The sequence below is a fragment of the Oryctolagus cuniculus genome, chromosome 7, assembly GCF_964237555.1.
Source record: "Oryctolagus cuniculus chromosome 7, mOryCun1.1, whole genome shotgun sequence".
Classification (NCBI taxonomy): domain Eukaryota; kingdom Metazoa; phylum Chordata; class Mammalia; order Lagomorpha; family Leporidae; genus Oryctolagus; species Oryctolagus cuniculus.
In genome coordinates this window covers 39,042,297-39,110,344 of record NC_091438.1, presented here as the reverse complement: position 1 = coordinate 39,110,344, position 68,048 = coordinate 39,042,297, and the positions used below count along the sequence as shown (strand labels likewise).

Sequence of the window (68,048 nt, the reverse complement as noted above, 5' to 3'; positions counted from 1 at the left end):
CACTGCTCTCCTATCACTTCCCCCCAGTCTACCTGAACAGGGCACATGGTCACTCCACCTGGAAGCCTGTGCTGCCCTCACCTGCCACCCGGAGCTAGACCTCATGCCTGGTCACTGAATCATGCCAAAACCTAGCCTCGGTCCCTAAAAATAATGGGGAAAAGAAAGCCCAGCATCCAACAATGAGCCATAGTGGTTCTGTGGGAGAAAACACACACCACACCTCACCTTCATGCCCTTCATCCTCAAGGCTCCACCTCAGATCAGAGCAGCTCTGGGTGGGGTGGGGCCCACAGTTCTCTTTTCACAGGGTGACTCTTAGCAACCTCCTTTAGACGGTGGTTTTGTAGTGAGATACACCAGTCCCTCTTTGAACAGGTCCATGGTGTTCAAATAAACTAATGCTCCCATCCCAAATGACTCACTTGTCAACTAGGAGACTAATTAACCAGACAGGATCCACTGAAAAGCGCAAGACAGCTTTGTGAGATTAGTTCTTCGGCTAATAAGCATTAGATAGATGCTTTGAAAAGCATGCCAGAGCAAATATGAACTGAAGACGCAGCATGAGCTGTGTACACTTTGAGGAACTGGGAATTCACTTTGAACAAAGCACACCCTTGCCTTCATGGAGTTTATGTTCTAGATCATGGAGATCGACCCGTGTACATTGGATGTTGACAGGTTCCATCAAGAAAGAGAACTGTGTGTTGTGAGAAGGCAGTTGGAGAATGCTTTCTGATGACAGAGGCCCAGGGAAGTGAAAGGTGAGCCACACAGTGCCGAACAGTGTTCCAGACAGAAGGCCCAGAAGAATGCAAAAGCCCAGAAGTGAGAGTCTGGTTGGAATTCACAAAGCATAGCATGGAGGCCAGAGTGGCTGGATCCAAACAGGGGAGGGAGAACGGGGAAGCGTCAAGAAAGATGGCCAAGGTCCACAATCATGTGGGATCTCATGGTCTTTAGAAGACCCTTTCCTTGGTGTTAGGGTAGCAGGGAAAGCTGCTCATCAGTCCAGGGGTCAGATTCCTCCCAGAACAACCATTACGTCATTGGGCACAGTAGCTTTGTGGCCAAGCCAGAACCTTCTCCAAATCTACTGTCACTTTTCCTTGTTTTCAGTTTATTTTCCTTGATCAACAGTCTTTGGAACTGTCCTGCTACACAAAGGATAAATATAAGAGCTACTAGGGTAAAGGAGGCATGTAACATGATGTCTGGGACAGGGGGCATAGCAAAAGAGAAAGGTAGACAGGATTTTCTTTCATCAATGGCTATATGAACACCTAATGCCTTGTTAAAAGGAACAACAAGGGGTAGTTAAGCTACCACATGGGATGCCTGCATCCCATATCAGAGCACCTGGGATCCAATGCATTCCAGCTGCCTGCTAATGTACACCCTGGGAGGCAGGAGGTGATGTCTCAAGGACTTAGCCCCCTGCCACCCACATGGGAGATCTGGATGTAGTTCCTAACTCCTGGACCAGCTTTGGCTTCCGTAGGCATTTGGGATGTAAACAAGTGAATGGGAGATATTCTCTCCCTCTCTCTCTCTCTTTCTCTCTCTCTCTCTTCTCCCCCCACCCTGCCCTATCCTTATCTTTCAAAAATATTAGAAAAGAAAACTGCTCCAAACATTAATGACATCTCAGGCAAATCTTCCTTCCATATTTAGTAAGAAGTAGCACCTATTGGCTGCTCCTGGTGACTTTCCGATCTTTGGAGGAAGCACTGTCCCCTTCCAGATTGTACTCCATGTCTCCCTGCATCCATTCTGCACAGAGCCTGAAGGAAGAGCCGGTAAAACTGCAAAACACAACTATCCCAAGACCCAGACAAGTGGTAGTGACTGCCTCCCCTCAGCTGAGTTTCATGCCAATGGGACAGGCAAAGCACACAGTGGGGATACTCTCACTGCCTAGCTAGCCTGGGTCCAGTTCTTGGATCAATACTTCCAGAAAATTGGGAGGGATTCAAAAGAAGCTGACCAGAATGGTGAAATGTACAGAAACTCTATCCTATGAGAAACTATTAAAGAAATTGGTCATGTTTAGCCTGGAACAAAAACTCAGAGGGGCACACGTTCTCAAATACTTGCAAGGCTATTACATGAGGCCAGACTGTGTGACCAGGGCCACCGGAGCAACTCACAAAGAGACAGAAGTTGACTCATAAGAATAATAGGATCTTAAAGCTGGAAGGAAACTTTGCGGTTACTCAGTTCAGGTTTTTCATTTCTCAGGTGGAAAACCAAGGCCCAAAGAAGTTGTTGCTCCCCTAGGTTTATATAATTAGTCAGTGGCAGAGTCATAATTAGCTTCAGGTTATCTAAATCGGTCCAGCCCCTGACCCTACAGCATACAACCAGGGAACAGACAACTTTCTAAAAACTTGAGACACCCAAATACGAAGTGAGCTGTTTCAGGGCATGTGCTTAAGCAGCAGCCATCTCAGAGCAATACTATAAGCAAGAGGTGCTGGCGCCGGGGTGTAGGCAGGTAAAGCCGCCGTCTGCAGGGCCAACATCCCATATGGGCACCAGTTTGTATCATGGCTGCTCCTCTTCTGATCCAGCTCTCTGCTTGGCCTGGGGAAACAGTAGAAGATGACCCAAGTCCTTAGGCCCCTGCACCCGCATGGGAGACCTAGAAGAAGCTCCAGGCTCCTGGCTTCAGATAGAACTCAGCTCCAGCCGTTGTGACCTTTTGGGGAGTGAACCAGAGGATAGAAGACCTCTCCTCTCTCTCTCTCTCTCTCTGCCTCTGCTTCTCTGTAACTCTGCCTCTCAAATAAATAAATAAAATCTTAAAATAAAAAAAGAATGAATTGTAAAGAAAGAATGAATATATAAACAGTGAACAAAAATGGCCAGTGAAAGGATTCTGTTAGTGTATCACGCAGAAGTTGTGCTTTCTCTAAAGACTTCTAGCTTCCTTTTTTCTGACATTTTTCTCAGTATGTTGTTTGGGGAAAATATCAGAACTAAAAGAAGGAGAAACTGTTGGGAAGTCGTAACACCATTACCAGGAAACATGCATAAAAACCAAGCAAATCAGTCAAACAAGTGAATGCAACATATCATTGCTTTAAAAATCATGATTGATGGAAAACATTTGTATTAGTCAAGGTTCTCTGGATGAGAGTAACGGGAACCAACCCTTGTCTTAACTGAAGTGCAAGAAGGAACTAGAAAGTTGTGGGTAACTCACAGCAGCAAACGTTGACAGCCAGGCCTCAGCAGGACACAGCCACGTGGCCTTGGGGCTGCAGGTCATGGATCGTTCTGTTCAGCATCCTGTTCCCCAGATGCTCCCTGAAGACTCAATTCCCAACCAACAGCTGGATTGGCCCCGCTGGGGTCAAGCACCCTCCTTTCTTGGGGAAGGGAGGAGCTGTTAGACATCTTGTCAGAAGGAGTAGCTGGGCCGGCGCCGCGGCTCACTAGGCTAATCCTCCGCCTTGCAGGGCCGGCACACCGGGGTCTAGTCCCGGTCGGGACGCCGGATTCTGTCCTGGTTGCCCCTCTTCCAGGCCAGCCCTCTGCTGTGGCCAGGGAGTGCAGTGGAGGATGGCCCAGGTGCTTGGGCCCTGCACCCCATGGGAGACCAGGAGAAGCACCTGGCTCCTGCCATCGGATCAGCGCAGTGCGCCAGCCGCAGCGGCCATTGGAGGGTGAACCAACGGCAAAGGAAGACCTTTCTCTCTGTCTCTCTCACTGTCCACTCTGCCTGTCAAAAAAAAAAAAAAAAAAAAAAAAAAAGAAGAAGAAGAAGGAGTAGTTGCTTCAACAGAATAAAGTCCTAAAAAAAGTTCAAGAAGGAATCTCTTGAACAGGAAATGCATCCCTCTCTTCATTCAGGAGGCATTCATTGAGCATCCACTGTGTTTCAGTACCACTGGGTTCAGAGATTACTACATATGAGCACCTGCTGTGTTTCAGTATCACCGGGGTTCAGAGATTACTAAAAAGTAGAGGCACGAGCCCTGCCCTCAAAGATCTCATGGTCTAGCAGGGAGGCAATGTGCTAACAAGCAATTCTAATGGGTACACGGAGATACAACCCCAGTCTGAGCTCAAAGCCTTGTGAGACCCCTGTTCCCAACAAGAGCCAATCACATGCCCAAGGGAAATGGCTAGAGAGACAGAGGCTCTGACTGGGAGCAAAGCTGCAGCTGACAGGTATTGGCTACATTATGCCATGTGGCTTCCTGGGCAGGTCTTCCCAGAGCTGCCCCAGGGTTCCGTCTGACTGCGTTCCTAGAACATGAAGACATGGCAGGTTGATATCTTGTCCTCTGCTTCCTCCCTAGGTGGTGCAGAACAGGGACAGCAATCAGCCTACAAGTGCTTGGGCTGGTGCCGCCCTCCTAGGTCGAGGGGTCCTGGCTGGGATGCCCAGCCTGAGACACTGACATGCTTAGCCCTACCTCTAGCCCACCCTATGGGCCTTCAGTCCTGTACCCCCTATCTGAGGCTGTACAGAAATCTTCCCAAGTCATGGAAAAGCACTCAGGCTGAGTGTACTAGAGGGAAAACAAAGAGGTCTGAGTTCTGCCCACAGTTCCCTGCCTGTCTGCTGGCTGACTCACTGGCCATACACCCACCTTCAGTCATTAACTGCAGGAGCTCAGGGCTGTGGTATACTCTTTGGAGTGACGCTCACCAGGCCCCAATATTCCCCTTCCCCACAGAGCAACAAAATCCACTAGTAATCTAGCCCACTCTCTTCCCCTCCTGCCCCTCACTGATAACAGCAACCTAACAATCTAGGATTCTCAGGAAATCCCTAACAATCCCCACACAAGCCCTGGGTCTTGGACTCCTTCTGAGCACTGAGCACGGATCGCCACGCACAGAGATGCCTCAGCACAAAAACGTGAAAGCCAAAGACATTGGAAGGACTGACCACAGGCCTGGTCATTCCAGGAAGGAGGAGAAGTGCCAGGCAGGCCTGGGCTCCCAGGTTACCTGGTGTCCTGAGGCCTGACAGCCCAGAGAAGGCAGAGCTGACATCCACGTTCTCAACTGAGAGTGGATTCTACACCTAAGGCCAGAGGAGCCTCATCCAAATGCAGGCAGCTGTTAATGGAGGGCTGACTTGCTGCAGATTACGTCCGGAAGGCACAAGCACGCAGCTTGTGTGTTGTTCCATTCCCTGCCCAGTCACCCCCAGGAGGCTGTGAACACAGTCAGCCTTCCACCAAGGCATCAAAGCAGCCGCCCCCATCCCGTGCTGCAGAAGGCCTGTCTGGCTCTCCTCCTCCTCACTGGGCAAGGAGCCTAGGGGACATCCACCTGCAGCTCACTCTCCCCCTTCCAGACCACACTCTAAAAGTCCAGGATCTGGAATTTGCTGCCCCATTGCGAATTCCAGGGCTTCTTTGCAAAAGGTGGACCTAATCACCTACAAGTGTACCCTTAGATCTGAGGGTAACTAGAGGGCAGATTAAGAAGGGGGGCTAGACGAGACCTGGGATGTTCACACGTGTGAGCACAAGATCCTTCCCAGTGTAGGACAGGCTACGAGTAAGAAGAGACAGGGTCCAGCCTTGGGCCTGGGGCAGGGAGCCAGTCCTTCCCACACAACAGTTCTTTGTGAAACCCCAAGCGCCCAAAGTTTCTGCACCCAAATCTGGCCTTGTGAGTCCTCTTGAAGGTCGTTTGACAAGACAGGAGGTAGCACATATTTCGCATAACAATTGGTGAGCTTGTTGGGGCTCCCTCCCCTGGACTTTTATCTGTCATAATTCCCATGCGCTTCTGAGCCCAAGACCTCTCCCCATGACTCGGAGTGAACCCTCGGCTCTCAGTCAGCTCAGAAATAGCACAACACAGGGAGGGGCTCTGGAAGCAAACCTGGGCAACACACTCTGACTTCCTAGGAGTCTGTGCTGTCTGCATCCAACATTCGTTCTCTCAGCACATCTTTTTTTTTTTTTTTTTTTTTTTTTTCATTTTTACTTTTCATTTTATTTGAAAGACAGAGAGACAGAGAGATTTCAACTGTTGGTTCACTCTCCCAAATGCTCACAACAGCCATGGCTGGGCCAGGCAGAAGGCAGGAGCTCAAAATTCAATCCAGCTCACCCACCTGTATGGCAAAGTACTTGAGCCATCCCTATTGCCTCCCAGGGTGCACATTAGCAGGAAGCTGGAATCAGAAGAGGAGCCAGGACTGGAACCCAGGCACTCAGCTCTGGACGGGTCTTAGCCACTGTGCCAAGTGCCTGCCCTTCCCACGTCTTTAACAAGCACCGACTGCATGCCACAGGCACTGGGAATGCAGCTGCGAGCCGTGCCGACAGTGCTCTGTGCTCAGGAAGCTCGCAGTCTCAGAGGGAGAAAACAGACACAGAACAAATAGACTCAAATGTTTGATTAAAATTGTGCTAAGCTCCGTAGGAGAAAATAACTGAAAACCATGAGGCAGAATCACGCAGCAGCTAAATTTAACTGGTGGGACAGCAGCAGAAGAACCTCTCTGAGGAAGCCACAGAGGGGAGACAGAGCCAGGAGGGCGGACTCCCGGGGTCCTGCCACAGCGAGGAAGAAAGCCCCTATGGCGTGAACCTGCTGTGTGTGAGCATCTGAGGGATGGTCCTCACGCCAGAGAATCGTGGACAAGAGGGACCCTGCGAGGAGAAGACAGCAAAGCAGGGGTCATGTGGGGCTGGTAGGACATGGTTCAATGGGTTAAGCCGCCAAGGGTTCAAGTCCCGACTGCTCCACTTCCAATCCCGCTCTCTGCTAATGCTCTTGGGAAAGCAGCAGCAGATGTCCCAAATCCTTGGGTCCCTGCAGTCACGTGGGAGACCCAGAAGAAGCTCCTGGCTCCTGGCTCCTGGCTCCTGGCTCCTGGCTCCTGGCTCCTGGCTTTGGATTGACCCAGACCCAGCTGTTGCAACCATTTGGGGAGTGGCAGATTCTCTCTCTCTCTCTCTCTCTCTCTCTCTCTCTCTCTCTCTTCAGTTTCTGTGTGACTTTACCTTTCAAATAAAGAAGTCATTATTTTAAAAATTTAATTGTAAATGTGAAAGGCCACCGAAGAGCTTTCAGAAGGGCAATGACGTGATGCGGCTTGCATTTTGAAAAGACCGCTCTGACAGGGGTGCAGAGAAGGGGCACAAGGGCTACAGAGGGAAAGCAGGGAGAGGAAGCCACCAAAGTAATCCTAGCAGGAAATGGTGGAACCTTGGAAGGAAGGTGGAGACAGAGGAGGAAGACGTAGGTGGATTCAGCAAATATGTAGGAGCTGGAAGAGAGGTCTGGGTTCCCTTGGTCAAGAGAAGAGCAAAGGCTGACACTGGGGTGTCTGACATAAGTCAGCAGGAACTAGATGGGGTGCCACTTACCAAAACTGGAAATAACAGAAATAGGAGCATGTTTTAGGGTGAAATCAAGAGTAAATGCTCAACTTAATTATCGGGGACCAGGAGCTTGAAAAGAAACAAACATTTGCAGGCTGAACAATATATTGGGCTGCATTATGAGAATAGCCATTTTTAAAGTTAAAAAATGGTCAGATGCAGATGATTTATTGTGATTCAGATCAACAATTTATTTTTTAATATTTATTTACTTGAAAGGCAGAATTACAGAGAGGCAAAGGCAGAGAGAGAGAGAGAGAGAGAGAGAGAGATCGATCTTCCATCCATTGGTTCTCTCTCCAGATGGCTGCAACAGCTGAAGTTGAACTGACTGAAGCCAGGAGCCAGGAGCTTCTTCCAGGTCTCCCAGGAGAGTGTAGGGACTCAAGCACTTGGACCATCTTCTACTGCTTTCCCAGGCCACAGCAGAGAGCTGGATCAGAAGTGGAGCTGCCAGGACTCTAACCAGCACCCATACGGGATGCCAGCACTGCAGGCGGTGGCTTTACCGGCTATGTCACAGTGCTGGCCCCTCAACCTAACAATTTAAATATAAATTGACTTGAGGTAGAAACTCCAGTCCCACCCAGAACAACTGGAACACATCTGTAACCAGCTAGGTTTTTACATTCCTGATCTGGTGGGGTCTGTTCAACATGAACCTGGGAGTGGAGGGGCTGCAAGACGTCTTTCAGCCCAGGGCGTCCTGGCCGGCTTCTCTGCCACCTGGATCATGCCCACCCATGAAACACCCGAGGCCCAAGTTCACAACAGTAGTGAGAGCTGGAGTTGCCTCCACAGCCGCAGAGGACTGGCCCTGAATGTAGCCCAGCCCCTGTACACTGCTGCAGCAGGGTCCCACGTGGTGCATCCTGCCTTGCTCCCGAGGGGGGCCTATCTCAGCATCAGGGACAAGGACAGGGTCAGGAGGGACAGACCCCAAGCCTTCCCACCCACCCAGGTTCAGAGACACAGAAACAGCCTGTTACCAAGCTGTCTCTTTGCCTCCGGGGACCAGCACAGGCTCGATGCTGCGTCAGAGCAGGGTTCATTCCTGAAGCAGTGAGTCTGTCAGGTCCCTTGCTCCCTTTCCAGGCTGGGGAGGTCTGCGGAAGAGGGAGAGGAGGCCTCATCAGAGGGCTAACAGCAGAAAGGATAAGAGCTTCAGCCTAGAGCATGGAGCTGGGCAGCCCCACTTCACCAGCGATGGGGCATGCGCGCTCTCCCTGCCCCAGCACTGGGAGATCTTAGCACAGAGATGACAGCCATCAGCAGCCCCCGACTCACACCCTCCATCCCAGACACGCACGGCTCTGTCCCCAGAACCTGACTTGCTTGAGCACTCTGGCCTTTTATCCCAGCTCTTCCCCTGCTTCCCAGCCTGGAGAACATTCCTTTCTCCACTGTGCTCACTCCTCCTCCCGGAAGCCTGCCCTCAAGTGCTCCCAAAGCATCGACTCTCCCGGCTGTGCAGGAAGCTGAGTCAACACGCGGTTGCATCATTCTCCAGTTTCTCCAAGTGAGTTCAGTGGAGTCCGTCGGGAGGCTGCTTGCTCCTAGAAGGATCACGCTTAATGGCCCAGTCCCACCACTCAAACACGAACCTGTCGCCAAAGCACACTTGCTAACTAGGTGGACACTGTGGGACATTCAGGGGGCCACTGTTCTTTAGATAGCCCCTCCACTGGGAAGCCTCAAGTCTCTGGCAGGGAGGTTGCATAGCTGGATCACCTCCTTCAGGAAACGTAATCAGCTGGTGGGATTCACACAGCCTTCCTACCCTCCAAGGAAATGCTCAGTAACTCCCCGAGACCAGGAGGAGATGGGCTGCCCCACACTAGCTTCTCACCCCTGGGAGCTCCCGCAGCAGCTGGAGCCCCCACCCCTTTCATTCTCTGAAGCCTTACTCATTGAGTGCTCTATACACCTGGTATTTTTTAGAAGCTGAAACCTATTAGTGAACAACACAAAGATCCTTCCTGTACGCCTCTTACTTGTGGAGCTTAGTGTGTGGGGGAAGAGGGGTTAGTCAAATCGCACTAACCACCATGAATTAATGACGTTGCATGTCAGAGGGGATGTGTGTTGTGGATGATGGGGTGGGGGTGAACAGGCAAACGATTCAACTGTCACTCTGACTTTGTTAAGAAGCTGTAGAATGCCAGGAAAGAAGGAGGGAGGCCAGTCAGGGCACTATCGCTGTAACCAAGCAAGCAACAGGGAGGTTGGGAGCTGGGAGGGGGCAGGATGGAAGGGCTACCGTCCCTATCCTCTCTGAAGGCAGAGGCAGCGGGACTGACCGATTCACTGGACAGGGTGGGGGCAGTGGTGAGAAGGAAGGGACAGAGTTGCTGTCAACTGCGGGCAGGGCAGATTTAGGGGCTCTTGGAGGTAGTGCCTGGGGCACCCTAAGTTTCAGACATCTACTAAGCATCTTGCAGACAGAGAGTGTGGGCCACAGGTGAGAGGCTGGCCTTGGTCCCTAAACTTGATGGTTACTGGTGCAGAGTTTAGGAGGACAGGGGACGGTGGGGGACACGGCTGGACGGCACCCTCACTTTCTCAGACTGGGTGCCGCGTACCTGGAAAGGCTGATGTCTGCCGGAAGGAAGCCATGAGATTTCCCCACCGGAGCAGCGTTGTTAGGCAGCTCAGGCTCCTGACCAAGGATCTGCTGCTCACTTGTTTAATAGCAGCAATCACAGACTCAGCATTTCCTTAAATCTTTAATAAACTATGAATGAGAAACCTGTGTGCTGTGCAAGGAAGAGCTTCCCATAGGGCATTCAGCCAAAGGCACAGGGGGCGCTGTGGCCTGTGCTGGTCCCGGGGTAGGGGTCGGGGGGAGCATGGCAAAATCATTCCCAGGTCAGTCAAAGGCAGTCTCCACGTGCACCTGGGAGAAGGACTGGGGGTGGTGGGTGCCATGGTGGCCTTCCCATCCCATCTCCCTGCAGGAACCTCAAGTATGGGCCATTATCACCATCCCACACCGGAGGAAACGCCGCTAATTCAGACTGTATCCATCACATGAATTTTAGGAAAGGCCAGCTCAAGAGAGCTAAATCTGAGCTCTCGGGGGAGTGGATGTTTAGGAAGGAGGAGATGAGGCAGGGAAGCCTAGTAGGATGGAGACAGGAGACAGGACAATCCCAAGATAATAAACAATAATTCCCCTTGTCTGGGAGCAGTGGAACAACACGGATAATAGGATAGAGTAAGGCCAGGGTTCCTTTCTGAATAACTGAGGCAGGCTGAGAAGAGGGCTCTGCAGGGCAGAGAGAGGCAGGGAGATTCACAAGCAAGCTAAACAGCCTCTCTGCAAAGGGGTCTGGGGCTGGGGCAGGGCATGGGAGGGTCACAGCCAGGAAGGGCCACAGGCTGCAGGTGGCATCCGGGCAGGAGGAGAGGCCAGGAGCCCACCAGGGAGTGAGTGGCTGAGGGGACTGCTGGGAGGACCCTCCCCCAGCAGGCTGCAGCCAGGCAGCAAGCGGGGCCTGGAGTGAGTTGAAGGAATCCGATGCCAACATTGAGCTGATTCTCACTGAGGAGTTAAAGAACATGCATCCCTGCCGGGCAGCCTGCCCCCCTGCTCTGGGAAAGCTGTGTGGAGACCCTTCAGGAGAGCGGTCCCCCTGGGCAGGGCTGTCACTGTTGGTGCACCACAGAGGTGCCGGGTCCAAAGGGCAGCCTGCAGGGTCTGCATGCCAGCAGCTGTGAGCAGGTGGACGGGAAGGGGCCCAGAAGGACTCGCTGGGGCCAGGAAGCGGGCTCTGAGGATTCTGGGAGGAGCCGGGCCGAGAACTGACGCTGGGACCCTGCTCGGCCTGGGACTCGGGTGCTTCCTGTGGTGTTTGGTGTTGCTGTTACCGAGAGGACTGTGTCGCTATTAACACCCGCACCTGCACTCAGGAGTCTCAGGCAAGTCCTGGTGCTGCTCCCACTTCCCTATTCGTGGCCTCCTGCCCTCCTTGCCTCTTCTGATGGTGAACCGCCTCCGAGTTCAGTCCCAAAGCCTCCCTTGGGTCATCATCCTCCTCCCTGAGGGCCTGCACGCCTCCTCTGGGCCTCCAGGTCTGCTCTCCCGCGGGAAAGGAAACTACATATATTTTTGTTAAGATTTACTTCTTATTTATTTGAAAGTCAGAGTTACACAGCTCCAACTGTCATGGTCATTTGGGGAGTGAACCAGAAGATGGAAAAAGATCTCCCTCCCTTCTCCTCCCACCCTCCTCCCCTCTCCTCACCCCTCCCCCTCTTGTCCCTTCCCCTCCCCTCCCCTCGCATCTCCCCTCCCCTCCTCTCCTCCCTCTCTTCTTCCCTCCCCCCCTTTGTATAACTCTTTCAAATAAACACAATAAATCTAAAAAGAAATGGAGAGAGAAGGAAGGGGTAATAAAGAAGGAAAGCAAGCAAACCAGCAAGCATTTGGGGCTTGGGAACTTTTTAAATAACTATGAAAATCCAGGTCTGTCTGACTCCAAAGCAGAGGCTCCTCTGCATGTGTCAACACATCCAGCTCACAAACGCTGAATAGAAGTTTTCTTCCTTTTTCTTCTTTTCTTTCTCCATCAGGAAACCCATATGGGAATCCCAGCTTCACCCCAAACCCCGCCCCCAGGAAAATGGGCTCAGCAGTTTTGCTCCATCCTCCTCTATTCAACATCCTGCCTTTGTCCAGGGCTTAGCATCCCCCCTGGTGCTCAGTGCCCCCATTCTGCCATCATCACAGAGGGGTGGCAGAAGGTCATCCTGTCCGCTCCCCAGCAGTCGGCACAGTCCACACCCAGGTCCTCCAGATTCCCTAAGCAGCCGCTGTCCCCACGGTGCCCACACGGTCACATGTGTCCCAGCACGTACTTCCAACCCTGAATGAGGAACTGCATGGAACCTGTTGTGTTTCCCAACACCAGGAGCAAGTGGAAGGCTCTCTGTGGAGCCTGTAAATTCCAGAGCAGGGCTTCCCAGCCCCACGGGGGCGCCCCAGGGAAGCTCCAAGGACAAAGATCTGATGGCAGACCCCAACCTAAACCCATAGGAGTGCAGCGTTCCCTGACGAACTCTGGGATGACCATAACCGGGTAATTCCCAAAGCTCCCTTCCTCCCAGTAGAAAACAAAACAAAAAGCAGTCCCTCCCCAGAGTCGCCACAGTCTGGCAGGGCCAAGTGGGACCGAGAGGTAGGCAGCAGGTGTGGCACTGGTTAGCCCAAGAGGACGGCTTGCAGCCCACTCACGGCCTTGAGCACCCAGGGTATCAGGAGAAGGTGGCTAGGAGATGACCTCCTAGAGTCCGGGGAAGACACAGAAAGAACCGGGTGGGGGGTGGGGGGTGGGGGGATGGCTCGGCCGACATCCTGGGGAAGCCAAGTTTGGTTTCTGACAGCTACCGAGAAAATGACCTGGAACCAGAGAGGTATGAATTATCTAAACAACTGTTGAGTGGCCACAGGAACTGCAATCCAGCTTCAGAGGAGAGAACAAGAGGGAGAACTGGGCAGGAGAAGGAAGACAACGGACTTTGTACTATGTCTCACTGGAAAGGCAGAAAACTCAGGCCTGTCCTTAGGAGTCCCACGCCTGAGGCTCCACTCGTGTGCCCACCTCTGCTTGCCTGGTGACATACGTGGTCTGCCTGAATTTTACAAACCAGTTGTTGAACGCAGACATTATTAACTTTTAATTCAATGAGTTATACTACTGCAAAGGGGTAAGCACTCCTAACGCATCGCTTCCTGATGACTTTACTACAGGTCTCTACTGTCTAAGCTCTTGAAAGTGTGTGGTTCTCCTAGCATATCTATAGCATGAAAATCCTACACAGGGATGTATACCAAACACTCCACCCAACTGCATTGAAGTCAGCGGACATGGGAGTATCTAAGTCACGGAAATTGGCAAATCTACCAATCAGGGCTTCCCTGCCCCCCACCACCACCACCAGTGTTAAACTTCTACCACCTCAAGCATTCTCCTCCTACACTGAGTAAGGTTTCATGCAGGAGAGAGGAAGGAAAAAAGACCAACGTGTCTCTTGCACAAAATCGCTGCAGCAGAAACTTCCTTGTCTCGTCTCCCCAGGGTGGTGAGTACAATGATGAATTCGAGCTCGGCATTGGATTTACGGACTTTCCCAGCTTCCCTGTTGACTCACTCTAACCAGAACTTGATTCCAGAGTCTCTCTGAAATCTCTCTTGCTGCTTTATAATGAGCTTTTCTTGCAATGAACCAGAGCCCAGCTGTTCTCATCCCTCAGATGGTTAAGTCTGAACATGGCTCCCTACTTCCTGGAAAAAAGGAGACAGCAGGTGTCACTGGACACAATCTGGCTGCCTCCATCCCTCACCATCTTGCAGGAGGATGAAACAGTAGGTTCCTCAGCCTGGGAGTGGCCCCCTCAGGTCACCCTCATCAGGGCAGATGTGTACCGGGCACAGTGCCCTGCTGAAGATCGAACTCTTTACCTATGAAGAAGTCATCTGACACGTGCCCTTACATATGGCCAAATAAAGGTTATAAATGTTTGTTCCCCTTCCTCCTTGTGCCTATCCCCAAGAACCTCACCCCCCTAAGTCAAGTGTCTCTGGCTCCCTTTGTCTCACCATTCTCTCTCTTTTCTTCTCCCAGGCTCTGTCAAGCCAGACCCAGCAATGTCATCATCCCCCTTTTGCAAATACCCAATCCATCATCTCACGTCATGGTTACATATAACCATGCAAGTTCCCGGGGCTTCCTAAACCCGTGTACTTTGAGATCCATGAACACCCCACACTTCATGCAGCCCTAGCGTAGCAGCAGGAAGAATTAGTAAAAGGACAAAGAGAGAAGAAAGAGTCTGTGCTCTCCACGGCAGGTGGCTTGGGCGACGCAGTAGAACGGAGAGAGCTTGGAACGCTGTGCTCAAGACCCCTACTCCTAGACGAGACACATGTCCAGTCCACGTCCAGTCATGTGCCTGCCACAGCCCCCTGAAGGAACACAACCCCATGGTCCTCCAGGATTAGATGACCTGCAAATGTGATGCTCTCAGCTTCCTAAGAGAACCTGACCCAGGGATGAAAGCTACATGGGACTCAAAACCCGGTTCAAGGAAAGAAATGTTCCCCTGAATGCTGACAGTGAGAGGCTGAATGAATGGGCTGCTTTGGGAGCTCATGAGCTGCCACAGGAGGCACTCAAGAAGAGGGTGGGAGAGTCTTTGTCAGGAATGCTGTGCGAGGAACCCACATGTCAGAGACACAGCCTGATGTCCTGGATTCAGGCATGCCTATGGCAAATCCTGAACTACTATCTTCTCTCCCTTGGTCGAGAGACCCAATTCCTCTGAACCTCACTTTCTTCATCTGTATTACGGGGATAATATGCAATCTCACAGGAATAAAATAAGGAATAAATAGCACAAAATATCAACAAGCACCTGGCCTTCAGTGGATGCTCAATTAAATGCTAATTCCCTTTCCACCGAAGGGAGGGCTGGGTTAGGAAGCCTTTAAGGTATAAGTCTGACTGCAAAACCCTTCCTTGCTGTTGAGGAGAGACAAAGCAGACAGGGTTGTGCAGATGAGGGGAGGAATGGAGGCTGCGGAGAACAGCCGGGAACGTTCAGAAGTCATCTTCTCTGACCTGGAATGAAAAATGGGATTCTGGATTTAAAGTCCGGCATGCAGGGTCTCAGCTTTTCCAACTGTGTGGTGAAGGAGTGGGATTAGAGAGCCCCCTACAGCTCTAGGGATCTACGAAGAGGAAGCAGACAGTACAGGAAGGCGGCCGGAGGTAGGGGGCAACAAGGGGCTACCTCCTCCATCCCCAGGTAGGCGCTCCGCCCCTGCCCAAGCCTCCGGGGGAATGCAGGGCCACCTCGGTCTCCAGTCTTAAAGCTTTTTTATTTGCTCACACGGTTGCCTCGGAACTCAGACCTCACATCTCGCACAGTCAACAATTCAATCCAGACCCCCAACCCACCTGGACCCCCGGAGCCCCCTGTCGCAGCTGGGGGCACTGGGCCTCCGGCCTCAGCCGCTCTCGGTCTTTGCCTCCTCTTCCTCCTCCCTCCCTCTCCCCAAGCGTCGGGCCCCGGGGTGCAAAGAGAGTGCCGGACAGCCTTCCTCCGCCCTCTCCCGGCTCCTCCCGCTTTGGGGGAGGAGACCCTGTCTTCCTAAGTCTTCAGCCCCGAGCCGCCGGGCGGCCTGGAACCAGCGAGGTGGGCGCCGGCCCGAGCGTGTCCCCAGCTGCGGGCAGGGAGCCCCGCACCCTCCTCCCGGCCGGGGCGCAGCCCGGAGCGGTGCGGCGCGCGCGCTCACACCACGAGACCGTCCTTGCAAGGCAGCGGCCCCTGGGCGCAGGCGTCCGGCTCGGCGCTCTTGACCTTGACGTAGATCGGGGAGGGGCCCGCTTCGCAGGCGGCGGCGGCGACGGTGCGGGGCGCCAGGGCCACGTCCTCGGGGCCGCCGCAGGGCGTAGGCGCGTACTTGCGGCGCAGGGAGCGGCTGACGTTCTGCGTCGGGTACCCCAGGAGGTGGGTGACGCTGCTGCCGCGCCCACTGACCTTGCACCCGGGCGCCAAGGCGTCCTCTCTGTGGAAAACAACAGGCGGGCGGGTGAGCGGGCTGCTCCGCGGCGCGGCGTGGGCACGGCCTGGGCGGAGCGCTCGTGGCAGCTTCTCGTCTCCCGCGCCTCCCTCCACCTGCCGCTCGCCTCTCTCCCTCGGCCTCGACCTGCTCTGCTCTCTGCCCCTCCCTGCGCTGACGACCCGGTCCTCCGGGTGGGGCGTGTCCACACGTGTCGGGACAGCCCACAGCAGGCGGCCCGCGGCAGGCGCACCGTCCGTCCCTTCCTGACTTCTCGTGGAAGCGCTGCAACGGCAGGGAGCGAGCCGCAGACGTGCAGAAAGAGCTGCTTCCTCCTTTCCTTCCTAACCAACCCTGACCTTGCGCAAGCTGGAGCGCGCTCACCTCCTCACCCCTGTCGCTCAGCCTTCTCCATCTTTCCTTCTATTCCCCAAGGCATTGCAATCGTTAGCACTGCTAGTCTTTTTCTATTTTTATTTCTAGTTTGCTTCTAATGTCAGTTTCTAGCACTAGTATTAACTTCTTAAATACTTATGTCAGAATTCTCACCGGCGCAATACAGGGGAGAGGTGGGGAAAAAAAAGTCCCTGCTCTCCCGGAGCTTACAGTCTAGACAAGACAGACACACAGGAGGGGAGTGGAGGGCGGTGGAGCAGAGAGGCAGATAAGGGCGGGTGTGGGGGTGGGACAGGAGAGAGAGAAAGCCATGCGGCGGGTGGCAGGTCGACATGCTGAGGTCCCAGCACTCCGTGGCGATGGCGTGGGATTGGGGTGAGGGTCCCAGCCGCCGGTGACAGGCAGGGGTGAGGAGGGCAGGGCGCCGGCTCCCTGCCGGCTCCGCAGCATGCAGCATGCATCAGGTGTTACCTGATCTCACTAGCCAAGTCGCCGCAGGCCCCTCCGCCGACCCCGACGCCGTTGCCGTAGCCGAAGGCACCGCGGGCGCCTCCAGCCCCGGAGCCCCCGCAGCAGCAGCAGATGAGCCCCCAGATGCCCACGGCCAGGCAGGCCAGCATGAGCAGAGAGCCCAGCACTGCGCCGATGATCATGCCGACGCGCTGGGAGTCTGTGGGAAGAAGGAGAGGCGATCAGGGTGATGGATCAGTGTCTGGGGAAAGAGGGAGCCCTGTGAGAAGATCTGGGGAGTAAGGAGGTAACCCTGTAGGTCTGCACCATTATCCTAGGGCTTGAAGCTGCTGCAGGCAGAGGCAGAGCTCACGCAGAGACTCTAAAACAGAGCCCAAGCACTTGCAGTCCCACCTCACAATCTCAGGTCCCCAGGGCAATGCACCTACCTGAGACCTTCACCTCCACCACACAGACACTGTAGCCCACATGGTTGGCCACTGTGCACTGATACAGCCCGTTGTCTTCTCTGGAGATGTCCTTCAACACCAGGTCCCCGTTGTTCAGGCCTGAAACTGAGGGTGCATCAGCAGGACATGGTGAGGTGCAGAGCCCCCCACCCCAGCCTCAGCCCCTGGTGGGGTTGGGGAGAATGGGACACCCATTCTGGAAAGAGAGGGGACATGCACAGGCCCACCCCTCTTTGCAGGTGAGTCACCTCTCTCCTGCTGAGACACAGAGGCAAGGAAGGGCCCCTCTCCCAACACCAGGGCAGTCACCAGTAGTCCCCTCCATGACCTTAAGGACAGGTGTCCCTTCTCTGAGCTGGGATCTCCTTTGCACCGTGGTGAGAACAGGTTTAGACCAGAGGAACCGCAAGGTCTCTGCCAGCTCTATTTTTCTCTGGGCGTGAATATTATTCGGCTTATACCCCCTTTCACTGAACCTGCACATACCCTAGAAATGTACATGTTAGTGTTCCCCAATCACATATCAAGAAATCAAGACACAGAGAGTGGGTAAGCCAGGAGCCTGAGACTTGCTGCCAGCCAGTGTCCCAGCCAGGGTTCAGACTCAGTTCTATCTCAGACCCTGCTCTTTCTAAATTAACTATCCTGTCTTTGACTAACTCTCCACGTTTGCCTTCTCTTCTTTCCTCCATAGCAGCTCCACCTGGGACGGGCCCAGAGGAGGAGTCTCCCATGGGGTTTCCAGGTTTGAGTGGTGCCAGTGAGAACCCAGAGAAGACCCAGGAGGCCCCAGAGTTGCTGTTATTCTGCTCAGTCCTGCCGTGTCCTCTCCAAGACCCCTCACCTTGATTAATGGAGCTGTGGAAGGATTCCTGGTAGGAGAGCTCGGAGTGGAAGCTGTGCTGGGAGTGGTAGGACCCAGCCCGGTAGGGGTGAGTGTGTCCGCTGATCTTGGCCCACTTGTAGGAGAGGGGCTGGGAGCCTCCATTGGCAAAGCACTTCAGAACCACATCGTTGCCTTTTGTCATGTGGCCCTCAGTCCAGCACATGGGCACTGCAGGACGTGCTACAATGAAACAGGCAGTGAAGAGCCAGGGCTCCGTCAAGAGGTAGAGCCGGGCTCAGAGTGGCCAAGCTGCCCTTGCCCTGGGGGCCTGGGGAAGTGGAGCCCAGGGGAGTCTGGCCATACCTTGGACAGTGACAATGACCTTCCGGGTCGCCATGGTGGTCTTCTTCACCCGGCACTCGTAGGTAGCCGTGTCGGATACCTGCAGGTTCATGAGGTTGATGGAGGCATCGTACTGGCTGGGGTCTGAGGCTGCAAAGCGGACCCTCTGCTGCAGGTGGGGCAGGTTTCCATGGTTGATCCTCTTGTCCTGGTAACTCAGGAACTGTGAAGAAGAGAGGGAAGTGCCAGGCAGAGCCAAGGAGGGCTGTGTGGATGGGCTGCTTTGGACAGTTCGCTGAGTTGTTCTTCTTTAGACTGTTTTCTCAACTGCAAAAGGAGAATGCTGGTGCTTGGTCCGCTCAGGCCTTGTAGCATGGTGAGACCAGGCTCTTTGGGAAGGATAAGGTCAAGCTGAGAACTTCTTGAGGGCAGGGACCTACCTCACCCTCCCTTTGGAAGGGGGTGGGAGGGGCTAGACTGGCTGGCTCCATTCATGACTACAGAGCTCTTCTCTCTGTTGCCACTTTCTCTGAGAGGCCTCAGGGAAGCTCCAGGTCTTGTTGTCCTTACTGTCTCTGCCTCTCCTGGAGGAGGTGGACACCCTGAAGTGTAGAGTAAGGAGAACCCTGCATGCAGCACTCACCACATTCTCCCGGTGTGAGGGGTCTGAGTTGACTTGCATCCATTCGATGTCCAGACCGTTGGGACCGTAGTCTTCAGGGTCCAAGATGTAGGGGCAGCCCAGCCTCACATTATCACCTTCTGCTAGGTACAGGACCTCCTGGCCATCCCCGTTGATCCGCACAGCGGACAGCAGTGCTAGGGGAAGGGTAGGGCAGGTGGGGAGAGGGGAGCAGGGCCAGGGCTGAGCCATCAGCTTCATCCTCTCCCTCCATCACTGTCTATCAGCTGCCATCCAGAGCTCAGTGCGGCTTCCACAGGGAGCATGGGCTGTGCTTAGTGTATATGTCTGGGTGTGTGCATGATGTCATAGAGACATGTCTTGCATCCTTGCGTCACATGTTTGATGCTATGGCAGTGTGTGTGTTCGCGTGTGGACACATGTATATATTCTAAGACTGTTTAGATTTGCATCTGAATGCTGTTTGTGTAGCTGTATTTATACTGCATGTAAATATGTGTTGGTGTATAGGCTTGTATGTATCCATGACTACATAATGTGTGGAATATGTACACGTGTGTACATTGTGCATGTATGTGTACTATAAGGAAATCATTCATCTTGACGAAGTTGGGTGCTGCTTATATATTTATATGATAATGTGAGTGTGCTATTGTACATGAATGAGTGTGTGTGTGTGTGTGTGTGGTCGTGTGACCGTGGCTGGTGTGCCCCAGGTGGTATGTGATGACATGTGACTGACTGCTCATGTATGATGGTGAGTGAGGTATATGGCACGTGTCTGTCTGTGTAGGACAGTGTGAACGTGCTGTGACGATGCATCTCTCCCCTTGTGTGATTGTGCAGCCCAGGTGTAGCCACTCCCACATGCGTGTTCCCACTGGGGCCCCTCCTGTCCTGAGTCAGAGGCAAGCAGCTGGGGTGAGGAGCCAGGATCCGGACGCTCAGGACTGAGCTCCTCTCCCTCCCTACCCTGAAGCCCCAGGCTGGTGCTGGCCCTAACCGGTTGGACCTAGAGAGGGATAAGAGAGAGGATGGACCCGGGGCCCCACCCTGGCACTCAGCTCTCTGCCTCCGAGCCTCCTGCAGCCCTCCCTCCTCAGACCCCTACCCAGCCTGCGCCCCCTCCACCTGCATTCTGTTCTGAGTCAACCACATCCTTCGGAGTCCCAGTTCCAGATCTCAGCCATCACTCTGCACAGTCCTTCTTGCTGGGGACCACCCCCTTACACACAATTACACTGTCCTAGGCAAACAGATCAACACCTGGACGCACTGTTACTACAGCAGGTACATACCCATGCAGTCCCCCCTTCCTACACACTCAGGCACACAATCGCACGCAAGCATTACCCACTAATCCAGGAGACACACCCCCCTGCATGCTCGTATGGTCTCGTGTGCATTCATTCAAGACCAGACATATCTACAGAAGCCCTGCCTGGCAAGCTTAACCTGGCTGTAGAGAGGCCAACAGAGGCACTGTCAGCTCTCCCAACACCCTCTCTAAATGCTGGCTGGGCCACGGGCCATGCCCTAACCCAGCTAGGCTCCAGGGTCACCCAGAGCAGGCAGGCTGGCTGCTGGGGCCCTAACGGGACCTGGTGATGCTGCCTCCTCCAGCCCCAGGCCTAGAGAACACCAGCTCATTCCTGAGATAAGGATCCTAGTGCCACCTGCCAGATCCTGGGGCGGCACAAAGCTGGTTAGAGATGTGCCAGAACCCAGCTGAGAGCAGAGGCTCCACCCTGGGGAAGAGCTGCCGGGTGCAACCCACGCGGAGGAGGTTTCTCTTTTCCCACAACATGTGGCCAGCTGGGCAGGAGGGTAAGTATTCGGGGAAAGGGGTTGGCAAGGAGGGACCGGCTGGAAGAAAAGCACCCCCACCCTGCTGTACCCAGCCTTGGAGCCTCACCCCAGCTTTTCAGTCTCTTTAGCTTTCTCAATCTCCTGCCAGCAGTTCCAGCCTTTCTGCATCCCCTCCCTCTCTCTGAGAAGTTGTTCCTGGTGTCTTGCTTTGATTCCTCTTGCTGTGGGACAGAGGGGGTCGACCCAGGAGACATGAGAGAAGAGAGAGACTGGAGAGTGGGAAAGAAGCCAGGGTGGAAGAGAGAGCTAGGTGGGGGACACAGGGACAGGAGGAGTCACAGTAGCCCCAGCAAGGAAGAGAACAATGGTGATTCATTGTCCCAGCACAGACACACCAGGGACTGGCCACTTTTACTGGTGTCACCTCAGTAGTCATGTCTACCCCAGCTTCCTTATTGCTGAATTTTCTGAATTTTCAGGTTGCTTCCACAACTCCTAACCCTCCCTCTGGACGTGTGGGAGGGTTCATGCCTAGACACACACCACATAGAGGTGTCTGGGTGCCCACAGCACAGCGGCAGCTTCCTGAGTGGGCTCAGCCCCAGAGGTGTTGCAGGAAATGCGATCGTTCACACACAGACTGAAATGCTACCCCCTCGTGCACGCCACCCTCACACCCTTTTCTCCCAAACTCAGACCCCAGGAAGAGCTCAAAAGACATTTCCAGCGATGCCCGCACAGAATGGCCCTTGCTGGGACTTGCCCCAAGCTGGGCAGGCAGCCATAATACCAAACCTGAGCACTGCCGCCAGAGTGCCCCAGGGGGGTGATCATCCTGGAACCCACACAGCGTAGGAAACCCAGGGCACAGGTCTCAGGCCACTCAGACTTACAGCAGCCCTGTCTCTGGCCCTTCAAGGCAAGCAGCGCCCCCCCACTGAGGAGAGAGAGAGGAGAGAGGCCCTCCCACTGGCAAGAGCACACAGCTGATGAAAGTTGAGAGGCCAACAGGGTTCTTACCGGGCTGCTCCCCAAGCCCCCTCCCCCACCAGTGCTGCTGCTCACCTGACTCCTGCCCCACCTCCAGTTCCCACAGGTAACCCCAAGCAAGTTCTGTCCTGCTCTCAGTGCATGCACTCAGGACACCTGCGCCCTGCGCAAGCCCCACAGGCTCTGTGGCACCATGGAAATCCACTCAGAGCCACACACATGCTATGCCAAGCCTTCAGGCACAGGCTCTCTCTCTCTCCTGGGGAGAAGCCCCCTTAGCAATATCCAAACCCAGGGGGCAGCCAGATGTGGCTGAGCAGTGCCCACTAGGGCCTCTCAAACAGCTCTGCAGGCACCTCCGTGCACCCTGGCTGTACTTTCCCTGCCCACCTGGCCTCATGCTGGTGGGCATCTCTAACCACTGCCTAGCCCCATACCTGGGCTCAGGCACACAAGTAGAAGGTGGAAGGCTCCTGGAACTCCCATGGCTCTAGACTCGGTGTTTCCTCCGCTGGGGCTGGGTATCCCGTGGGCCGGTGGTGGTGGGTGTGTGGGGTGGGTGGAGGGAGGGGAGCCGAGGGCCCAGACACTGCCCGGGGTGGCAGGAAGGTGCAATGAGTGGCCGGCTGGGGAGCAGCCAGAGTTATTTCAATGGGAGGGAGGGGGCCTGGTCCCCGCCTTGGGGAGGAGTCCCAGGAACCCTAATTAGCGGGGTGACAGGATAGCCTACCCAGGCATTACCCAGCCCTCACCCAAGCTCTTCCCGGTCCCGAGAGTGGCACAGGGTGGCTAGAGGGATGTGTAATTAGGCACCTGTTAAACCTCCACTTCCTCCTGGCCACGTCCTCGGAGTGACAACAGTTGCCCCATTTTTCAGCGTCCACAGAGCTCCCCTCACCACTTATTTACTGCCTCCTTTCATAGGAGAAGTGAGGAAGAGGAAGGAGAAGCCAGGCTTGGGGGAGGAAGGTTGGCCAGGCCTTGAAGGGTTAACCCTGACCCCAGAGCAGCCTCCTGCATCCAAGTTCAGCCCCTGCAGGCATCCCTGATCCTCCAGTGAATCTCCCACCCCAACCTGTTCAGATGGGGGTCTGGGAGCAGGTGCACCAGGGGAATGGACCCTTCTCCACGCTGGGGCCTGGGGCACATGAAAGGGGCGCTCTTCAAAGGGAGCTGAAGGAGGGGAGGGAGGGGTGCGTGCAGCACCAGGCTCTCCCCATGGCTGTCCTCTCTGGAACTCTGCCCCCACCCATGCCTGACTCGGGGTCATCCCTGGGAGGCAGAATGTTGTGGGGAATTGGATCCTCACCTGGCACATGGGAGGTGTAAATGTGGTTCACTGAGGCCTGAGTGGAGAGGATCGGGGTGTGTGTGGAGGGGAGAGAGGCGAGTGGGTGGGTGTTGGAGAGGACTAGGAAGGAGCGTGCCTGGTGTCTGCATCCCTCTAGGGAGTGTTGGGGTGCGAGGGAGGCAGGCTGCCTCTGTCAAGCAATGCCAGCTGTGTGTGCTGCCTTGGGGAATCCCTTGGTGTCCTGGCTTCATGTCCAGGAGGAGACATGAAGGCCTCCAGGAGGAGACATGAAGTCTCCAGGAGGAGACTCTGCCAGGCCTTGAAGGGTTCATGCAGACCATGTCCTTGGGTCTTGAGACTGGTCTTGGGGTGACTAAGCCAGCACAGTTCCCGGCAGGCTGAAGCAAAGGCAGAAAGCAGAGGACCAGTACAGCTGGACTCCATCAAGGGACCCTAGGGTTCTTCACCAGCCCTGATGCGGGCAAGGGAAGGGCATTGGGGGAAGAGCCTTGGGGAGAGTTATGGAGCTCGGGGATGCTGCCAGGACCTACCCCTCTGAGAAAAATAAGACCCAACAATAAGGAAGCACAAGGAGTCCACGCATCGGTGTTCCAAATCCCTCTACCTGAATTCCCAACAATAACAAAGCATTCTGTGATCAAAGAGATGTACACAGTGAATATCCTTATTTCCTTATTTATTTTTAGGTTTATGAGATTTCCTGTACCCTCCAGAGAGCAGGGCTCATTACCCCTCTTTTACAGATGGGGAAACAGAAGCCTGGAGAAACGTGGAGGCTCAGCTAGCTGATGCCGCGGGGGCCGAGGTGAGGGACACCCACACATGCTGGCTCCCAGGGCAAAGTAGTCCAAGAAAAGGACTTGGTGTGTGAGTTACTAGACCTGCTCATGGGAGAAAGGACAGCAACTCAGAGGTGGGTAGAGGGGGAACCAGGTGGGACTAGGAAGAGGGAGACTGAAAGAAAGGGGTCTGATCATAGTTCCTTTAAACTGCAAGGCACAGCAGGGGTTTCACTGGGTTCTGGACTTGAGCTAATGTTAGAGCTGGGCTGCAGGCTGGAACTGAGGTTATTGGTGTTAGTGGGGCGGACACTGTGGTGTAGCAGATAAACCCATCACCTGCAGTGCCAGCATCCCATATGGGTGCCAGTTCGAGTTCCAGCTGCTCCACTTCCTATACAGCTCTCTGCTATGGCCTAGGAAAGCAGTGCAAGATGGCCCAAGTGCTTGAGCCCTTGCATCCACGTGGGAGACCCAGAGGAAGCTCCTGGCTCCTGGCTTCCAATCGGTGCAGCTCTCCAGACATTGCAGCCATCTTGGGAATGAACAAGTAGATGGAAGACCTCCCTCTCTCTCTGCCTCTGCCTCTCTGTAAATCTGCCTTTCAAATAAATAAATAAATCTTTAAAAAAATTAAGAGTTACAGAGCAAAGTAGAGACAGAGAGGTCTTCCATCCTCTGGTTGGTTCACTCCCCAGATGGCCGCGATGGCCAGAGCTGCACCGATCCAAAGCCAGGAGGCAAGAGCTTCTTCCAGGTCTCCCACTCGGGTGCAGGGGCCAAAGGACTTGGGCCATCTTCTACTGCTTTCCCAGGCCATAGCAGAGAGCTGGATCAGAAGAGGAGCAGCCGGGACTAGAACTGATGCCCGTATGGGATGCCGGCACTTCAGGCCAGGACTTTAACCCGCTGCACCACAGTGCAGGCCCCGGTTACTTGAAACTGTGAATGAGATAGAAGTCAGCTTTGAGACTGCAGTCAGCATTTGAATTGCCCTAGAACGGGCTAGGGTTTACGGCTGGGATTTGTGTGACGGTGACAATTTGGGTTTTAGTTTTATTTACAGCTGTACTGGGGAATGCAAGGGGTCTTCAAAAAGTTCATGGAAATGTGGATTGTGAAAAAGCTACATGTGGATTTCAAAAATATCTTTGCACCAAAATAAGCTTACCTCTTAATTCCATTTTCAACAAATTTTATTTAAATATTTTATTTATTTATGTATTTGAGAGGCAGATTTACGAACAGAGAGAGAGATAGAGAGACAGAGAATGGTTTTCCACCTACTGGTTCACTCCCCAAATGTCCCTAATGGCCAGAGCTGAGCCGATACAAAGCCAGGAACCAGGAACTTCATCCAGGTCTCCCACACAGATTCAGGGGCCCAAGGACTTAGGCTGTCTTCCACTGCTTTCTCAGGCCATAGCAGAGAGCTGGATCAGAAGAGGAACAGCCAGGACTTGAACTGATGCCATATAGGATGTTGGCACCATAAGCGGAGACTTAGCTTACAGCACCACAGCGCTGGCCCACAGACTTTCTTGAAGTACCTCCTATAGTTGGGTCTATATCAAAGCCTAGGTTGAGGTTGATTTGGGATTGGGGTTACAACTGGATTGGAATTGAGTTTGGGATTTGAATTAATGTGGTAAGGTTAAAACATGGGTTACAAGAGGGGCCAGAGCTGTGGCGTAGTGGACTAAGCTCTGCCTGCAGCACCAGCATCCCATATGGACATGGGTTCGAGTCCCGGCTGTTCCACTTCTGATCCAGCTCTCTGCTATGGCCTGGAAAAGCAGAAGATGGCCCAAGAGCTTGAGCTGCTGCATCCACGTGGGAGACCTGGAAGAAACTCCTGGCTTCAGATCAGCTCATCTCCAGCCATTGTAGTCATTTGGGGAGTGAACAAGCAGATAGAAGACCTCTCTCCCCCACCCCCTCTCTCTCTGCCTCTGCCTTTTAAATAAATAAATAGATCTTTTTTAAAAAAAAAAAAAAAGATGTATGAGACCAAGAGTATTCCTGGGTTTGGCGAGATGTTCATCCCTTAACTCTGGGAGAATCCCAAGGGTACATGGGGATTAGTGCCCCAAGACTTGGGACAGGGATCCAGATGTGCCTGAACCTACCTAAGGAGTATATAGAGAGACTTAATCCCATAATAATTGTCACCTCTGATGTCCTGCTTCATCACCAATGCTCACAGCTTGGTTACGCTCTGAGAAAGGCTTTTGGGGAGAAGAGAGAGGAAGTTATTGACAATAAAGGGGGCTCTGACACCAAAGTGAACTGGAAGACAGGGTCCATCAGTGGGAGACTTACTGGGATGAGGGGGCGGGAGAGTCTGGTTTTGACCCTCGGAGATAGGAGTCGGGGGGGGGGGTGTTTATCAAGGGCTTAGATGCCCCTAGAAGCACAGTTGCTTGTGAAGGCACCACCCGGGGGTCCCTCAGCACCTGAAGTCAGGGTACTTCATTGGTCCCCCTGACCTACTAAGGGCTAGTGGCCACTTCCTTGCAGTTTGGGGCCTATGAAAGCAGCTGCCAGCCTTCCTGACCCGCGCCTGGAGCTCTGCAGAACTTGGGGGGAGTGAGGGTGCTGGGTATGGGTATAGCCCACAGCCCCCTTCCTAGGGCCAGCCCACAGCCCATGTGTGTCTCTGGAGCATATCCTCAGCAAAAGGAGAGGGCCCACTCCTGGGAGGCCCCTCCCTACTCCCTCTGCGTTCTCCCCACTGTCTTCACCCGAATGCCCCATTCTCCTCCAGGCCCCATAAAGGTCAAGACACATCAGGAGACTATGGGGCTTCCCTCAATGTCCCCAAGGAGGGAAAAGGAAGAAACTGGGAAAAACAGAGATTAGTTAAGGAGCAGAGACAGGCACACGCAGAATGCAAGTGGTTCATCCAGTGGTTCAGAGAGAGACAGAGGAAGTGGTAGGCCCAGGGTATGGTCCGGGACCCAACACATGAATTTCCACAAGTGCCTCTTGCTTTGCCCTGTTTCCCCTGAAGAATTCATAGCTCTCCGGTATAAGTGTTCCTCTTCTGTGCATTGTCCAGAGGAGCATAGCACTGATGGAGGTGACATTTGCTTTTATTCTAAAACAATAGCAAAGACGGGGGCCTTGAAATGAATGAGCGGAGACACAGAAGAGGAGATGCAAGGCAGTGTTGGACCGGAGAAGCCAACAGCTGCCCCTTAGGTAGGGTACAGCCCAATGCCTGCACCTCTTGTGGAAGGACAGGCAGAGGCCACCCATCTGCCCTTCCTCCAAAATCCCCTTCAGAGCAACTCCACCCAACCCTGTAATCCCTGCCGTCCCCTACCCAGGCATCCCCACCCCAGCCCTCTTCCCAGGCTCTCAGCTTTGGCCCTTTCCAACAACCAGCAGGCTCCTCAGCCCCCTGTGCAAAGTCCCCACAGAGACCTGGGCTCACCCCTGGCTGCCCAGGGAGGAGCTCCCCTGGAGAGAGCAGTTCTCCAAGAACAGAGTCTGGGGGCAGTGGTGTTGAACAGTTGTGGCTAGACAGCGTTGTACAGGACAGGCCAAGGAGGTGCTACCGCTGCTTTCTTTTGTAAAAAAAGAAGATTTGATTTATTTATTTGAGAGGTAGAGTTACAGACAGTGAGAAGGAAAGTCTTCCCTCTGTTGGTTCATTCCCCAAATGGCCGCAATGGCCAGAGCTGTGCCGATCCTTAGCCAGGAGCCAGGTGCTTCCTCCTGGTCTCTCATGTGGGTGCAGGGGCCCAAGCACCCAGTCCATCTTCTACTGCTTTTCCAGGCCACAGCAGAGAGCTGGATTGGAAGAGGAGTAGCCAGGACTAGAACCAGCGCCCATATGGAATGCTGGTGCCTCAAGCGGAGGATTAGCCTACTGTGCCATGGCACTGGCCCCATACAGCTGCTTTCTTTCCACCCAGCTCTCAGCAAAAGGGATTGGGGATAGAGGACTGCCCAGTGGGGCCAGGGTAGGACAAGAAGGGCAGAGCCTTGGAGATGGCACCAGTGGTGTGGTGGGAGCAGTTTGCCCTCTGACAAGGAAGGGTTACTTAGTTACAGTGAGAGGGATGAACACCATGTGTGTGGAGGTTTGAGGATGTGGGTTGGGGTTAGGGGCTGAGGCCCACATGAGGGCTGGCAGGTAAGAGCTTTGGGCAACAGTGGCCCAGGGACTCCCTAAGCCTTTGCTCCAGCTTCCTAAGCCTCAATGGTTCCCACAGGCCCATTCGAAAGAGGGACCTGAGAGGGAGTCTGAATATACCCAATCTCTCCCATGAAACAGCGTCTCAGGACTGACCCAGACTCAAAAAGAGCAAACAACAGAAACACAGGCCCCATCCCTGAAAGGGATTTCCCAGCGCCCCCCCACCCCCCATGCCAACAAAGCACAACAATGGCAAAGGGTGTTGACTGCGGGTCATCAATTGAGCTGTTACCACGGGGGTGAGCAGACACAAAGAGGAAGAGCTGAGCAAAACCAAGTTAAGAGATCTCGAAGGCAAAAGGTGTCTTCACCCACCTCGCTGAGATCACCCACATCCTGCAGAACCCTCACCCATGTGACAGGGCTTTGTGCTAGGCCCTAGAGAAATGGTCATGGAGGGGACTTGGTCTCTGTCCTTCCAGGGCGGCCCCTGCATCGGGAAGAAGATGAGAGAAGAAGGAGCCCCTGGCCCACAGGGCAGTCAGGGCACGCGGCACGAGGCCCAGCCCACAGGACATGACGTTGAAACAGTGAAGTGAAGCAGCTCAACCATGCGCCAGGGGGAGGACTGGGTACAGAGAGGTGGCTGGAAGAAACGCTCAGGGCTCACGAAATAGGCCACGGCGCTGACAGACGCAGTTAAAAAGGATGAATCCCAGAGTAACAGCGACTGATTCTTTCAGGCCTGGAGAGGGAAGATCCTTGAGAACGAAAGTTCTTGGGACCTCTGTCCAGAGCAGCTGAGCACCTCGCTGAGCTCGGAGCCCTCTGGCTGGATTAGGTAAGCAAAGACGGATCATCCTGAACGTGCATCTGCCTGGATGGCCGGAGAGACAGAGAGGAGACACTTGGTGCTGAATTAATCCACATACCTAATGGGACTTGGATCTCTGAATTTGAAGAAGTGACATTTGCTTTTGATTTTGCTGCCTGGATGTCACTGACCCATACCTGCAGAACGGAACCGTGATCCTGCTCCGCCTCCACGGGCGCCCCGAAGGCCTGCCTTACACCCCCTCCCCAAGCCGCACAGCTGCACAGGAAGGTGTGTGGGAGCCAGAGGCGCCAGGGGAACGCCGGATGTGCGTCACATTGAAAGCCTTCCCCTCTAAGCCCGTCCAAACTGGTTTTCACTCTGTCCTCCCTGTTTGTTTCCTGTTGCCTGGACACCAGGGGAGGAAGGTGATGCCAGAGTAGCCAGAGTAGGCGGAGCTCAGAGGGCCACGCAGCACTGCCAGGAGAAAGGGAGGAGTCAGCAGGCCCAGCTCAAGGGGAAAATTCAAAAAAAATCCCTGCTTCTCGCAGTTTCCTGCCTTCGGCATCTTCTCCCTGCAGTGTTCAGCAGAGCCCTGCTTTTCCGGAGCACCAGGTGCCTCCCGACGTGGAGTCAGGCTGCACAGTGGCTGGGGTGGGGGTCCTCTGAAAGGGACGTCTTAGAAAAGAGCCTTGGCTTGTTTTGTGCGGCCCTGGAGAGCAGAACCAGAGCCATGCACTGGCTGCTTGGGACAGCACACTGACTCACCCTCAAGATTTTCCCAAACGTCAGGTCTGGTCTGAGATGGTTTGGGCTGCTTTATTAGGTAGTGAGCACCCTGTCTCTTGGGGTATGCAAACGGAGACCATTCATTTGAGTAGCATTCACAGAGAAGAGGCAAGCATCAGTAGGTCTTTGAGGTCCCATCCAACCTTGAGATTCTGTGATTTGGTGCTCACCCCCAAGAGCCCAGGGACAAGGCTTCCTCCAGGATCCATGCAGGTCAGTTCCTTGGCCCTGAACAGTTTCTTTCAAGCCCCAGACCCTTCTGCTCCCCACTGCCACTCCCTGAACTCTCCTTTCTCTACCCAAAACCTTAATGATAATTCTGTCCTAGTCTTGCAGTTTTCAAAAGCAGAGGCCAGCGTTATGGCATAGCAGGTAAAGCCGCTGCCTGCGATGCCGGAATTCCATATGGGCACTGGTTTGAGACCCAACTGCTCCATCCAGATCGCAGCTAATGCATTTGGGAAAGCAGCAGAAGGTGGCCCAAGTCGTTGGGCCTCTGTGCACATCTGGGGGACCCAGAAGAAGCTCCTGGCTCCTGGCTTCAGCCTGGCCCAGGCCCAGCTGTTGCAGCCATTTGGGGAGTGAACCAGCAGATGGAAGATCGATCTCTCTCCCCTGCCCCTATTTCCCTCTGTCTCTTCCTCTCTCTCTCTCTTTGTAACTCAGCCTTTCAAGTAAACAAATAAATCTTTAAAGACAACAGTTGCCAAAAGCGCTGAGCTGACGGCCGCCTCTTCCCAAGGGGACTCTCTGAACATGAAGAATGAGACACAGAGCTTTCACCCTGGGGAGAGGCATGAGCTGGGGCAGCTGAGACAGAGGGAGGCTGAGTGAGTTAAAGCCAGCCACGCCGCGGCTCACTAGGCTAATCCTCTGCCTGTGGCGCTGGCACCCCGGGATCTAGTCCTAGTTGGGGCACTGGATTCTGTCCCGGTTGCTCCTCTTCTGGTCCAGCTCTCTGCCCGGGAAGGCAGTGGAGGATGGCCCAAGTGCTTGGGCCCTGCACCCGCATGGGAGACCAGGAAGAAGCACCTGGCTCCTGGCTTCAGATCGGCGCAGCGCCGGCCGTAGTGGCCATTTGGGGGTGAAGCAACGGAAGGAAGACCTTTCTCTCTGTCTCTCTGTCACTGTCTAACTTTGCCTGTCAAAAAAAAAAAAAAAAAAAAAAAGACAGCCAGATCAAGGACGACTCTGACGCTGGAAATGAAGATTTTTGGTAAGTGCGATTTCTCCCAGTATATCTCAGACCCATAGGGAGGGCAGGGTGCCTTGGGCAGCAGCAGCCTAGGATAGGAAGAGACCAGAGACCGTAGGTCTGGAGTAAGCACCCATAGGTGCCCCCCAGGCTCCCAAGCTGCAGAGGAGCAGTTAGGAGGGCTGAGAGTGAGAAAACAGAGTAAGGAACTCTGCCTGTGCCCCACAGCCCCTGTACCCAGACTTCTTGTCTGGGGCTGCAGCGTCTCCCTGTGCTGTCACCTGAACAGCTTGCCACCCTTCCTTACCCCAAAAGCCCCATCTGGCTTTGAACTCTTTGAACTCCTTTCATCTGAGCCCAATAAGAGTGCTTTTACTGAGACCAATTAATGGCCAGCCATAACCCAAGTCACAGATGGGGGTGCCGAGGCTTTCGGGGGCGATGGAGGACATCCCAGCCCCTCACTGAGTCAGGGACAGCCTGGCTTGGCTGCCACTCAGGCAGGCTGCTGAGTCACCACCCAACTGGAGCTGCTTCTGCGGCAGGTGCAAAGGTTCTGAGGCTGCCTCCACGCCACAGCAGCACATGGTGTGGGCAGTTGATGCAGGCAGGCAGGTAGGGCCTGGAGCCCAACCAGGAGCCAGGGGATGTGCCATGGAGATCTGAGTCAGAGCTGCAAGGTGGAGCCCGACCCGTGGATTGTCCAGGCCAGATTCTGAAATGACTGGGAGACCTCTAGCACAGAAGACTGGGGACTCAGAAGTCTTTGGGGGCTTACAAATGTACATGTACCTTTATAAGTAACGGAAGACACAAAGGAATCAGGATCCCATACAACAAAGTCAACAGGATCTTGGGAGCTTTTTTTTTTTTTTTTAAGCATTTTCACATGAACAAAGACAATGCATTAAATGGCATCTCCCATTTCCCCAGCACCACTGCAGTCCTCTTGCAGCCTCCCAGACATACCCGGGCTGCTTCTGTGGCTTGAGAGGTGCTCAGAGTTCATTTCCACCTCTGAGCACGGGGAGGGCAGGCTGAAGCTTCCTTGGCAGAAAGCATGGCTCCCAAAGCCCCAACCTCGAACAGCAAGAGGGAGGCTGGCTGCTGCTGCCTCCCTGGCCTGGGGCCTGCTCGAGTCAACAGAATGAACACCTTCCTCTCTGTCTCTGGGCACAACCCCTTCTACAAGCTGGGCTTACACAGCCCCCTGCGGCCTCTGCCACCACTCACCACTCTTACTCTTACATCACCTGCCCCTGCCAGCCCCTGCCAAGAGCCAGGGCACTTCTCTCTGTAATTATCCCCATGGCCACTCCTGAATGAGGGGGTAGAGGGTTTATAAAGAAGCCCAGGTACAGCTGGCTGGCTGCAGATCCCAACTGCCCACCTGGCACTCAGGAGGGTCCCTCTTCAAGGGACTAGCTGGTCCTGGAGCCTGCAGAAGCCTGGGCAAGGCTTCTCAGGAATCCTGAAAGAAGAAATCTTTCACATTGTGAGCTGCTTCCAAGATGGATAGAGTTCCTGATGAGAGTGGAGGGGCCCGCCCTGGTGGCAGAACTCTGAGATTCTCTCCCAAATGATGTGCACCTGCTCGGAGGCAGCCACGTTCTCCCTTCCCGAAGCCAGACCTTTATCCATGTTACCTATCACTGCCCTGTGTCCAGGCCCTGTCCAGATCTGCCGGGCCCCACACGCTTGCGTTCTCACCAGAGCATCTCTGGTCGAATGCTTCCCTTGCTTTCAATCTGTGAACTCGGCCTGGTTTTCTCTCCATGGACTCAGAAGTCAGCAATCTGTATGGAACATGCACCCCCTTTGACCAGCGTGCCACAGAGGCTCACTCTTTCCAGCCCTGAGATGCATGACTGGGTAAATTCCAAGAATCCAAGGCTCTTTTTTTTTTTTTTTTCTCCTGGGAGACCCCCTTAAAATAGCTAAGGGCTTCTTCTTCTTTGGTCCCTGCAGGTATCACCTGAGTAATAGGTTACATTCATGGAAAACCCACACCAGTGCACTAGCTGTAGAAAGATGACCGAGACTTCCACGGCATTGCCATGCCTTCTCTCCCATCCAGGCTGGGTGCCGTGTCTTCCCAAAGGCCCTAAGGAGGAAAGCATCGGTTTCCCAGGGAAGGAAGGTTGCAGTTAGGAGGACTGAGTTGGGAAGGTGAGAAAGCCCCTTCCCCAAACAGCTGCCGGAGCTGCCTGCCTGGTTGGGTGAGGCAACAGTCTTCCCCAGTGGGGAAGGGGAAGGAGGTGCCTGGGGCAGCTGTCCTGAGGGAGAGGAAGCACAGGAAGCAGCTTGCTGACTCTCCCTGGGCCCTATGAAAAGAGGACTCTTGCCTGAGGCCCTTGTAACCTGGCGTTGTAAACACCCGGGACGCGCCCAGCAGCTGTCCTCTGCCCCCTGTGGTGCAGGACCTGTCCAGGAAGACAAGACCAGGCTGAGGAGCTGAGAAGAGGGGCAAACCCGGGGAGGGGAGGTGGCTGGAGGGACAGCACAGTGCCAGGCTGATGGCAGCTGCAAGAAAGACCTTTCCCCTCCAAGACAAGGAAGCGGCTCCATCGCTGGCAGCCGGCACTCCAGCCCCAAATGGGAGCCAGACAACCAGAGTCCTGCAGAAAAGGCTGAGACCACTTTAAAAGGACAATAAATTTGACGGGCAGCATCCTGCAGGGACAAGGCAGGCGCAGACTGGCCCAAATGGGAGGCTTTCAGGAGGGTGGGAGCGGGTGTGCTGTATTCCCTGAGTGCCTAGAACGCAGCTGGCACGTGGCAGGAACTCAACACCTACTTGCACGAGTGCAAAGGGAATAAAGAGTAGTCTGGGGCAAAGTGAGGAAAGCAGGGGCCCGCGTTATGGCGCAGTGGGTAAAGCCGCCACCAGCACTGCCAGAGTCCCTTATGGGTTCCTGTTCAAGTCCCGGCTGCCCCACTTCCGATCCAAGCTCCCTGCCAACATGCCTGGAAAGCAGCAGCAGATGGCCCGAGTGCTTGGGCCCCTGCACCCATATTGGAGACCTGGATGAAACTCCTGGCTCCTGATTTCAGCCTGGCCCAGCCCTGGCCGTTGTGGCCATTTGGGGAGTGAACCAGCAGATGGAAGATCCCTCTCTCTTTCTGTTAATGCTGACTTCCAAATAAATAAATAAATCTTTAAATAACTTTTGAAAAGTGAGGAAAGTCAGGGCCGGCACTGTGGTGCAGCGGGTAAAGCCATTGCCTGCAGTGCCTGCATCCCATATGGGCACTTGTTCGAGTCTTGGCTGCTCCACTTCTGATCCAGCTCTCTGCTATGGCCTGGAAAAGCAGTAGAAGATGGCCCAAGTCCTTGGGCCCCTGCACCCGCGTGGGAGACCAGGAAGAAGCCCCTGGCTCCTGGCTTTGGAAAAGAGTGAGGAAAGTAAAAGCTGGTGAACACGGCTTTGGGGAACCCCACTTACAGCAGTGAGGTGAGCTGAGGAAGGGGCAGCTGTGTTTCAGGACTGGGTGGATGGACTGAGCCATGCTGGGCCCTGGGTGTGCCCTGAACGGGGTGAGGCAGGTGTCTGTGCTGCAGCACTGCCTCTCTGGCACGAGAGGGTGGAGACAGCAGCAGGATGCCCTAGGTTCAAACGCCACCCCTGCACAGATGTAGTCTGAGTCATGGCTGGGAGCCAGGCAAGAGCTCTGCCTCAGGCAGCCCTAGTCCCTCCCTCCTCAGCCCTGCCCAGCTCAGCCCTAGTCCCTGCCCCTCCCTGAGAGCATCACCTAGCTCAGCATCAGTGCCCTGCAATGCCTCTGAACTGGGCGTGGGGCAGGGAGCCAAACTGCCCTCTAAGTGGACATCCCAGGAGATCACAAAAGGAGACGCTGGGCCAACAGAGTCATGAAAGAGCATTCCCCCATCCCTGACCCCGAGTGTCACCCCGAGTGTCCTCATGCCCGGAGTAGCCACATCCCCACAACAAGAAAGCTGAGCCGTTCCCTAGAGAAGTAGAATAGATTTAATCTGTAACTGTGAAATGTCTAGGTTAGCAGCAATTGTGGACACCCAGAGACAGGGCAGAATCTGCCCCGCGATGGAGGCTCCCACTCAGTTCACAGAGGTAGCCGGCAGGATGTTAGCCTTGCGTTCAGCTTCAATGCAGTACTTCTCAGGAAGGCCCGTGGCTCTGCCGGAGGAACGGAGGGCAGGTGTAAGGGGATGAGCTGGACGGACCGGAGAGGAGACAGGAGGAAGCAGGCAGGCACAGGGCAGGATTTACAGAGATCTGCGGCCCCAACCTGGCTCCAGCAACCCACCCCCATTTGTATCAAGGTCCCAGCCCTTGGCCAAGGAGTTCCCGAAGAGCCGGAAGGCCAAGTCCCAGGCTGCTTGGCTGGAGCCCCGTTCAGAGGGGCGAGTCCCAAGTGGGGAGAAGGGTCCCTCCCTGGCACCTAGGCTGCGGCCTTTCATCCGTCTGCCCAGCCAACTCTGGCGGGGGGGGGGGGAGGTGCTGGGGTAAGAAGGGATTCCAGCGCACCTCAGCTCTTCCAGTTTCTTCTTCTTGATGTCCTCAATGCGCTCACGCCGCTTCTGTGCCTCCTCTTTGAGGCGCCGGCCCTCCTCGAAGGTGGCGATGCGGCTCTGCACCTGCTTCTGCTGGTTCTCGCGCACCTGGCGCCGGAGCTCGTTGGCATGCTGTAAGCGCCCCGTGGCCTTCTTCTCCTCCTCCAGACGCTCCTTCTCGATCTGCTCTCTCTGAGCTCTGGGGGAGGACGCAGGATACGGATGGACACGGCCCAGCCGGCCCCACAGAGGAAAGGTGCTGAGGGAGCCTCCTGCATGGGCTTCTCCACTGGGCAGAGACCTCTGCCCCTCCAGGCTCCAGCCCTGTTCTGCAGCTCAGAGATCAGCCCCCAGAGGCTGCCAATGTGCATGCGCCTGCTCCCAGCAGCCAGGGCCGGCCACTGTCTGGCAGGGGCATGCTTAGAAGGGACTTAACGTTTGTGTCTTTGAACAAGGGGCTCCACCCTCTCATTCTTTGCTGGGTCCTGAAAATCATGTAGCTAGTCCTGTACTCAGGATCTCATCCACTGGAAGCGATCATTGGTCCTACTCTCCCTTCATAACAATGCATAACCCCTCTCCCGACTGTTCTAAGACGTCTCTCTTCTTTCCTTTCCTCTCTAACAGAAGTGACAACCTTAATCAAGCCTGCAAGGGGATGCTTAGAAGGTTAAAAGAAGCGATTGAGTCTGTGGCACTAGCTCTCCCTGGTTGCTGAGAGAAGGAAGGAGTTCAGCCTGCTCTTGGTTGTCCTATTTTTTTTTAAAGATTCATTTATTTATTTGAAAGTCAAAGTTATACACAGAGAGAAGAAAGGCAGAGAGAGAGAGAGAGAGAGAGAGAGAGAGAGGTCTTCCATTCGATGGTTCACTCCCCAATTGGCCACAACAGCCGGAGCTGCGCTGATCCGAAGCCAGAGCCAGGAGCTTCTTTCAGGTCTCCCACATAGGTGCAGGGGCCCAAGGACTTGGGCCATCTTCTACTGCTTTTCCAGGCCATAGCAGAGAGCCGGATTGGAAGTGGAGCAGCCGGGACTAGAACCGGCACCTATATGGGATGCTGGCGCTTCAGGCCAGGCCGTTAACCCTCTACAGCACAGTGCTGGCCCATGGTTGTCCTATTAATCCACCTGTCCAAACTCCTCTTGGAAGCTTCTTCCACAAAGAACACTGCACAGACCCAGACATCAGGGAGAAAAGCACTAATGGCAACCAGATAGGCTCAGAAAAAAAATTCAGGTGGAATGTATTCACATCTCAGAGGAGATGCGGCCATAGGCCATCTTAAGCGAATACCTGATTTCTCCCTCAGTGTAATCAAAAGCAAAAACAAAACATTAACTCGTCCTGGGCGGGTCTGTCTCAACTGCTATGCTCCCCTAGGGTCACTTGCCCCCCAACAAAGATACAGAAAGCATCGCCACACCTGCTCATTTCTATTTAGCCATCCTCCGTGATCCACTATTCTTATGTTGTTTTCCCAACTCCAGCAACTCCTTCCACCAGGTAAATACTTCCTAAAATCTGCCCCTCCCACAGAGACCTCTCAGTTTGGGAGAAGAGAACTGCTGGCCTCTCCACCCTCTGTTCTCAGACACTGAGACCCCACTGCCCACTATCCACCCGTGGCAACAGGAAGGCCCCCTCTTTGCTTTGCCATAGTTTTCCTTTTTGTAGAAATTTCCTCCTGAGAAGAGAGGCAAGTGTGGCAAGGTTTGGGGGAAGGGGTGTTCCCAGGGTCATCAGAGAGCTCCAGGGACAGGAATGGGGAAGAGTCTGGTTACTCCCCCGGGTGAGGAAACTGGCAGGTTTTAGAATCCCCTGGAAACTTCCAAAAAATACTGCTGCCTGGGCCTCACCCTAGACCATTTAAACCACAATCTGTGGAGGCAGAGCCTGGGCACCAGAAGTTTTCAAAAGCTCGCAGGTATTTCTAAGAACCACTGGGTAGGGTAGGTTGGCTAGCTCTGCATAGTCAACAGGCTAGGAGTTCAGGGCCTCCCTCTGTCCGGAAGCATTAAGCCCATTTATAGGCCTTGCAGGAGGCCATGCTTCGGAAGTAGGAACAGCTGGATCACCGGCTATAGCAGAGATGCCCCCAGAGTGCAGACACGTGCAATGTTGGCCACATGGGCCTGGAGGTACTAGGTCTAGATGGTAACCTGCAGCAGGGGGTGAAGTTGAACTTCTCCAAAGGGTTGCTATAGCTTTAATAACGGGCTAGTGTGTATGCTTCAGGTAAACCAAGCAAAGCAGAAACAAATGGGTCAGCTGCAAAAGTAAGACCTTAATTTCATCTCATTAATATTTATTAGTGCCTACTCAAGGCACACAGATGTGCAAGGGCATGGAGGCCAGGGAGAAGAGGGGAGACATCTGGAAGGCAGTCTGGAGCCCAAGGGCAGAATCTCCGGGGGCATCTAGGAAGCTGCTTTCCTCACTAGGTGTCCAGTGACCACGGCACACCCCTGGGGGCAGAGGAAGCTACAGAACCAAAGGGCATCACAGGGGCTGGCGCTGTGGTGTAGCAGGTAAAGCTGCCACTTGCAGTGCTGGCATCCCATGTGGGCGCCGGTTTGAGTCCCGGCTGCTCCACTTCCAATCCAGCTCTCTGCTCTGGCCTGGGAAAGCAGTAGAGGATGGCCCAAGTCCTTGAGCTCCTGCACCTGTGTGGGGGACCCAGAAGAAGCTCCCGGTTCCTGGCTTTGGATGGGCCCAGCTCTGGCCGTTGCAGCCATTTGGTGAACCATCGGATGCAAGACCTCTCTCTCTCTTTCCTCTGTCTCTGCCTCTCTGTAACTCTGCCTTTCACATAAATAAATATATTTTTTTAAAAAGGGGGTGGGGTGGGGCATCACAGCCAGAGGGGCAGGCTGGCGCCAACAGCCCAGGGGTCTGGCTATGGCAAGGATGGAGGCTCCTGCTGCTCTGCTCTGCCTCTGCTAGGGCTCAGAGTAGCCTGGTCTGGCATGCAACTAACTGAGGCAGTACCGAGAAGGGCCTGGAGCCTGAACACCCAGAAAGCTAAGCTCCACCGTCACTCCACCATCCAGTCCCTACTTCCTTGGGTATCCCCATCAATTCAAATTTCCTTCGTCTTTTGAAACATTCTGATCTGGTTGTTCCCAGTTAGGCTATAAGAACACCCCCAGGATCTCCCCCGGGGGTCAGGCCTGGTGGTCCCAGATCTAACTGGAAGAAAGCAGAGCAGGGAGGGAAACCACTGGCAGCTGTGCGTGCTGACTGCGCTGGGGAAGGGACAAAGCAGTGAGAGCGTGAATGCTCAGCTTCCACTTACAAAAGGGAGAACAAAACAAAAGGATGAAGTACTGTGCAGCAGCAAAGGTGGAGACACACAGGTGAGGTCCCTCCACACTCGGATCTCTCACAGCCTGCCTGTGGAATGGGCGAGGGCAGGGCTTTGCTCATTTCTCAAGTCCTCCATGGCATCCAGCACAGAGCCTAGGGTTCCTGTGCTTAGCACCCATCTGAGAATGGATGGCAAAGCCCTGTTCTAAGGTTCCCCTCCAGTGACTCAGCGTGCAGCGTCTGGAGTTCTCTCTGTATTCCCTTCGCCTCTTCTGCTGCAGCTTTGCCCCTGACTTGCAGAGGGACTTGCAGGAAAGGGTCAGAAGGAACCAGATTCAGACAGTAGGCCCTCTATATCCGTGATTCCACATCCATGAACTCAACCGGCCGCAGATCAAAACAGAAAAAAGTTGCATCTGTATTAATTATGTACAGACTGTTATTTTTCTTGCCACAGTAAAAGAACCATTTACAATACTAAGTACAATGTCAATGGCAGTTGTCATTGGCTTATGGATTGTAAGTAATCTTAGAGATAATTTAAACTATACAGGACTTACCTTGATTTGAGCATTCTATAATGTATACACGTCTCTAGACAACCCATGGTGCCCCATGTACAATTTTAATGTATTGGGTAAAAATTTAGTATTATATAATTTAAAAAAGCAAATGCTCATTGGGGCCTATGCTGTGGCACAGCAGGTTAATGCCCTGGCCTGAAGTGCCAGCATCCCATATGGGCGCCAGTTCAAGTCCCAGCTGCTCCACTTCCAATCCAGCTCTCTGCTATGGCCTGGAAAAGCAGTAGAAGATGGCCCAAGTCCTTAGGCCCCTGCACCCATGTGGGAGACCTGGGAGAAACTCCTGGCTCCTGGCTTTTTTAAAAGATTTATTTATTTTTTACTTGAAAGTCAGAGTTATACAGAGAGAGGCAGAGAGAGAGAGAGGTCTTCCATCCGATGGTTCACTCCCCAACTGGCCACAATGGCTGGAACTGCACCGATTGAAGCCAGGAGCCAGGAGTTTCTTCTGGGTCTCCCACGTGGGTGCAGGGGCCCAAGCACATGGGCCATCCTCCACTGCTATCCCAAGCCATAGCAGAGAGCTGGATTGGAAGTGGAGCAGCCGGGGTCTTTAACTGGCACCCATATGGGACGCCGGTGCCTCAGGCCAGGGCATTAACCCGCTGTGCCACAGCACCGGCCCCATAAATCTTAAAAAAAAAAAATCAAATGTTCAGGAATATGTACATAGGTCAGATGACAATACTATGTCATTTCATAGAAAGCACTAGAACATCTGCCGAGTTTGGCATCTTAGGTCAGGGACCTGGGACCAATACCTCTCAGGTACCAAGGAATGAACACACCTTTACTTACACCTTCACTGCTCTAAGGTAAATAATCCCAACAATCTCCAATTCCTAGACACTTGCCAGGGATATTTTCCAATTCTCTTCTCATGAAATTCTTGGTTCAGGTAGCTTTGAAATATTTCAACCACCATGTAGTTAGAGCAACGGCAACCCAGCAAAGATGGACAGGTGTCCATTGGATAAGGTGCCAGAAAGCTTCCCTCTATCCTGTACGGACCATCCCTGAAGCAACACAAGGAAAGGAACCCGGGGCTCTAGGCGCCTCCTACCGAAGAATCCTCTCGAACTCGTCTCGGTCCCGCTGCACCTGGACCGCCAGGGTGTGCTCCTTGAAAGCCACCTGCTCCAGTCGAGTTTTCCGCAGCGTGGCCTCTGTCTCTATCTTCTTCTGCGCATTTTCCTTTTCCTTTTTGCGCCACTCTCGGTCTGCAACCTCCTGGTTGCGCTTGGCCCGCAAGGCATCCTGGGAAAGGACAGAGTAGGGCACCCGGTAGGGCACAAAAGTCATCTTGGGTACAGACCGGGTGCCTTCAGGAAGACACCTGCTAACAGACCCTGACACAGTCTGCTTCGAGCAGCACCGTCAACGTCCCCGGCAGCAAGTTATTCTAGGAGAGAATAAATGCAGTTCTTGTCACAGAACTTCCAGGTCAGAAGATACCCCGAGGGGTCATCTTGTCCTTCCACCACGCTTATTCCAATTTTCTCCCTGTACCTGCAGGCAGTCCCGCAATTGCTTCTAATTTTAAAAACTCTAATGATGGAGATGCCACAGTTTCCTCTGGTGACACATTTCACTGGTGGCTTGAGGTCGCAGCAGTGGAAAACTTTCTCTCAACCTTAAGCACACAAGGCACTGCTCAGCGCTTGCTGCCATCGCTGGGAGCTCGCTCCTGCCTTCTCAGACTACTGGAGTCTGGATAACCTGCACCCTCTCCTCTACATCGCCCCCTCCTGAGGCCATTCTGCAGGCTGTCCAGGGAATGGTGAAGGGAGTGGGTGCGGCAGAGGGGAGGCACCTGTTCCGCCTGGTAATCCTGGGCCTTCTCCTGCATGGCCCTCAGACGGGTGATCTCCTTCTCTTTCTCCCTCCGGATTCTCTCCTGCTCGGCCTCAAACTCTGCTTCTCGTGCCTGCAGGAAAAGAAGGACCCTGTGAAATGGTTTCTGGTGTCCCAGCCTTGCGCAAGGATCTCCCCTAACCCCTTCCAGATTCCTTTTAACATGGGGCAAGGTGAACCTGGCACTGCGTGAACACAGAACAATTCGCGTGTGTAAAATGCTTCATTGATGGTAAGATGCTTTCCCATTGATTAGCCTGGAGAACCATCACAACAGCTCACGAGACACATATTATAATGAGGAAACGGACGCCCATGGAGCTCCAGGGCCTTGCCAGTGAAAACACCAACAGGATTTGAATGCAGGGATCCTAAGCCCGGCTTTCCTACTGCTGTTGCTTCGTCACAGTTCTTCCAGTTTCAAAGCTCCTGGGCCAAGGGACAACTGTGGCTCCCTGCCTCCCCTGTAAAGGGCAACAGGTGGAGGTTGTCTCATTAGTCCTGGGGCAAACGGCCACCCATGCTTTGGGCAGTTCCACCGTGGTTAGCAGATTCCTAGAGAGCAGACCATCGAAACTGGCTCCCTCTACCCCATCTCTGAAAGAACAGGCATATCCCTCAAGGCTTCCCAAAGCCAGATTCCCAAGCTGCCATGTCTTGAGCCGTCATTAAGATGAGTGGCACGGGCTGGGTGGAAATGTGATTGCCCCATAAGGAATCCTCCTTAGCTCTCGTCCTTCCTGCCCAGGCCTCTATAAAGCCGGGTAAGCTGCCCACTTGTGAGGTGCTCGTGGCTATGCAGCAAGCTGCTCTTCCCGTTCCACCTTGCCCTGAACGGCAAGGCTGGGAACTCTGGATCCTGCCAAAACCATTCTTTACCTTTAGCTCTGAAGGGGGCAGTCCCACATGCCAGAAAAGATACCAACCTGAGGTTGGGGTGGACTGTGGCCATGCCCAGGTGCGTGAGCCCTCTCCCGGCTTCACCCTGCCTTTGTTCTTTCCGTGGATGAATGCATTACCCTCCCTCAGTCCCCATCCAGAAATCTGTGGCAATTCCTCATCATTCCACCTTCTCAGCTCTGCTCAAGGCACCCCCAACAGCTGCTCTCAGCCCTCCCATCAACTCACATCTCACCATGGCTACCACCGACTCCCTGCTGGCATCCAGCAAACCTGCTCACCAACTCCTGCCCATAATTAGCTCATTATCACCACCTTCGCCCACGCAGAGAAAAGAGTTGATGAGTTTCATACAAAGTGCACAGCATCACTCCGGGTCCTTTCAGCCTGATCCGGGACACACTGAAGCACTCAGTATATTTTGAATCAATCAATAATCACGTCACAAGGTTGTTATAAATATTAGAAGGATAACACATGCAAAAGACTTAGCACAGAGCTGATACAAAGTCTATCTGCCCAATATATGGTAGTTCCATAATTGCTACTAGGTATGAACCAACCATGTCCCTAATCATACGTTCTCACTCTATTGCCTATATAAGCCCAGCATCCAATAAGAAAACTGCAGCCAATAAAGAAGCTTTGTTGCACTTCATTTTCTGTGGTTTGTATTTGGAATAAAGACTTGCCAAATACACCTTTTCAAATCACACACACACACACACACACACACCCTGCCCTTCATTCACCACCATCACAGAGGAACATAGAGAAGTATGATGTGGTTTCTGTCATCACAGAACTCTAGAACTATCAGGGGAAACAAGATCAACACAGGAAAAATTTAATAACTTCCCTGACACTGTGAGTACTTTCTCCTCTTATATAAATCTGTGTTCAAGTTATCTCAACCACGCTTAAAAGCCTTCTTTTACCTTCTGTTCCCTAGAGACGCCAATCATCTCATCACTCAATTTAGCCCCAGAATGAGCCCAGACCTTCATGAGCTACAGCCGTCTGTAACCGCTTGCAGGTATTGCTTTCTGCTCCACCGTGCATTTGTTCCTACTTGCTGTACAGTGGGGGCCGGGAGAAGACTCTATTTTCTGAGTCTAGCGCCCAATATAGGAGTTTTCACAAGGAATGTGTGGGGCAGGTGACTCATGACTGCTGGGGGAATAATTATCGAGATCATGAGGAATCTACAAAAACTTCAGTTTTGCCAATAGTTTAATTTTCTTCCCGGCCTGCACCTGACCCTCTCCCAGCCTCTTTCTAATTAAAGGTGTTAATGAGAGTAACAACACACTACTTTGGATGTCCTTCCTGGGCTTTTACCAGACAGTAGTCTAGCCAAGACAAAGAGAGAAAGAAGTCAGGCCCTTGAACTAAGGACATGGGTTCTAGAATGAAGAGGTGGCCGCCTTCCCCTGGAGTCCCCTCAGGTCCCAGATCTGCTCTCCTGTGACAGACATTCTGTTCCTGAAACCAAGCCCCTTACCATCTTCTTCTTGGTAAACTCCATCACCATCTGGTCCGCCAGCCTCTCCTGAGCCAGCAGCTCTGCTTTCTGCTTCTGATTTTCATCGTTGATGCGCTTAATCTCGGCTTGCATCTTCAGTTTTTGCTGGTGCCTCCGCTCCAGGTCCTGCCGGCAAAAGGGAGAGAGAGAGTCTCAGGGCAGAAGGAGGCGAGACAAAAGGCTGCTGGCATGCAGGGATGGAGAGACGTGGAGGCGGGCAGGGAGGCCAAGGCGCTGCCTGCAATCTAGCAGTCATTACTGCCCTTTGTTAAAGCTGTTCTCTCGAGGGCCATCAATGACCTCTTCTACCAAATGGCCTCTTTACAGTCTTCATCCAGCTTGAGTTGGCGGCAGCCCCTGACACTGCGGATCTCTGCACATCCCCAGGAAGTGGCGGCTTTTAAAATGCTACTCGGTGTCTCCCATGTGCCATGCTAAGTCTCATCCCCGTGGCTCTGCTCATGCTGCCGTCTCCAATTTAAGTCAAATTTTCAATATCCACTCAATAGCGATTATTAAAATAAAAATAATAATTCCCTAAGCGAGTTCTTTCTATTTGCGGGGCACTTTACTATCTCTAACACTCTAATAGCTGCTGAGCCCCTGAAAGGAAGCCCTGGTTATCTCTCTTGACCAGATGAAGAACCTGCAGCCCTGTACTGAAGTGACTTCCCCAAGGCCACACAGCTAATAAACTCCTGAGCCAGATTCTTGGAACCTGCTCCAAATCCAAGTTTCAGCCTTCTCCAGAAATCTCACTGAAGTGCCCCAACTTTGAGCTCTTTCTCTGTTTCTGAGTTCCCTCCACGCTTGTGGTGGCACCACACCGCCTCCTGAGGGCTGACCACACACTGCCTGTGGGTCCCCACTCATATCTTAAGTGTTCCCCCCATCTCAGCTACAGGACAGGGTCCTCGTGACACACTTCCTCTTCCTTAACAGCATGAAACCCGATGGGAGGGAAACAGCACACACTCAATAAGCTCTCGCTAAATGAGGCAGAGAAGTGGGATGGGGCCGAAGGAGTAGCAGGTGAAAAGAATGGAGAAAAAAATCTTAGACACGGAGAAACGTGTGCCTGTGTGAGCCATGGAGGGCTCAGCACCTGTATTACCCTGAGTGACGGGAGCCCCTACACTCAGCCCGGGCACATGCTCTGGTAACAGTACTGAGGGGCACGTGGAATCTTCTACAGCTCACCTGTAGCCTCTGATCAGCATCAGATTCCTTGCTTCGGACTTTTTGATCCATCAACCCCACCACTTCTCACACTGTTTCCAGTTCCCTCCATTTCTTCAAACTCTAAATCACCCTTCCTGGCCTTCCAGCTCCTCCTCAGCCTGGCTTCTGTCCTAGTCCACCCAGCCAAGGCACCTGTGCCTGTGAGCCCTCCTCCAGGGCCGGCTCTCTCCACCAGTGTGGGTCACTCCCCCGTTCAGAGCTGCTTCCTCCAGGAAGCCTTCTGAACCACATCAGCACAGCAACTGCCCCCTGCACATGAGTTACAGCCAGGAGCTGTCTCTCGCCCTCGCTGGACTTCCTGGCTCACCCTACCCCTCCCCTTCAGCCCCTCCGATTCTCACACTTCCTTTCCCCCTTCTCCCTCTCTTCCATTCCTTTCTAACGTCTTCCCACCAGTTTTAGGCCTGCCATTGGCCATCACTCAATCCCACTGACACACAAAGCTAAAGAAGCTGCTGATCTCTAATGTACAACAAATATACAACCATGCACTTGTTTACTGACTGTGGGGCTTGTTGTTTTTCTTGGTGCAGTGTGTTTCTGAAAAACCAAAGACATTTCTCATCTCTGAAGCCCTTCCAAAGCAACACCACAGAAATCCCCTTCACTCTTCCACATCTTGTTGGCAAGGTGGGAGGAGCTTCCCAAGCACCCCATGAGGCAATGGAGCAGGGTTTTTTGTTTGTTTCTTGTTTTTTTTTTTTTTTTTTTGGACAGGCAGAGTGGACAGTGAGAAAGAGAGAGACAGAGAGAAAGGTCTTCCTTTGCCGTTGATTCACCCTCCAATGGCCGCCGCGGCCGGTGCACCGCGCTGATCCGATGGCAGGAGCCAGGTACTTATCCTGGGTGCAGGGCCCAAGCACTTGGGCCATCCTCCACTGCACTCCCGGGCCACAGGAGAGAGCTGGCCTGGAAGAGGGGCAACCGGGACAGAATCCAGCACCCCGACCGGGACTAGAACCCGGTGTGCCGGCGCCGCAAGGCAGAGGATTAGCCTAGTGAGCCGCGGCGCTGGCCTGGAGCAGGTTCAAAGCTGGGGAGGCACAGGTTTCTACCCTAAAATCGCCCAGCGTTTCCTGGAGACTCGGGAAGTGCTTAGAAGGACACAACGGCACAACATCGACGTGGTGGGGTTGACTCATTTAATCCTGGAATTTCCCGGTGAGCCCGCCATTTCCACTTCCCGCCTCTGAAATGGGTATTTTAGTCTTCATTTCTCACTCCTTCCCTGCATACTCTCCCTTTACCTCTCTTCCTGTCCCTTTCCCTCACTCTCTCACTACCAAGCCAGGAGCTGAAGTAATGGCCAAGTATCTTGTCTTCCAGACCGCCTTGTCCCTTTCTCAAGTCATTCACAAGGCCACATTTCCCCTTCATCTGCTCCTACTGTCCAGGTTGTATGCATCCACTCGTCAAGCTCATCTTCTTCTCAAGCAGGTGCTCCGGTCAGCCTGCAGAATTACAAGTCTGTCCACCTGTGGGACCCCTCAGGGATGCCCTGTCTCTGGCAGACAGCAATTCAACCACCCACAAATATGTGGGAGAGGAAGGGGAAGAAAAGAACTCATGGTCCACAAGTTAAATAGTACCAGGAGGACACAGACAAATCCAGAATGTGGCACATTCCTTAAGGCAAATGGCATGGATACTACAAAAGAGCAGTGTTATAGGGGCCAGCGCTGTGGCATAGTGGGTTAAGAAACCACCTGCAGTGCTGGTATCCCTTATAAGTGCTGGTTCAGGTCCTGGCTAATCCATTTCTGATCTCGCTCCCTGCGAATACACCTGGGAAAGCAGCAGAAGATGACCCAAGTACTTGGGGCCCTGCAACTCATGTGGGAGACTCAGGTGAAGCTCCTGTCTCCTGACTTTGGCCTGGTCCAGCGCTGACTGTTGTAGCCATCTGGGGAGCGAGCCAGTGGATAGAAGATCTCTCCTTCTGTGCCTCTCCTTCTCTCTATATAACTCTATCTTTCAAGTAAATAAATCTTTCAACAGCAGTGTTATAAAAATGAATGAATAAATGAGGGAATTCTCGTAAAGCAGAACAAACTACAGAGATTTAGCCAAATCCAATGTGTAAACCTGGACAGGAGCCTTGTTTGGAAAAGAGGAAACAGCTGAAAATACATTTTTGGTACAGTTGGGGAAATTGGAATACAGATTAAGCATCAGATGATATTACAGAATCATTAGCGTAATAGTTTTTGATGGAAGATATAACAGTATCGTTGACATAGGAGAAAGTGTCCTTGTTCTTCGGGGATGCAGGCTGAAGGATTTAGTGGCAAAATGTCAAGGTATCATCAATTTTCACACAGTTTATCAATAATCACAACATTTCCATAAGCCTAGAAATAAGCAACTAAGGCAAATTGCTAATCATTAAATACAGGTGAAGAGTTTAGTTCAATTTATGTTGTGTGTGAGTGTGTGAAATTTTTCTAAATAAAAATATTTGAGTGAATAACCGTGAATAACACCTGCTATATCCTGCACTGAAGTAGGGGCTCCTCTACATTGCAATAGGCCAGGTAGAACATATAGAAGACTGTGTTTCGAAGACTGTGTTTTAAGTCTCCTTATTTTGAACAGGTATGTCATTTTTTTTCCAATAGATACACCTACTAATTTTATTTGAGCTCACAAGAAGAAAAAGTTTGACTTATAATTAACGACAATGGGATGCTATGTACTTTGAATGAGGTTAACAGCAGGGAGCCTAGAAATAAGGCACTGCTCTTTTTATCTACAAAGCATATTATATATTCCTAGGTAATTGAGGAAAGACTATAAAACACATCTGTGTTTCCTTGTATGGCCATACATTCACACTGATATGTCAGTCTTGGACATCAAGTTCCTGAGAGGCAGGGACAGTATCTATCCAAGGCACTGTTCACCTCATGCGCCTGCATGACACCAAGGCCAAATAAATGTTTAACACAGCAATAAACAGCTGATGATGCTGATGCTGTGAAATGACCATGTGCCCGACACACCCTGAAACCCCACAATCTTGGAGGGCTTCCTTGCTGCTGCTGGTGAAACCTGGCATTGTCCGTCCAGCCCTGTTACCCTCAGATCCTCCTCTTGGAGCTGTTCCATGTACTCCAGCATCTGCTCCTTCTCCTGCTCCCGCTGCTCGGCTAGCAGCGACCGCTCCTCTTGGTTCTTTTCCATCTGCTCCACGATATGCCGTCTTCCTCTGGGAGGGAACAGTGACATGGCATCTTAGAAACCAACGGCTCACGTGCCTCTGGTCCGGCCTCCACCCAAACAACCCCAAGTCCAGGAAGGTCCCTTCCACATGGGTGTGCTGCATGGGCCCAGCCTGAGTCCTCCCTTGGGGAGTCCTAGGAGATCTGAGCTCCTGGTTCTGGGACTGAGCCTTCTCAAGATTCTCCTTCTTCATTTGTCTGCCCAGGTGTTCATCCCACGCCATAGTACACTTTCTCCCTTCCAGTATGTGCAGAGTTTCTGAAGTCCTACCAGCTCCCAAGTCTTCCCAGAGTAGAGCAGCTAGCATCCCATGCTGGCTCCACAGGGCTTCCTGGGGCTGAGTCTAAGGAGGTCTCTCCACTCAGTAAAGCCCTACCTCCACAGCAGAGAGCAGGGCACCTGGGTTCTACAATCAGTGTTCCCAGGGAGCTCCTATATGTAACCGGGATATCAATAAACTTGGAAGCATCTAGAGCCCCTGATGTATGAGTAAAGGCTGGAAGAATGGAGAAGACAGAAATTAGGATAAGGATCAAAGGGAAGGAACACAAGATTCATATTCAGATGGAGCTCACGAATGACTTCATGACTCCTGGTGAAATAAACTGGAGTACTGAGTAAAAGCGTTCTACGGGAACAGGACTGAGCTCAATGTAAGGACCAGGTCAAATCATTAGAGCTGCCTAATGAGGCAGAGAGTCTTCCTTCATCAGAGCTGTTTATTTAGAAAACGGACACTCAGCCACTACATAAACTTTTACTGAGAGCCTACTATAGTCTACCAGGCACCTACAAGCTGTACAGAGATGAATGGTTCCAGAGAACAGAATACAGTTGTGGAGACAAAACTGCTACTCAGAAAGGAACTACAGAACAAGGACTATCTATAGAGGTAGCTCGTATACTCTGTGGTTGATGTTCTGATTCTAGGACATACTTGAGCTGCTCTGGGACTTGTCCTTCTCTGCCAAAGGCAGAGAGAGAGCTGAATTTATTCATTCTACCTTGAATTAAGCACACCCTACAAGCCACGCACTCTCCCCAGCCCAGGAGCTACAGCAATGAGGAAGCCAGGGACCTGTCCTCAGTGAGCTCAGGGTCTAGAGAGGGTCAGGAGTGACAGGGCACAAGGGAGGCACCACCAAGTCTGCCTGTGAACTAAGGCAGGCTTCTCAGGGAAGGTGACAGCGAAGCCACATGCTAAGGGAAGAGAAGACACTTCCCAGGGGGAAGGAAGGTGAAAGGGTATTCAACAAAGAGGGGAAAACAAAAGTCATGAACTTGTGACAAGGTCTGGTGCGTTGAGGAAATGCAGAAAAGCAGAGAGTGGATGGCAGGAAATGGTGAGAAACGAAGGCAAACCAGGGCCAGATTATAAAGCACCTGTGATGATCTTAGAAATAGGCTTCAGGGCCAGCATGTGGCATAGTGGATAAAGCCACTGCCTGCAGTGCCAGCATCCCATATGGGCGCTGGTTCGAGTCCCAGATGCTCCACTTCTGATCCAGCTCTCTGCCATAGCCTGGGAAAGCAGTGGAAGATGGTCCAAGTGCTTGGGCCCCTGCACCCACATGAGAGACCAGGAAGAAGCTCCTGGCTCCTGGCTTCGGATCGGTGCAGCTCCAGCTGTTAACAGCCAACTGGGGCGTGAACCAGTGGATGGAAGATCCCTTTCTCTCTCTGCCTCTGCCTCTCTGTAACTTTGTCTTTCAAATAAAATAAATAAATCTTTATTAAAAAAAAAAAAAGAAAAAGAAGCTTTAAAAAGTTCTGGGATTCTGGGTGCTGCTTCACACAGGCCTTGAGATAATAACACATGATGATGACTACTTCTCATCTCCACATTCTTTTGCTAGGCTACATGGACCTCAAGATACATGGAAGAGAGAACTTCCACTCTGCTTATGGCCTTGTCTGAATATTGATGGAGTTTGTGGATTCAAAAGGCTTCCATTGCCTAGACAGTTCATGTCAAGAGCCTCGGGTGACCACTGACGTCATACATAAGCGTGTTAATCATTAAATTAACAACAGGCGTCACTGTGCACTAACTTCCCATGCAGGACCTCTGTCCTCAGAGTTGTATTATAACTATGTCTAAGGGCTCCCAAAAGATGTATCATTCTTGGGTGCTTTGTTAATTAAGTTTCAAAAAAAAAAAAAGTGAAATTAACTTCAAGATGCAATGGCTTTGAACAAGTCTTGTCTCCACTATTGAGGAATAGTTTTGTTTTGTTTTACCATGCAAATTGTTGAACTCTTTACTTAGTATAGAGTTGGTCTTCTGTGTATAAAGTTAATCGAAAATGGATCTTAATGGAGAATGGGACTGGAAATGGCAGAGGGAGGAGGTGGAGGGGTAGGAGAGTGGGTGGGAGGGCGGATATGGTGGGAAGAATAACTATATTCCTAAAGCTGTACTTATGAAATGCATGAAGTCTGTATTCCTTAAATAAAAGGTTTCTTTGGAAGAGAGAGAGAGAGAGAGACCCATGTTAACAACTTAGGGAGGGAGATGCCCAAACCACCTCTTTACCGGATTCGTTCCTCTCTCCTCTTCCGGTCCAGTTCCTCCTGCCTTTGAATAGATTTCTGCCGCTCCACTTCCATCATCTGATCCAATCGCTTCTCTTCTGCATCCAATTCTTTTTGTATCTGCTGCTTCTCCAAGACCTGGGCATCCCGGATGGCGTGGCACTTGGCATTGAGGATGATCTGGGGAGTGGAGATGAAATTGTGGCACTATGCCTGGGGGCAAAAATAGGGAGGGATGCACTGTGGGCGTGTGGAAGTCCATGGAGGGCGTTGGGAGGAGAGAGGGGAGCAGAATATGACTGAGTGGCTTCTCACAAGTCCAGAGCAGCAAGAGCATCTGGCACTCACCCTTCCCCTCCAACATGTACCCTTCAGCTCAAACATCTGCCAGGCTCCTACTGGGTGCCAGGGTCTGTGCAAGGAAAGGTCCTACATGGCATCTTCCTAAGTATTGCATCATAGTTTTTGGGAATATGATGAAAGTTATGGGCCCTCTCCTCCATAAAACCCACTTAAATATACGCACATGGAATTTGAGAAGATTTACCTGAGACACAGAAATTAGAGATAAGGGGGTTAGGAGGTCTGCATTGTTCTGTTGATCAAGAAGTGAATCATATGCAAATGAGTTGCACAAAAGAATTCAAATGAGCCTTTATGCTCTTGGCTAGAGAAAGCACTCTGGGGGCTGGGCACTGTGGCTTAGAAGGTAAAGCCACCCCCTGCAGTGCCGGCATCCCATATGGGCACAGGTTCGAGTCCTGGCTGCTCCACTTCCAATCCAGCTCTCTGCTATGGCCTGGGAAAGCAATGGATGATGGCTCAAGTCTTCAGGCCCCTGCATCCACATGGAAAGACCGGGAGGAAGCTCCTGGCTCCTGGCTTCAGATCAGTGCAGCTCCAGCCATTGCGGCCAATTAGGGAGTGAACCAGTGGATGGAAGACCTCTCTCTGTGTAACTCTGACTTTCAAATAAGTAAATAAATCTTTAAAAAAAAAAAAAAAAAAGAAAAGAAAAGAAAGAAAGAAAGCACTTTGGGCACTTCAGAAAGAATCAATTGCCTCCATCACCTTATGTGGCCAGAACTGATATAGCAGGATAAAAATAAGATAACATCCTCACATTCATTTACCAATCCACACTTCACAAAGGCTCTCTCATGCCTTATGTTATACTCCTGCCAATATTGCTGCTAAGCAGTTGTACCACCTACCCTTATTTTATAAATGAAGGAGGGGAGGCCCAGGGCGGGCAAGGGGCCTGCTCAAAGCACGCAGCAAGCAAGCAGCAAAGCTCCTCCTCTCTCTGAGCACAGCCACCGCCACGGCAGGTGCAGCTCCCCCCCCCACCTCATCTCCACCCAGCCCTCACCTGAGGCGGGGGGTGGCAGGGAGTCCCCGAGGGGGAGGGACAGACCTGGACACCCACCTTGTTCATGTGCTTGAGCTCCTCCTCCTGCTCCATCCGCAGCTTGTTGGCTCTCTGCAGCAGGTTCTGGGCCCGCTCCTTGGCCACCTCCTCCAGGTCACTGAGCTTCTTGTTGTTCCTGCACACCATCTCCTTCTGCTTCATGATCTTCTTGCGCGTGGTCACTGCGTCCTAAGGGAGGCGAGTCTGGGTCAGGAGGGATATAGTCCCCGTGCTCTGTCACCTGAGGGCTAGCCTGGACACCACAGCTATCCCCAGTATGTTTTGGCCTCAGCCCATCACGCCGTCAGAACCAAGACATTTCACAGCCTGGCTTCGTTCCCGATCCTCCTCTTGGCCCCAGGATCTCCTGTTTCTCCAATATTTCTCACTGGTCTTGGCGCTGCAATGTGAAGCAGGCATCCACATCTGGCTTCGGAGTCCTCCTAACTAGAGTTGAGTCCCCACCGTCCTGAGAAGCTCGTCTCTCGCCCAGCACGGCTCTCTTCTGCCGCCCGTCTGCAGAGGTCGAAGCTTAGGGAGGGGACCTACCAAAACGGCTTCCTTCTCCTTCCTGAAGGCCTGCTCCCTGGCCTCGAGCTCTTCCCTGGTCAGGACGTGAGATGCCCATTTGATTCGCTCCAGCTCCTCTGGGCTGATGATTAGCGACTGCCCTGAGGGATCCTCTGTGGGAACACTGACACAGGAGTGAGCAGACTTAGGGAGGCGAGAGGGAGACGGAAAGCCCCGGGCTCCATGCTCTGCCCTCTTCCCCTGCCCTCTTCCCCTGCCCCAACCCTCGGGCCCAGACTCAACCAACAGAAGGGGACAATGCAACTGGGAAATTCATGGGGAGTAAGGGTTCCAGAGAAGGATCAGGTAGTATTGTAGATATTAAAAAGACATTTTAGGGGCTGGCATTGTGGCATAGCCAGTAAAGCTGCCACCTGCAATGCCAGCATCCCATATGGACACCGGTTCAAGTCCCAGCTACTCCACTTCTGATCCAGCTCCTTGCTAATGTACTTGGGAAAGCAGCAGAAGATGGGCCGGTGCTTGGGCCCCTGCACCCACATAGGCGCCTAGAGGAGACTCCTGGCTCCTAGCTTCAAATTGGCCCAGCTCTGGCCATCACAGCCACTTGGAAAGTGAACCAGCAAATGGAGGATATCTCCCTCTCTCTCTCTCTCTCTCTCTCTCTGTCTTTGCCTCTCTCTTTCTCCCTATAAACTCTGCCTTTCAAATAAATAAATAAATCTTTAAAAAAAAAAAAAGACATTTTAAGTCATTCTATACAAGGTCCAGTTTAGTGTTACTTTCTCCATGCAACTGTCCGAGACCTTCCCCTGTGTTCACATCTGCCCACACCCACTGCCCAAGCCCCAGGTCACCTCCTCCCGAGTCCCCACCACACTGTTCTGACTGCCCACACTGTAGTCAATAGCAGGGTCTGTTTCCTTTACCAGGTCTTTCAGGAGGCAGACTCTGTCCTATCGACATTGGGAGCCTAGTTGCTGCACGGTGCTTGGCATCGAGTACTCAACTGTTTTGAGTTCTGAACTTTAAAATTAGATTATTCCCAATGACATAAAAAGGGCAAGGGAGTGCCATACAAGGTTGAAATGGATGCTAGCGAGAAACCTAAACATGCCTGTTCACCCAGCCTAGAGAGAAGCTTTGAACCCTAAATATTAATTAAAATATCTGATCAACAACAGCAGGAGCTGTGCCTATAGACCTTTTCAGCTGCCCAACGCACGCAACAAACCAATAGCTAATTATGATGATTACAAACAAGTGACATACATTAAAAGATGGGGGAGGGGTAGTGGGGGGTTGGAATAAAGCTGCTTCTGGGTGAGGCCATTTAACAGGCACAAGGCTGTAAACGCAGTCTGAGACAGGAAGCAGAACCTCACCTAATAAAACCAGTGGGGGTGGGGCGGGGATCCATGGGGCAGATGCAGTGAGTGACTGGATTTGGGGCTTAGCCAAGATTTGTACTTCACCAAGCAATGTGGCCCAAAACAGCCGAGGGTCTGCAGTGACCAGGAAGGACGGATCTGAATCTAGGGCTGCTTTCAATACCTCTGCAAAGTAACCAGCCACTTGGCCGCCAGTGAGTTTGTTTCCAATCAAGACCACTCCAAGAAGGAACCCTTTCTCGGGTCCTAGGCAGAACTGACAACGTCTGGCCATTTGATGCTGGGGCTGGCTGGTCCATGTCCACCTCAGGACCTACTGTGAAGCTCAGCTCGTGAGCCATGCCCCAGTTCCTGACACAGGCAGCATTTTCTGAGAATTCAAGTTTTTAGTGGGTGGATTCAGATGATGGAAGAAAAGTAACAGAGGGGGCCGGCGCCGCGGCTCACTAGGCTAATCCTCCGCCTAGCAGCACCGGCACACCGGGTTCTAGTCCCGGTTGGGGCGCCGGATTCTGTCCCGGTTGGCCCTCTTCCAGGCCAGCTCTCTGCTGTGGCCCGGGAGTGCAGTGGAGGATGGCCCAGGTGCTTGGGCCCTGCACCCCATGGGAGACCAGGAAAAGCACCTGGCTCCTGGCTCCTGCCATCGGATCAGGCACGGCGGCCGCGGCGGCCATTGGAGGGTGAACCAACGGCAAAGGAAGACCTTTCTCTCTGTCTCTCTCTCTCTCACTGTCCACTCTGCCTGTCAAAAAATAAAAAAAAAGAAAAAAAAAAGAAAAGTAACAGAGGAGAAGCAGTAATGCAGGAGCTAAACCGCTAAGCACAGTGTAGGCCCATGGAACATTGCTGAGTTCCACCGGAGCAAAGAGGGCAGCTCCAGCCAGGAAGCAAGGGTGAGCTAATCCCAAAGGAACCCGAGGAGCCCCAGTGAATTTCCTCAGATGGCCTCAGAGTCTGGGAAGAAGCCAGAGGGCTAATTAGGCATCTGGTCAGTTTCCCTTTGCTTCAGATTCTGAATGCAGCCTAAAGGAAGTGACTCATCGGGAACACTTCCCTTTACCAACTTTGCTGGGGGGGTTGGGGGGATCAGAGAGGACCCACTGAGTTCTTCCCCCGCACCAGTTCCTTAGATTCCACAGCCAGCCGGAAGAAAGGAGGGAGGAGGAAGCTGGGTTTGGAGGGCAATGGTGATAACAGATGCAACCGAGGAGAAAGAAAGGGCAGGAAACAAAAGGAGACTGTGAAAAGGGCAGTGAGGACGGACTGGACTGATAGGAGACCAGGCAGGCTTCCCCTCCCACTGCAGAGATCCTCAGCAGTGCAGGCTGAGCGGGGGACCCCAGGGCACTCACATGAGCTCTCGGACCATGTCCCGGGTGATGAGCTGAATGGTCTCTGGCTTGTGGTCCAAGCCCATGGCAGTGAGAGTTTTCCGGAGGGTGTGCTTATCTCGGAGCAGCACGATGGGGCTGTCATTCTCTGCCTGGGTCAGAGGCTACGAGGTCAGAAAGGAGGGCTTAAGTAGCTGGTCATCCCACTTCCTGCTGGCCAGTCTCTACTTCATCTGTCACCTTCCCTTCTCCCGGGGCCTCCACCCCACCCACTGGCAGGGCATGCTGGCTGGGGGCCAGACTGCAGGACCACTAAGAGCCGGGGACTGAGAAGGCAGCACAGTGCCCTTTATGTGAGCAGGGCTGGCTCTACTCTGGATGGGCTCTTCCAAGAGCAAGGCCTCTTGTTCTTGTGCAGCTACTCTTTATGGGATGGAGGGGAGGAAAGGAGAGCCATTGCTTGTCTGTATCTATCCTCACTTAAGTCACCAGGAGTACAAAGGAAAGTTTGAGTATCTAGGTTCTCCTCTCTCCATGAAATAATGAATACTCTGAGACTCTTGGACCACACTGAGTTTGGAGCAATATAATCTGTAATAGACTCACACAATCTACAATATTAGTAATTTTTAATTTTTAATGATTAACTTACTTGAACCTCCCAAAACTGCCATAATGAGAGAGTTAGAAACAGATAAATAGCCCAACAGAGTCCTGTCCTTCAAATCTAACGTTATGGGGCCAGTGTTATGGCACAGCAGGATCCCATATGAGCACAGGTTCAAGTCCCCGCTGCTCCACTTCCCATCCAGATCCCTGCTAATGCTCCTGGGAAAGCGACGGAGGATTTTTGGGTGCTTGGGTCCCTGCCACCAACATGGGGGAACCAGAAAAAGCTCCTGGCTCCTGGCACTGCCCTGGCTATCACGGCCATTTGGGAAATAAACCAGCCGATGGAAGCTCGCTCTCTCTCTCTAACTCTGTCTTTCAAATACATAAATAAATCTTTTAAAAATATGTATCTAATGTGATGAGGCTCTCAGTGAATTAGAATTCAGCAAGAAGAATACAAAGTAGCTGTACGATTTTCTTCAAAATTTTCTGACCAAGAAGGAGTTAAGATGAAAAGAAAATGAAGTCACTTATCTCAGGGAGTTTCTAAACACAGGAGAAAATTTCGTTTGTCCTTAATGCAGTAACTGGGAACCCGCCTGGAAGCAGGTGGATGGCCTTACCTGTCCTGAGAACTTCGCGTGCACAGACAGTCCCCGGAGTGCTGCTGCCACCTGGTGCCCATCCCTGCTTCCAAGTGGGCACAACTCAGCCATGCCACAGGCCACTCCTGCCCCCTACTGCTGGCTAGGAGACACCCGGGACTCTCTCCCCCACCAGCAAGGCCAAGGGCAGTGAGCTTCTGATCGCCCTTTGTTGCTGGCCAGAGTGACTCCCCTTGGAGCCCCTGCACGTTGCCACATCTCTCTTTGCCTTGACTGGAAAACTACATGTGGATCCAAAACAAATGTCAGGGAAAATGTGTTCCTTCGGTTCTTTCCCTTAGCAACAGAAACACTGCTGCAGACGGGGTGGGGAGAGGTCTTCTCAATGGGAAAGGTGCCCATCCTTAACCCCAGAAAGTCCTCTTCCATTCACAGTGAGGAGGATGAGGACCAGGGACAGACATCAGCTCCCATCGCCCCCATCCGCCCTGCTGGCAGAGGTACACAGGCAATCATTCTCCTCTCTCTCCCTATCTCTTAGTCTCTCATCCCCTTTCCCGCCATATCTCATTCTCTTTTTCTCCTTCCTTCTCACCTACAGAACTTCATGTCTATCAAAATTCCTCAAAGCAATTCTCTAGCCTGCCTTTTCTGACTAAAGAAGTTGTCAAGCTCTTCATATGGATGACACCTGTGCGCTAAGCCCCTGTAACTAACATGTTTCGGGGTTGCACTCTGATGCTCTGTGTCTGCAGGCTCAGCCCATTGGCCCCCAAACACTGAGTTCTCTGCAGCGGAGCCTCCCTTTTCACACAACAATAGAAGTTAAACGTGTCATGATCATGCGAGGATGTCAGGGGTGGCAGGAGTTCTCCCAGACCTCCCTAGAGGTCACAGCTCTACCACTTGGGTCTCAGAACGCCCCTCTGTCTTGGGGCTGAGGACGACCTGTGAGCAGAGACTTGCCCGGTGTTCTGAGCAACACCAGTCTGGGCCACTGCCTCCAGGTGGCAGCTACCTGTTGAGGCTTTGGACGGTTACCTTGATACATCCGAAGAGGCTCTCGTCCACCTCAGAGTTCACAGCTTTGGTCCGATAGCGAGCCCTATTCCTGGACGGCTCCGAAGTGTCAGAAGAGGCGCTCAAGAGGCCAGCTGTGCTTAACGGCTGCAGGAAGAGGCAGAAAGTTGAGGTCATTGGTTCCGAGTGGCACTGCAGATCCGGGACAGTAAATACATCTCCAGTCCACGCTGGGGGGAGGGCAGAGGCACCTACGTAAACCCTGAAACGCAGGAGGAAAAGAACAGCAGGTGGCTGACATCGCCACAGACGCAGGCACGAAGCACACCAGCATTTCTGTGGTCCCTGAAGGCACCGAAGGGCGCGTGGGTCACATGGCACAGAAGGAAGCAGGCTCGGCAGGAGGAGAGGAGCAACAGTTTCATCTCATTGTCCTACCGCTTCTGGTTTCCCACAGGGACAACCTCTTGGGAGGCAACTTGGGCTTGCCTCGCCCCCACCCTGGAGCCTGTGCTCCACGCCCCCTCCACAAATGACACTGCTGTGGGACCTCCTTCCTGTCTCCACGGCCTCAAAGTTAGGGCAGGGACTGCAGGGTGCAGGGATAGCAAAGCTTTTTTGTTCTGTCAAGGGCCAGTTGGATATTTATAACACCATCCGCGGGCCATACAAAATGATCAACTTAAAAATGAGCCTGCTGTAGATTTATTGAATTTCGAGTCCTGCCTGCAGTTGCCTTGCCACAGCCAGACCAAATGATTCTGCTGGCCTTATAAGGATGTTCGCCATCCCTGGGTGGAAAAGCACCTCGCCCATTGCTCAGTATGTGGCTGATGCCCAATGAACCTTAGGCAATGGATGAAAGATGGATGATAACCAATTACAGTCCAGCAGCTGTCATAAAATCCACTATTTGGCTCCTTCTCTCCCAGGACCCTTTGGTGTGCAGCATTGTTTAACCGCTCTCTCTCCAGTAGCTTCGTTGAGTTTGCCCACTTCCGCATCTAACGAGTTGTGGGAGACAGTGCTCAGCTCCAACTACGTAGGCTGAAAACACCAAGTATTTGCTTTCCCAGCTTGGACAAGGGCCCTTGGCTTAGCCAATGCGATCCCCCAGCCTGACAATGACTAGGGATGTCGTGATGCAGAAGCAGAGCAAGAAAGGTCACTCTGACAGAGGCAGCAGTGGCAGCCATGCCCGAGGTGGGGACGGGAGGACAATGACAAGGACAGCAGCAGGGGCACCCCATCTCCAAAGCTGGCCATGTTTGGGGTGAAACAGGGTATCAAGGGCCCTTGCTAGACAAGTTGGTGTTTTTTTAAAAGATTTATTTTATTTATTTGAAAGACAGAGTTACAGAGTGTGGTAAAGACAGAGAGCGAGAGGTCTTCCATCCACTGGCTCACTCCCCAGATGGCTACAATGGCTGGAGCTGTGCCGATCCAAAGCCAGGAGCCAGGAGCTTCTTCTAGGTCTTGCACATGGGTACAAGGGCCCAAGGACTTGGGCCATCTTCTATTGCTATCCCAGGCCACAGCAGAGAGCTAGATCGGAAGAGGAGCAGCCGGGACTAGAACCGGTGCCCATATGGGATGCCAGCGCTTCAGGCAGGGGCTTTAACCCACTGTGCCACAGCACCGGCCCCAAATTGGTGGTTTTGATTCTGGCTGCAGGGTACCTTTGGTTCTACTTTCCAAGCCTAGTGTCCCAGTCTGCGGATGAAATCTGTGAGGTCTCCAAAACACGCGCAGCGCATTCCCTTCTGCTTAGAGCTCTGGCTCTGTTGGTTATAACCAAGAAGCCTGATTAACATGATTTCCAATCCCAAACCACAGTCCAGCTTCAGCTCAGCCCCAAGAGATTTTAAAAAAGTCTAGGTAGGGTGACTTCAGACTTACTCTAAAGCTGATTAAAACTTCACTTTGAAGGAGCCCAGACCCTGCCCTCCACAGCTCTCCAAGCAGGGCTACCTTAGGAGAATGGGCTAGATTCATTGGGTCTTCCGAAGCCTAGTAATCAGCAGCTATCAAGACAGAGAAATGCACCATGCACTCCAGGTCCTAAATAGTGGACAGTGTTTTGAAAGCTTTCTCTGGAGCCAGGGTTGTGGCATAGTGGGTTTAGCGGCATCTCATATGGGCACTGGTTCAAGTCCTAGCTGCTCTGCTTCCAATCCAACTCCCTGCTAGTATGCCTAGGAAAGCAGCAGTAGATGACCCAAGTCCTTTGGCCCCTCACCCATGTGAGAAACCTGGATGAAGCTCCTGGCTCCTGGCTCCTGGCTTTGGCCTGGCCCAGCCCTGGGCCTGGGCAGCTGTCTCTCTTAACTCTGCCTTTCCAATAAATAAAATAAATCTTTTTTTTAAAGCTCTCTCTGATCTGCCATTACCAAGCAGACTCTCCCAGCACCTGTTCCACCTGCATCACGTTTTCACACTAAATTGGGCAATTATTCTCCAGCTGGATCTGTTCTGTACAGTTAGCACTGCTGCGTGTGCCTCTGCCTCGTGCCTGGCACAGCCAGCAAGGGGCTTACAGAGGGAGTCTCCCTTTACATCCTCAGTTAGCCCCAGTATAGAAGAACAGAAAAGCTTGGATTTATTAAAAGGTAAATATAGCAGCCCCAAGGATGCCTAATAACAGCCTCTGAAGGGTTATTACATGGTGGGTGGTGAGCAATGGATCCCTTCTGCTCCAAAAATAGAACAGGAGCAAACGAACAGAAACTGCAGTAGGTGGGATTAAGGCTAAGCATTGGGACTAACTGGAAAAGGTGGAAGGCTTTGGCTCTTGAGGGGTAGTGTGAGTTCTCTATGTAGCTAAGGAAAGGGAGCGTAGTAGGAGCTCATTCTGCCCTTGATGAATAACGAGTGAATGAAACTGAGCAAGAGCACCTCTAGAGAACCGCAGAGCAGATGGAGGCGGTCATGTGGCCGTGTTTCGGGAATCTGCCTGCCTGACTCCCAGTCACTCCACCCTTCCACGTTTTCCAGATCACATACGTGGCCTGCACTGTGCAAGATAACGCATGTGCAAGGGCTCTGGAATACAGATGGAAAGTATTATTATTGTTTTGCATTTGTCTTCCTGTTTCTTTCCAAGGACCCCTATAGGCTTCCCTTATGCTCGAGTGTCCTCCAAACTGCAGGTTCCCCCAGGGCTGAGATTGAGTGTCCTCTTTCCTGTGCCCTTGGTACCCAGGTCAAGGGGAAGTCACCACCAAGATACTCAACTGCCTGAACCTCGAAGTCAGAAGAGAGGAAGGCAAGCAGATGACCACAGAATAGTGACCACCGGGCAGGACAGAGGGAAGCTCTGAGCTCCGAGGTTGGGTAGCTGAGAAAGCCTCACTTGGGAAATGCTGACTTTGAAGCCACAAGCCTTACCCCAGGGTTAGAGTAACCAGCTATGCCAAGAGTAACAAGAAGGATTAGGGAGGTCACTGTGTAAACACACCAGAAATATGAAGAAGCAAGCAGAAATGGAAAGCTGCATCCCTCTGGGCAGAGGCAGCAGCCAAGAGGTTCTTTGAGGAGATGAAGGGCTGGTTTTACTTCTTGCATGACCAAATAAATACCCCAAGACGTCAAGCACACTGCCTGGAGAGGAGCACACTCAGGCAGTCTCCAAGGGAAAGCAGCTCTCAGCTCCTGCTAGTTAAGAGGGCTGCGGAAGATGAGGATTAGGGACAGCAAAGATGCCAGGCCTGCTTTGAGGTTCTCATCTTGGTGACCCAGCTGATTTCCCTCTGTTCTTTTTTTATTCCCCCTTCTGTTCTTAAAACCCATCCTGCCCCCAAGAGCACGAGAATCCAGCCACAGCCAGGGGCCTTCTGAGAGACTCTGCTACAGAAGGCTTAGCTGGACAACCGAGTGATGATGTCAATAATAGCCAGGGGATAAATTTCCATAACATATTGAGTTTTAAAGAAAAAGGATCACTGGGGGCCGGCGCTGTGGCACAGCGGGTTAACGCCCTGGTCTGAAATGCCGGCATCCCATATGGGCGCCGGTTCAAGACCCGGCTGCTCTCTGCTGTGGCCTGGGAGGGCAGTGGAGGATGGCCCAAGTCCTTGGGCCCCTGCATCCATGTGGGAGACCTGGAGGAGGCTCCTGGCTCTGGCTTCGGATTGGCACAGCTCCAACCATTGCGTCCAATTGGGGAGTGAACCATCGGATGGAATACCTCTCTCTCTCTCTCTCTCTCTCTCTCTCTCTCTCTCTTTGCCTCTCCTCTCCCTTTGTAGCTCTTTCAAATAAATAAATAAATCTTAAAAAGAAAAGAAAACAGATCACAAAATGCTGGCACTGTGGCCTAGCAGGTAAAGCTGCTGCCTGCAGCACGAGCACCCCATGTAAGCGCTGGTTCGAGTCCCAGCTGCTCCACTTCCAGTCCAGCTCCCTGATAATGTGCCTGGGAAAGCAGCAGCGGATGGCCCAAGTGTTTGGGCCCCTGCACCCACATGGGAGCCCTTGAGGAAGCTCCTGGCTCCTGGCTCCTGGCTTTAGACCGGCCCAGCTTCAGCCATTGCAGCCATTTGAGAAGTGAATCAGTGGATGGAATATCTCTCTCTCTCTGTCTCTTTAACTCTGTCTTTCAAATAAATATATAAATCTTAAAAAAAAATCATAAGGAATATTTACGGGCCAGCCTTGTGGCACAGCAGGTAAATCTATGCCTATGACAATGGCATCCCACAAGGGTGCCGGTTCGACACCCGGCTGCTCCACTGCTAACACACCTGGGAAAGCAGCAGAAGATGGCCCAAGTGCTTGGGCACCTGCAACCTATGTGGGAGACCTGGATGGAGTTCCAAGATCTTGGCTTTGGTCTGGTTCAGCCCTGGCCATTGCAGCCATATTAGGAGCGAATTAGTAGATGGAAAATCTCTCTCTATCTCTCCCTCTCTCTATGTAACTCTGTCTTACAAATGAATAAATAAATCTTTTTTTAAAAAAGAAAAGGAATATGTAAGTATTCCTGTAAAAATGTTTGTGTGGCAAGGGTATATGCCGAGAATGCTTTACTGAAAGAATGTGAACAAAAATGTTTAACAGTAATTTCAGGTGTGCTTTAGATGTTTCTTGGACTGAATAATTTTCTGCAATGAGCAGGTAACTATTTTTATGACCAGGAAAAATAATAAAACTATTTTTAGTTGAAAACCAACCATAACAAGGGCCCTAGTGCCCCACTCTGAAGGCGGGAGAATGCAACCAGTAAAAACCCTCAGCACCATCTATGTCAGCAGCCCTTGGGTCAAATCCAGCAAAGACAAAGCCGGAGCAGGGCTGGAATGATCGGTGCAGAGTTTCCCTGACGTCACTCAACACCTGTCAACTGAACAAAGACTTATCCTTTCCAGATGTCCTCCCCACCCAGGGATCTGCTTCCTCTTTTGCATAGAGTCACCACAGGCTGATAAATCCTAGCCTCAAAAATCGGCCATGTCCTGCTTCCTTTTCTGTAGACTTTGGTTCCTAAGAAGGGATGGGAGCAGGTTTCCCAAAGACCAGGACCACTGCCTTTTACTCTAAGGATCTTCTCCAGTATCCTCTTTCTTCAAATAAGACCGGGCTGGCCATCTGTGGGATGCTAGCTGATGATGACGTCCTAGCCGGTACCGATGTCCCTGTTCCTCCCTCTGGTGGACGGGATTAATGAATTTTTTTGGTAAGAGTCCTGGAAGTCTGCCCAATTGTGAGCCCCTCTACCCCCACCAACTCTCCTCGCTCCTCCAAACACTCTCAAAAGCCAGTGAGTAGCATCTCAGCACACACACGCGTGCACACACACACACACACACCCCTGGCCTGCCAGAGCTCACTCTCAGCCCCACTGCCTCTCCAAGGTGTGCTGTCAGAAGGGCTCAGTCACTGACCAAACCCCTGCTGTGAGTGGTGGCCTTTGGGTAGGAAATTCCTGACCTAGGTGCCCTACAGCTCACAAGTCTGATGAATGCAGGCCTGGAAATCCGAACTGTTTGAAACGGGAGAAACAGAAAATTAACATTCGCCTTATGCCCTTTGATGCCAGATGTGATGCTAGGCCCTCACACACATACATCCACCATTTGTAAAGCACTGAGGTGAGACACAGATCAAATAAAATGCACAAGCCAAAGGGGACTCCCATTGCAGCCCAGTACAAGTCCTCAAAGTTGGAGGCACGTTTATTTCATAATCAGCCAAGTTCTCCTGGAATCTGTGAGTGCAGCCTCTGGGCCGGAAGTGTGTCCCCAGTACATCCAAGCAGCCACATCTGCCCCCTCTGTGCCCAGACATTCTAAGGTTGGCTCCAATGACCCAAGGCTCTGATACCTATCCTCTGCCTCTCCTCCCCTCAGGTACGCCCTGCAAAGCTGCTCCCAGGCCCTGCTGACTTTTCAGTCTCCATGACTCCCGTGGTCCTCACCATACCCATCCCAATCTCTCTCCCGGGCCTTGAGATCCTGGCACCCTCGTCTGTCAGTCTCAAATGTCTGTTGAGTACCCAAAGCCCTACTAACCACAGACGCACCTGGAGCACAGGGACATTAGGTGGCTCAGCCATGGTCATCCTGCCAGTCAGTGGCACAATGGGTCCAGAAACCTGCTCTGTCGTCCTCACCCGTGTCTTTCTCCACATCACATCCCACAAACCCAGCCCAGGGGGACCCCAGCCTGATGGGATGGAGGGGCGGGGGTTGAGCCATGCCTTTCTCCCCAGCTTCCCAGCTCAGCACCACTCTGCTTCCAACCGCTGTCGATCCCACTCCTAATACCTTTTTTTTTGGAAAAACTGGGGGCTCACGAGTTCCCGCTCTTCTCCTAGGGTTGCTCTCTCCACTTCCGGGTCTTCCTGACCCCCCCAAACTCAGACTCTGGTTTTTCCCTGCCACAGCCCTTCAGTTTCCCCGCTCAGAGACACAACCCAACTCAGAACGCGTGTGGCCCCCACACGAAGCGCTGCGTCGCCTCACCATCTCAGCCGCCGCTTCTGCCGCCGGCACCCAGGCCCTGGGTGTTGACGCGTTACCATGGCCACCAGGAGTCCGCGAACCGGGCCGCGGCCCCGCCCCCGGCCCCGCCCCTCAGCTCGGGGGGTGCGGTTGCCGCCAGCTTGTGCTTTGGGAACCGGAACCCCTCCCGTTAGGCAGCGGCTCCTGGCGCTCGCCCGAGCGGGAACCGAAAGATGGACCCGCCCTGGTCCACCCTGCTCTTCGCGGCGGCTTTGGGAGGGAACCTGAACCCTAGAGGACCCTATCATAGGTCCAGGAGAGGTCCAAGAGCCAGTTCCAGGGTTTTCCCCGACACTCTACCTAGGTAACCGTGGTTACCGTTGCCCCAGTGCCCATGGGTGCCAAACCAAACCCTGATGCCACTTTAGTCTGCAGAAAAGCAAGCAGCATCAGACCAAACTAGTTTCACAACAGGAGAATGTCCGGGTAGACCAAAGAAAGAATTTATAGCAGCCAGGTGTGTATGCAATCTTGTGGTCCCCAGAACCCAGCTCAGAAACACCTGGGAGAGCTTGCTACAGTAAAAAACTGTAGGTCCGACACTGGACTAACTAAACCCAAACCCACGGGACTGGCTTTGGGGGGACCTGTGTTTTACACCTCCTAGTTTGTATGGCCGCTTCCGGAGAGTTTTTCTTTTAAAAAAATATTTATTAGAAAAAAAGTGATTGATTTATTTAAAAGAGTTACACAGAGAGAGAAGTCTTCCATCCACTGGTTCACTCCTCAATTGCTTACAACAGCTGGAGCTGAGCTGATCCGAAGCCAGGAGCCAGGAGCTTCTTCCAGGTCTTCCACGTGGGTGCAGGAGCCCAAGGACCTGGGCCATCTTCTACTGCCTTCCCAGGCCACAGCAGAGAGCTGGATCTGAAGTGGAGCAGCCAGGTCTTGAACCGGTGCCCATACGGGATGCCGGCACCGCAGGCAGCAGCTTCACCCGCTGTGCTACAGCACCGGCCCCAGAGAGTTTTTCAGCATTTAGGATTTTCCCAGGTTGGTTTGGCCCCTTGGCCTGCAGGCCTCCCAAAGTGCCCCTGCTGCCTCCTGTGTGGATTGGCTGAGTGCTTGGTGACTCCACGATTCTGTGAGCTGCTTTCCCACTCAGAAACCTCTCTGGAGTCCTCACAGCCGGCTCCAACTGGGGCACTGAGGCTGTTCACAAGCTCAGGAATGCAGGAAGGGAGACAGAGCCACCTGCTGCTGAATCTAAAAGGACTTCTTCCAGCAGGCTTCACCTTTCTTCCCTCCCAAAACTTGCCAGTCCTGATCTCCGTTGGGGTCCTTAAGAGGACAAGCATGTACCCCCAGCCCCCAGCTCCAGTGTTGGAAGCAGAATGTGGGAGGGCGGGGGGCGGGGGTGGGGGCAGCCCACAAGTGGCAGTGCAGTCCTTGGGTGGCTTGGGAGTGATGGAAGAGAGGGGCTTATCTGTTCCCAGCCCCCTCCTTACCCGGCCCACCCTGTAGCCTAGAGAATAGGGAAGAAGAAGCCACCAGTCCTGTGTGGATCAGATGCCTCCCAGGATGTTTTCACAGCCACAAGTCTCTGGGACAGTTATCCCCATAACCAAAGAGGAAGTTGGAGCCAGGAGAGATAATTCTCCAAACTCAAAGGTCGCATGTGTCCTTTTCTCAAGCCAAGGTGACTGTGTGTAGGGAAGGTGAAAAGTTGGGACAGGCCACCTGCAGTGCCAGCATCCCATAGGGCTGCCGGTTCGAGTCTCAACTACTCCAATTTCGATCCAGCTCTCTGCTATGGCCTAGGACAGCAATGGAATATAACCCAAGTCCTTGGGCCCCTGCACCAGCGTGGGAGACCCGTAAGAAGCTTCTGGCTCCTAGCTTGAAATTGGCACAGCTCTGGCTGTTGCAGACATTTAGGGAGTGAACCAGCGGATGGAAGACTTCTCTCTCTCTCTTTCTGCCTCTGCCTCTCTGTAACTCTGCCTTTCAAATCAATAAATAAATCTTTAAAAAAAATGCGGAAGCAGGAAGGACCAGGTGGCAGTGTCCAGAGTAGGGGAACCACCTCCTGGGGGAGGTGTTTGAATTTCTCTCAAAGTTCACAACGCCTAAGCTTCAGTCATCCCACTTGCTTGAGCACCTCTCCAGGCTCATAGTAGGGCCCTAGGCAGTGTAGCCATTTGGTCATGCACTTGTGTAAATTTGCAAAAGCAAGTTGAGTTAGGGAAACTTTATTTCTCATCTTCTTGGAAGGCAGAGTGAGACAGAGAGAGAGAAGGAGAAGGAAGAGAAAGAGAGGGAAAAGGGGAAGAAGAAAAAAATCTTGCATTCTCTGGTCCACTTCATAAATGCTTGCAACAGCCAAAGCTGGGCATGAGCCCAGAACTGCAGCCTAGTCTCCCACATTAAAACTTGGGAGCACTTGGTCCACCCTCCATCCAGGATGCAGTAGCAGGGAGCTGGATCTTCAACAAAGGGGGTGGGACTGCAATGGGCACTGATAAGGGTTGCTGGGTTCCCGAGCAGAAGCTTAACCTGCAGTACTACAATGTCCAGGTTTGGTTTTTTTGGTTTTTTGTTTTGTTTTGTTTTTTCTTTTTCTTATTAGTGAAGCCCATTTATGTGGCTTCCATCGCTTGCATGTGTAGTTAAGTCTCTGCTTGCTGTCTCCGTGTGAATGACTTCTTGGACACTGTTTCCACCAGTCTCCTGTGTCAACTCACTTGATGTCTGGGCAGCTAAGTACTGGCTGTATTCTTTATATGAACACGTGCACCAAAAGGGTCTATGAAATGGAAGGAAAACAAGATTTGAAAAGCACAAAGAAATTCTACCATTTGGTGTGTAAAATCGCAAGCAAGTATTCTGTTCTTTTTGATGCGTAGTCAAAACGAAAGTTCTCTCCAGCCGAGAAGAGACATGGTGATGTGGCAAACAGAACTGTAAACATATTATACAGCTCACCAGGGGAAGAGCTGCCTCGAGAGTGCCTGAACTCTTGACGACTTCCAGTTTTCCAGCATTATGGGTTTCTTTCTTTCTTCTTCTTTTTTTTTTTCACTCCTCTCTAGAGTATTTTAAACACATATATCTCCTCAAATGTTTCTAAGTATAAAGTGGTCATTCTGGTTTTTTTGTTTGTTTGTTTGTTTACAGGCAGAGTGGACAGTGAGAGAGAGAGACAGAGAGAAAGGTCTTCCTTTGCCATTGATTCACCCTCCAATGGCCGCCGCGGCCGGCACACTGCAGCCGGCGCACCGCGCTGATCCGAAGGCAGGAGCCAGGTACTTATCCTGGTCTCCCATGGGGTGCAGGGCCTAAGTACTTGGGCCATCCTCCACTGCACTCTCTAGCCACAACAGAGAGCTGGCCTGGAAGAGGGGCAACCGGGACAGGATCCGGTGCCCTGACCAGGACTAGAACCCGGTGTGCCGGCACCACAAGGCGGAGGATTAGCCTAGTGAGCCGCGGTGCCAGTCCGGTCATTCTGTTTTAAAACTATTCAGGCATCGTATGTTAGTTTTCTACTACTGTTGTGATAAATCGCAGAAAATTCATTACAGTCTCAAGTTTGACACAGGT

General features: G+C 52.7%; 2 protein-coding genes and 2 long non-coding RNA genes across 6 annotated transcripts; 1 reads left to right on the top strand and 3 right to left on the bottom strand.

Annotated features, from left to right (window-relative positions):
* Positions 1-7,536: 7,536 nt before the first annotated feature.
* On the bottom strand, positions 7,537-11,587 carry LOC138850519 (uncharacterized). Its single transcript, XR_011390347.1, has 2 exons — positions 8,360-11,587; positions 7,537-7,908 (listed from the first exon to the last, which is right to left on the bottom strand). It is a non-coding gene; the product is annotated as an uncharacterized lncRNA (long non-coding RNA).
* A 3,647-nt stretch (positions 11,588-15,234) lies between these two features.
* VSIG8 (V-set and immunoglobulin domain containing 8) lies at positions 15,235-22,486 on the bottom strand. Of its 2 annotated transcripts, none has more exons than XM_002715268.5 (7): positions 22,301-22,486; positions 19,065-19,240; positions 18,443-18,644; positions 18,098-18,319; positions 17,233-17,352; positions 16,805-17,003; positions 15,235-15,943 (listed from the first exon to the last, which is right to left on the bottom strand). In XM_002715268.5, exons 1-7 carry the CDS (start codon positions 22,347-22,349, stop codon positions 15,667-15,669), a joined length of 1,245 nt encoding a protein of 414 aa, XP_002715314.1. In that variant the 5' UTR covers positions 22,350-22,486; the 3' UTR covers positions 15,235-15,666. The 2 variants fall into 2 exon arrangements, with proteins under 2 accessions (XP_002715314.1, XP_017201254.1); XM_017345765.3 differs by having other exon boundaries at positions 17,233-17,358; positions 22,301-22,485.
* On the top strand, positions 19,240-25,721 carry LOC138850518 (uncharacterized). The gene is made up of 3 exons (XR_011390346.1): positions 19,240-20,891; positions 21,793-21,969; positions 23,919-25,721. It is a non-coding gene; the product is annotated as an uncharacterized lncRNA (long non-coding RNA).
* Positions 25,722-27,523: 1,802 nt separating this feature from the next.
* On the bottom strand, positions 27,524-64,616 carry CFAP45 (cilia and flagella associated protein 45). 2 transcript variants are annotated; one of them, XM_008264244.4, is made up of 12 exons: positions 64,467-64,616; positions 57,526-57,651; positions 55,289-55,431; positions 52,564-52,708; positions 52,033-52,203; positions 50,605-50,783; positions 47,925-48,054; positions 43,584-43,730; positions 41,139-41,252; positions 40,389-40,582; positions 35,408-35,632; positions 27,524-35,056 (listed from the first exon to the last, which is right to left on the bottom strand). In XM_008264244.4, exons 1-12 carry the CDS (start codon positions 64,467-64,469, stop codon positions 34,978-34,980), a joined length of 1,656 nt encoding a protein of 551 aa, XP_008262466.2. In that variant the 5' UTR covers positions 64,470-64,616; the 3' UTR covers positions 27,524-34,977. The 2 variants fall into 2 exon arrangements, with proteins under 2 accessions (XP_008262466.2, XP_069933591.1); XM_070077490.1 differs by lacking the exon at positions 64,467-64,616 and adding an exon at positions 57,760-57,972.
* Positions 64,617-68,048: the final 3,432 nt, after the last annotated feature.

Bases quoted from the DNA above. Each gene is read 5' to 3' on its own strand.
- VSIG8 (XM_017345765.3), bottom strand. From the start codon at position 22,349: ATGGGAGTTCCAGGAGCCTTCCACCTTCTACTTGTGTGCCTGAGCCCA. The intron at 18,320-18,442 runs GTATGGCCAGAC...GTTTCATTGTAG, and splicing joins GGTCATTGTCACTGTCCAAG to CACGTCCTGCAGTGCCCATG. The intron at 17,359-18,097 runs GTGAGGGGTCTT...ATGCACCCTCAG, and splicing joins CCACAGCTCCATTAATCAAG to TTTCAGGCCTGAACAACGGG.
- CFAP45 (XM_008264244.4), bottom strand. The intron at 52,204-52,563 runs GTAGGTCCCCTC...CGCCTCCCTTAG, and splicing joins AGGAGAAGGAAGCCGTTTTG to GACGCAGTGACCACGCGCAA. The intron at 35,633-40,388 runs GTAGGAGGCGCC...GTCCTCCCCCAG, and splicing joins GAGTTCGAGAGGATTCTTCG to AGCTCAGAGAGAGCAGATCG.